This window comes from Lolium rigidum, chromosome 6, assembly GCF_022539505.1.
Source record: "Lolium rigidum isolate FL_2022 chromosome 6, APGP_CSIRO_Lrig_0.1, whole genome shotgun sequence".
Lineage (NCBI taxonomy): Eukaryota > Viridiplantae > Streptophyta > Magnoliopsida > Poales > Poaceae > Lolium > Lolium rigidum.
The window spans coordinates 9500535-9571639 of NC_061513.1; the positions used below are offsets into that span (position 1 = coordinate 9500535).

Genomic DNA, 71105 nt, shown 5'->3' on the forward strand with positions numbered 1-71105 from the left:
TAGAGCTGTTGCAGCGCTTGGGATTCTCATCTCGATGGCGGGACTGGCTTTCCTTGCTCCTCTCCTCGGCAGCCTCAGAGATCATCCTCAACGGCACAAACGGCAGGTCCATACGGCACCGTCGTGGGCTTCGGCAGGACGACCCTCTGTCGCCCCTCCTCTTCATCCTGGCGCTAGACCCGCTGCAACGGATTCTTCAGCTGGCTACAGAGGCCGGAACTCTGTCCACGCTCCCCATTCGGGAGGCCAAGCTCCGCACAAGCCTCTACGCAGACGACGCGGTGTTATTCCTGAACCCCGTGCGTGCCGAGGTGGAGGCCATCCTTCGGATTCTGCACGATTTTGGGCTTGCTACTGGCCTCCGCATCAACATCGCCAAGTGCTCCATTGCTCCGATCAGATGCAACGAGGTCAACCTCGACGACGTCCTCGCTCCCTTCGCCGGCGAGCGCGTCGCGTTCCCTATCCGCTACCTTGGCATGCCGCTGTGTCTCGGCCGGATGCGCCTGGTCCATCTTCAGCACATCCTCGATCGGGCTCGATCGCACCTCGCCTCTTGGAAGGGGCGCTGGATTAATGCGGGTGGACGCAAAACCCTCGTCACTTCGGTCATCAACACGCTCCCGATTTTCGCCATGACAGCGCTCAAACTCCCTCCGAAGTTTTTGAAGGAGTTCGACAAGATTCGAAGAAACTTCGTGTGGGACATTGAGGATGATACCAACGTAGGGGGTCAATGCAAGGTGCGGTGGAAGTCAGTTTGCTCGCCGCTGGACGTCGGCGGTCTCGGCGTGCCAAACCTGGAGTATTTTGGCCGCGCGCTACGGCTTCGCTGGCTGTGGCACGAGTGGAGCTTGCCGCCGAGACCTTGGGTCGGCATGGTGACTCCCTGCGACGTGCACGACCTGGAGCTCTTTCATGAAGCCACGAGGGTTAGTTTAGGTGATGGGAGCCGGGCCATTTTCTGGCGATCTTCCTGGCTCGGAGACACGCCGCTTCGCATGCAATATCCCCGGCTCTATGATAGATCAAGAAGAAAGAACAAGTCTGTCGCCAAGGCGCTCAACGACAACAGCTGGGTCCATGATATACGTCGGAATTTTCCGCCGGAGCTGCTCCCGGAGTTCATCTCCCTCTAGCGCACCCTGCAAACCATAGTGCTGCGCCCACACACGCCTGACTCGATCAGATGGATACTCACAACCGATGGTTGCTACTCCACGGCATCCGCCTACCGCCTCCACTTCGAGGGACAGATCCGTTCGATCGCCCCAGAGATGATCTGGTCAACGTGGGCACCGCCTAAATGCCGGGTCTTCGCATGGCTGTTGCTCCAAAACCGCCTTTGGTGCGCCGATCGCCTGCAACGCAGGCAGTGCCCAAATTCGTACTTTTGCCCCTTGTGCATCAGAAATCTGGAGACGTCGTGGCACTTGTTCTTCGAGTGCCCTTTCACCAGGTCAATCTGGGCGTCGGTCGCCACTTGGCCTCACTGCTCGGCGCTGGATCCGTCGATTTGGAGGCACAACTCTTCCATGACGGATGCTTGGCAATCGATGATGGAGCATTGTCATCCACCGGCCAGAAAAGGAGTCGCGTCCCTCTTCATCCTCGTGTGCTGGGCGATTTGGAGCGAGCGAAACGCCAGGATCTTCCGTGGGAAATCATCGACACTGCGCACCATCATCTCGTGGATCCGTGACGAGGCAAGGGATTGGAGTTTCGCCAATGCCGAAGCTTTGAGACGGCTCATGTTCGAGCCTCCTTGAAGGATCGCACATCTGCCCCTCTCCCCTCTTTTTATTTTCTCTCTCTTTTTCCAGATCATCCGGGGCGTAATTACGCCATCGAACAATCTTTGTAAAGTTTTTCCCCCTGCTTATCAATGAAAGCCAGAACCCTGGTTATTTCAAAAAAAAAAAAAAAACTTCACCTCACTCTGCACTTAGTCACTCCACAGTAGCAATATACGAGGAAACTCTGCTACTCTCTATGACACCATATGTATCAGCAATATGTGCTAGATGTTTTCTATTTTCGTGTATACATATCCCACCTAAGAGCATCTCTAGCAGATCCCAAAACCGCAAACCCCAAATCCACCTATCCTGGCCACCCCAAACGCGTTTTAGAGGCCGAAAAACGACAACGCAGTCCAGACGCGCCAAACGCGGCCTGCATAGCAACATATTCGGGAATATGCTGTTATGTGGGCCGCGTTTGGCGCGTCTGGACTGCGAACCAAAAACCGCAAGCACAGGGTTTATCCAAATTATTCGATAATTCTCAAATGCAGCAACATAATCATGCAAAATAGATTGTTTAAAGTACTCAATCATACATGAAACATGGCACCAAAAGAAGATCGAATATCACATCATGAAAGAGGGAAGTGATCACGCGCCATCGTCCCTTTCTGGCGCATCGACATGGCCACTGCCGCTCGCCGTAGCGTCTCCACCTCCGGCAATCATCGCGGCAGCCATGGCAGCGCATGCAGCTTCCCTCCTCCGCGCCAAGATCTGTGTCTTCGTGAGCTTCCACCACTCAAGGGTCTCCTCATCCATGGCGACAGGGTTCATCAACATACTGGCATTCTCCGCCGTGATAAGCTCTGCCATGGCACGGTGCTCCTCAGCACGTGCTCTCTTCTCCTCAATGTTGGCCTTGCGCTTTGCATCCTCCCGGAGTGTCGCCCACTTTGCCTCTTTCTCCTTTGCTTTCGCCTCCATCATCTCCTTCTTCGCTGCCAAACTTCTGATCAACAACACCTCTTTGGATTTGACCATCACATCAATCTTGAGAGACAATGATGCGGCCTCTCCTTGTTTCTTGATCTTGTCCTTGCTCGCCTTGCATCCATCCGGCCTCTTGTCCTTATTGTTCTTCTTGGTATCAAGCACGTCATCCTCCTCCGCGTCCTCCAACTCGATAAGCTTGTGCTTCGGTGGTGGCGCCTCTTGTCCCTCAACTTCCATTTCAGATTGTGCTCAAGAAGGGCATAGCAATGAGCGAGTTTGAACGGTGCGTGCTTCAAACCCGGCATCTCCCGAAACCTTTGCTGCACAATAGCTTCCCAATCGCCGACGTTGGTGCCGCTCGGTGGCGCGTTCCTCACGCCCTCGATGCAACCTGACCACCGGCTTCACGCCATCTTGATGGTGTCCCATCGGCCTTGGAGCGAGCGGTAGGAGCGGGTCGGGGTAGTAGAGAGAGGCAACATCAATTGGAATAATTTATCCTCGATGCGTTGCCAATACCACTTGCCGGTTTGGTCGGTGCCGGTCACAGCATCCATCGAAACCGCCTCCCAAGCACGGATCAAGATCACGTCATCGAATTCGGAGTAGTTGCCGGTCCGAATCGCTCTCCCCTTCGCCTTGGCCACCGCCCCATCGAATGCCCCCTCCTCGATCTCTTCCAATTAATCTTCTCCATCGCCGCCGGCGTCTTCTTCTTCCTCAAACTCCTTGCCTTCGAGCCCCTCCTCCAATCTGCCGTTGTAGTCACCGTAATCCGCAAGCGGCGGCGAGTCGATGTCCACGGCAGCATCGTTGAGCATGTCAACGTACGACTCCGGCGCGTCATCAACCGCGGGACTTTCATCGACCACCTTGCGCGCATCAGCCAGCTCCGTCGTTGTAGGCACCAACGCGGCTGTCAAGGCAGTCAGCGATGCCATCTTTGCCGCGGGTGGCTTCTTCGCATCCTTCTTCGGCGCCGGCGCCGTGGCCGCCACCTTGCTGCTCGACCGCTTCACCCGCTTGGCCGGGATGGCAAGGGCAACTGCAGCGGGGAGCGCCGGGCCAACGGGAGGCGCGGGGACGACATGCTGCAACAGCCGCTTCCGCTTTCCGGCACCTGCAGCAGCGGGAGGCGCGGCGACCACGGCGCCTTTGGTGGTGGCTGCCGCGGCGGCGCTGGATCCAGATGTGGTCGCTGCAGCTGGTCCGCGCGGTGCGGCCTGGCCCGGGAGCGGCGGAGGGTTGATTGCGTCCATGTCGGGCGGACGTGGGGGCTCTGGTGGCCGGAGATGGGTGGGGGCGGCGGAATCGGGAGCGGCAGGTGGAGCGGAAGCGGGAAAGGGACGAGCTGAAAGTTCCTTCGCGCTAGGGGGGAAATGGATGGAGGCCGCGCTCGCACAGCCCCTCCGACCCGGGAACTTGGGGGTTGCGCGGCGCGAATCGGAGCGGCCGGCTTTTTTTAAAAATGGGGGGCCAATGCGTGATCTAAACGGTCCTTTTTTAACCCTTCGAACCGGAAATCGGCGATTATTACGCGGACGGGGTCGGATGAGGGATCTGCTAGAGATGCTCTAAAGACTTTACGTAGAACCACCAAAGCAGAACCCAACCCCCAAATGTCTACTATAGATCACTTCCTGATGAAACAATCTGTTCAACTAGCTCTCTGCTCCTCGATGAAAACCTGACTTCGTCCAAAGGATCCATGTACAACGTATAAGAATCCACGTTCTTTAGAAAAATAAAACAGACAGTTTTATGAATGGAGAAGCAATAAAGCTACACTTACAGTTATCCAAGAACGGACGCTAGATGCTATAGAAAGTTAACGTACTAGTACCTAAGCACAAACCTGCTATAGAAACTTAACATACTAGTACCTGATATAACAATCCTGATATAACTTCCTAGTCTTTACATTAGGTTTACTGGAGGTATATGAGGGGAAGATCAAACAATACGAACTAACCATGATAATATCGCATTTGGAGTTCTGGATGTTCAACATTACCGAAACAGAATGTCACACACTCACATGAAGGCAAACAAAAGGCAGCAGGAACAATATGAATGATACTAAATACACTACGGGAACGGCACAAGGTGCCGACGGCAAAATATCGGGGCCATCAGCACAGGTCGCCTCGACGCCCTCCCACGGATCTAGCCGTCGGCACATAGGCAGTTGTGCCGAGGGCGGCCGTCAGCACAGGCTCCGCCTGGTGGGGACACCGACACCGCCGTGACAGGGGAGAAACGGCGCTAACCTGTGCCGACGGCACGGCCGTCGGCATAGTTCATGTATCTGTGCCGACGGCAATGCCGTCGGCACAGCTTTCCCGCCCAATTTCTCCCGCCAAGCTTTCCTGCTCGTTCTCCCGCCCTTTCTTTCCCACCATGATTTCCCGCCATTTTTCTCGCGCACATTCTCTCCCGCCAAGTATTCTCGCCGTTTCATCCCCTTGCCGCCCTATATATAGCCATGTCTTCTCCTCCAACACCACTAGCAACACTTCTCTCCTCCAACACCACCACATAATCCTTTGAGCTCCGCTGCCGTTTAGATGACTCCTCGTCGTCGTAGCAACATGGGCTTCCTCGGCATTTGAAGCGGCCTGCGGGCCATTTCGTAGCTGAAATCACCGCCGGTGGTGTGCGTGTCTGTGGCTCGGCACCTTCTACACGAATGAGGTTGTTGCCCGCGCATATGACGTTGCGGCGTGGAGATTTGGCCGGCCACGCAACGAAATGAACTTCCCAGAGGTCAGGTCTCTGACTGAAGCCCAGAGTCTCGCTCCTCAACCGCTACTTCGCTGAGAGGGTGAAGCGCGGCGGTACAGCGATGGTCAGCAGCGGATTGATATCACCGAGGAGGACGAGCAGTTCATGGCGTAGTGGCGCAGAGACCATCCTGAAGACGTCCAAGCCACACGCGCATTCTGGAAGGAGAAGCAGTCGTCGAGGAGAGAGAAGAGGGCGGGATAGCGGCAGAGGAGGGCCGAATATGAAGCGGAGTACGCCAAAGGAGATACGCCGGCATGGTTACCTAATGATGAACAATGGCTGAACAACCTCTCAAGTACCGCTTCAGAGGACACCCCCAGCGAGGAGGAAGATTTCGACAACTGATTAGTATATGTGTGCGAGTAATGGCAGTGTCGAGTCCAGGTGTCTAGCTCATCGTGTGTGGACCGAGTGGCAGTGTCGAGTATTTTGTTCCTGTGTGGGTGTAGTTCTTTAAGTATTTTGGTTCGTGTGTGAGTGTAGCTCTTTAAGTGTTTTGGTTCGTGTGTGGATCTAGTTCTAGTTCTTAAGTGGTAACATTGGAGTCGTCGGCCCCAAGGAACTTGAAAATTGTTTTGCATATAACCTAGAGAAAAATTGAAGTAAAAGCTGGGCAATAAGTACAATAGCAAGGGCAATAGCAACACAAAAACTCTGGAGATTATTCGTTGAGATAATCAACACCTACACTACCAATTAGGGGTACACACCGAAGCGAAAATTACATCAATGAAGCATTGCAGAACAATGGGGGAACTAGAACGGACTAACAGGGTCAGCTACTTAAACACGTGATTTCAACAAGGAAACATGATTAGCGACCTAGACTAGCCGGGGATGTACCTGCCCCTCAAAATCCGAATGTGCGTTGAACATAAATCGCAACAGCGGTAAGATGAAGAACAAATGAGACGGTCAAAATCGAGGCACTCACCCGCTCAAGACGGAGAACAACGACCATATGCAGACGTAGAACCAAACCCTAGAAGGCGCTCTGGCAGACAGCTCCAAGCCAAACCAAACATCACCTCAAATGCGATGAAATCGGATGAGGAAGAGTCGATCCGCTAGTTCCCAACACTGATTCTGCTCTCCCAAGTGCCCAACACTACATGAGAACCTTCCCCGAGACCAACTCGCCGCCGACAAGGCAGATTTCTTGTGGGGGACGGAGCAGTGCTGCGTGAGGGACAACGGAAACGAGGGAGAGGGACACGAACGAGGAAGAAGAAGGCAAGTCGATTTTGAATAGTTGTCGAAAAGGGGATCCGTCCTTGTTTTGGACTTTAGGGCATGTACAGTAGTCCACCGTCGGCAGTCACGTAAGAGGTGCCATGTCAGATGTTTCATGATGTGGAGGCGTGAGAGTGAGAAAAGAGATGGAGTCTGTCTGCAATTCGGCAGACGGTCGAGAGCCGAAATAATCGGTAGCTACAGACAGCTTTTTCTCCGTTTTATGCTAGGTCGTCGTTAAGCTCCATCTCGCTAGGAAAAAGTCTCTATTCTTCAGCGCAACTGACGGTTTCTCTTATAGACACTTGAAAAAGACAGCCCACTGTATCGAGCGTCTCCACTGATGTCTGTAGATGATATGGATGTACCATACAGCCCATAGTTGTCTAAGGCCCAGTTCTTTTGGCGGCTTCTCCGAGAAGCTGCCCTTCCCCCAGCTTCCTGGGGAAGCCGGTGACAAAATTTTGTGAGGCTTCCAAATTAGTTTAGCCTTAGCTGTTCTAGAAGCCTCGGAAAATTTTAGAACCGGCTTCCCCAGGAAGCTGGGGGAGGGCAGCTTCTCCGAGAAGCCGCCAAAAGAACTGGGCCTAAACCATTGTACATGTCCTTAGCGAGAACTTGATCTGGACGCTGGATTTCGATCGGACGGAGAGAGGTGGGCACCGTGTAAGACAAGACAGTGCCCTGGCACGTATTAGAAATTGGGTAATATATAGTAATAGATATTTCGAAAAAAGGGCTGATGGGAGAAAAGGAAGGGCCGCACATCAGCACAGTACAGTACACAGATGCGAGACCGCGCGGAAGTCAGCAGTAGTAGTCTTCTAGGAGGAGCTTCCTGGAAACCAGCCTCACGCGGCAAACCAAGACCACAAAACCACCTGTAGCGGCCACTGCAAAACGAGGACGTCGGCGGCGGCAGAGGTCAGTCTCCCATCTCGCTCTCTTCCCCCTCTCTCCTCTCGCATCTTCTGTGTCGCGGCTGCTCCGGTAGGTAGGATGCGCTTGGCTGTGGGCACGGTGGCCCATCAAATTTTGGGGAGCGACGGCTCCGGTAGGATGCGCGCGGCCGCGGTTAGGGGGCGGCGGCAGGCAGTGTTTAGGGGCGAGGCTGTCAGCCGGATTTGTGGGCCCGGCGGTTGCGAATATCTGAGGGGAAGGAGCATTTTTTCCTGAATTTTTGCAATTGGGTATAGAACACTAGCGGTTGATTTGACAATTGGGTATAACATCTTTTCTCGGTACTTCTCGATGGTATTAAAGATTCATTATCGGCCTGCTGGTTCTGTTTCTATCTGAATATATTGGCATTAACATTGGAAAATACTAAACGAAACCTTGATGCACCCACCCATTTATAATTTTTTTAAATAACGCTATTCAAAGTTAAAAAAAATTGAAATAAAATTTTGCATTTACATATTCCCTCCGTCCATAAATAGATGCCAAAAATTTATTCAAATTTGGATGTATCTATATATTAAATCATGGCTAGATACATTTAAATTTAGACAAACTTTTGGCATCTATTTATGGACAGAGGTAGTATTATATTGATATTTACTAGTGTAAGTTTTCACTAAAAAATACGATTGTATGTGACCTACACAAAAATGAGAAAATGGAAATTTCTATTCTTGTGAATAGTACAAATCCAAACATTATAAAAACATTTGAACATTTTTTCATTTTCGTGTTCATCCAATCGTATTTTTTCATGAAAGCTTACACGAGTAAGTATCAACATAATACGTACATGCAAAAAAAATTTAAGACTTTTAAATAGCATATTTTTCAATTTTGAAAAACTGGGTGCATGCGCACCCAGGTTTCAAAAGTGCGTTTCGCGTTAACATTGTAATAAATAAATACTACTAGGATCATATAAATTATTAACTGTCTAAACAACTTTGATAGTTTGAATCAATTTTTTGGTGCTTTAGAATTCGTCAGACCTCATTTTTTTCCGTCATTCGGCACCGCAGGTAGAGCCAGCTGCTATGGCGCTGTTGACTGGGCTGGGCCAGGCGGCGACCGTGGCGCAGCTGGTTGGCGCAGATGTCGGCGGGCTCATCTCTATGATCTTGCAGGCTGCCCTGACGGCCCGGCAGAACAGAAAAGAGTGTGAGCAGCTCGCGCGTCGTGTCCTCATGATCGCACAGCTGCTTCCGCACGTGCAAGACCCTGAGGCGGCGGAACAGCTGGCCGGGCTAGGTGGCGCGCTTCGGGACGCCCACGAGCTCGTTGTGTCCTGCCAGGGGAGGAGTGCGGCGTACCAGTTGGTCATGGCCGGCAGGCAGGCCGAGAGTTTCAGGGAGGTGCAGAGCAAGATCGACTTCTACCTCATCATCTTCCCTGTGATCAGCCACATTGGCATAACACGCCGCCTTGAACGAATCTACAACATCCTTATTCAAGATGATTCGACGAGTGCTGAACCGTCTCAACTTCCACAGCCATCCGAACTGCAGGTAGGTACAACTTCAATACAAATTGGTCCTTGCAGATGACTAGACTAAGAAATTGACATGCATGCTACATGATAAAGAGGTATGTGCTCATTGAATGCTCATTTGCGGTCTCTTTTTTAGGACTTTACAGAGATTGCTCAGGAGGTAGTTCCAGAAGGAACCCAGGAATTCACATTCGCGGAGATAATGTCTGCCACCAATAACTTTTCCCTTGACGCCGTGATCGGTGAAGGCAGCTTTGGAACGGTGTACCGTGGCAGGTTTCACGATGGGCGAGAGGTGGCCGTGAAGCGCATGAAGAACTTACACTCAGGCTATTTACAGGAGGAGTTCCACTCAAACACTTTTCGGGAGAACTACGGCTCAAGCAATTTAGAGGAGGAGTTCCGCACGGAGCTCGACATCCTATCACGGCTCCGACACAAACACATCGTCCGTCTCCTTGGCTCATGTATGACTGTAGGCAAGGACAAGCACCTGCAAGCTAATACGGAAAAGAAGAAAAAGGGTCTACTAACAAGGCGGAGAAAAGAGCCGGAACAGCAGCCGGAGAGGCTGATCGTCTATGAGTACATGAAGAACTGATGCAGCCCCGCCTATCGTCGACGCTACACCATGGCCAAGGAGTCCCCCAAGTGGACCAACAACATCAAACCCCGCCATATATGTCAAGGTGAACTCCTTCCTCTCTATGGTCGATCTCAACACCAACTTGGATGGCATGCTACCTCATGCCTATCATGATGTCTATAGGTGCCGACGTCGACAAGGACCAAGAGAGAAGGAACCCCCATGGTGCATGGAAGAAGGAAGAAGAAGAAGGGAAGAAGAGGAGAAGGAAGAGGAAGAAGAGGAGGGAGGAACAGGCCGGCCAGCCCAGAGGCCGGTCAGACCGGGCCACAGACCGGACAGGCCGGCGCAGAGTCCGGTCAGACCGGGCCACAGACCGGACGCACCCAGGCATCGCACCGGAAGCCAACCGGACGGAATCTGCGAGGTTTCCGGTTTGCGGCCGGTCGACCGGACCAGTGACCGGACCACCCGGTCCACAGCCCGGTCTGACCGGCCCCAAACCGGATCCGTCGGGTTTGACCCACCAACTTGTACCTTTTCGACCCATGATTGCCTTGTATGCCTATATAAGACCCCAGCTCGCCCCCATAGCTGGTTAGACTTGTTTAGAACTCAAACCTAACTTTGAGCTTAGTCTCCCTTGGGTATCATCCCTCTGTAATCAAGGCAACCCTTGTTGTTGTTTGGTGAATTGCTATGTGAGATTCTAGTGCAAGGCACTCTCTCGCCTACCAATTCCCTTGCTCCAACACCGATCTCTCCTCCGGGATTCTACCTCGAGTCTCTCCCGGGTGATTCTATTGGCGTGGTCCATCGAGCCACGAGGGTAAGTATCGATTGTATCGGGTTGGTGTGCGTGGATCTTCGTTTGCTCTTCGTGTTCTTCGCGTTCTTCCACCTCTCCCCCTCCTTCCCCCTTGATTCCTCGGGTCAATCGCGAGATCGGGCCACAATCGGGGTCTTAGACCTCATCATATGGTATCAGCAGCCTTTGGTTTCCGCGAATTTGACCCCCCACCCATCCAATTCCCCTCTAAAAATTTTCCCCAAAAATCCCCAAAAAATAGCCCTAATTTGCCTTTGGATGGATCTGCGATTTGGTTGCGTTTTGAGTGGTTTTGGTCCATGGATTTGGTGTTGAGGTGCTTGATCTACTATTTCCCCCACTTTCTAGCCCCCAATTCCATCGTTTTCCTTCGATTTGGTCGATTTGGTCTTGGTTTGGGGAAGAACAGGAGAGAGAAAGCTCCAAATCGACGAACCCGGTTTCAAACCCGGTCAACCGGCCCCCAGACCGGACCATCCGGCGCAGAACCCGGCCAACCGGCCGCAAACCGGACAGCCGGTCCAGGATCCGGTCCAACCGGGCCCCAGACCGGACACGCCGGCGCCAGCTCCGGTCCGACCGGACCAGCGACCGGGCTCCTCGTCTTCGACCTCGTCGTCCGGCGATCTCCACCACCACCACCACCACCACCACCATCGCAGGTATAACTTGCAGTGACCCTTGTAACCCTCTTCCTTTTGCGATCTATCCTATCGAGCATTGCTTGTCTAGTGTTGCGAGACATTGCACGTGGCCCCGCATTGTGAGGTGTGTGTGTCGCGTTGAGTAAGGCACCCAAGCAAACACTCGTGTGGCAAGATAGCAAAAGCGAGCTAACGCTAACATAGTGTGAGAAAAAGCCGCCAAAACACAAAAAGAGTGCAAGTGCACAATAGAGCAAAAGAGTGCGAGTAGCACCATACATACATACATCCATATACCCATACATACAAAAGTGTCCATGTGCCACCAAAGATAAAAACGAGTGCAAGTGCCACCATATACAAGAGAGAAAAAGCTTTTAAGCAAAGAGAGAAGAGAAGAGAGGCCGCGTGTGAATCTTGTTGTCTTTTCATTTGCAACCAAAGCTTTGCCTCTCCTTGTGTTAGTGTGACACCGAGCAACCTTGCTTTCGGGCTTTATACACTTTTCCGCTCATTCCTTGGTCGCACTAACCCCGCTTATCCGGTGTGTGAGTTCCACATCTTTTCCGTGTTTATAGTGATCATCGCTTTGACATTTGAGTTTTTGGACTTCACCCACCCTTAACAACACACTTGATTTCGGATTTCATCTTTTGGTTTTCCACCACACTCACCTACCACCATATTTGCTAGCTTTTGCGTGTGTCTTTGTGTGAGTGCCCGATACAATTGTTCTAACTCTCGGTTTGTTGGATCACTCCAATCTTGTCATACCACGGTAAGATTGCGAGGTAGTGTTCTTCCACTAACATACACCATATAGATACCGTCTTGCTAACATGTATAGCGACGAAGAAGATACGGAGGAGTACACGGAGCACTTCGAGGAGGATGCCTCTTCAAGCACCACGGATGTGGAGGAACATGTGGAGCTCTACACCGACTATGGCTCCGCAAGCATCGCCTACATGACCGACATCGAGGAGCTCTACACCGACTTTGGCTCCGAGAGCATCGCCAACATGGACGACATGGTGGAGCACCACCTTGAGGATGACATCGACGAGATCTACATCGACAATGGCTCATCAAGCATGGACGACATGGTGGAGCAACGCCACGCCTACGACATCGACACCATGGCGGAGCCTCACCTCGACTCCACCTTGTACACCGCCGATGCTCCCACATACCCATACTTGGCCAATGGAGCTACATATGAAGATCGAGGACCTCAACGATGGCATCATCATGTGGATCATCAAGAGCGTCCTCAACATATTCGGCATCGACACACTTCTCCGAGCTCCTCAAGGCGCCATCATGAGAGTGCTTATGCACAAGATCAAGGACATCATGTGGAGTACCAAGAGCGTCCCCAACATGATCGCCATCGACACGCTTCTCCAAGCTCCTCTAGGCGCCACAAGCAACATGCCAAGTCGCATGAGCCATCATCTAGGCAAGGCAAGGACCGTCATCGACTCACACCATCTCATGATCGTCGTCGACCACCACCACCTCATGGTCTACATCGACATCCCTCCACACATGATCTTCGACGACACCACTCAAGACATGGTGATGAGGCAAGAAGACGAGAGCCTCGACATGAAGACCTTCCTCATAAGGCGACTTCTACCTCTTGCGCCACCACCACAATGGCCCCTACCTCGTCATATGCCTATGGACTCCGATGCTACAAGTGCAAGCAACATGGCCACCCTCCACGGGAATGTCCCAATCTCCTATGTGAGGTGTGCAAGGCCAAGGGTCACACGGCATGGCAATGCACAACGCCAAGCGCCAAGAAGCTCTACTTCGACGAGCTCAATGCACAAGTCTCCAAGATGCCACCACTTGAGGACGACTTAGGAGGCGATGGAGTTGAGCATGGTGAGCATGGGATTCTCCCTTCACCTACGGAGGCGCATGGAGTTGAGATGGTTGAGCATGGGAAGTTCCCTTCAACCAAGGAGGCGCATGGAGATGAGCAAGTCGAGCCTACTCCCATATGCTTGATTGATGAGTTGGTACCAATCCCATGTGAGCATGAGAGCCACTTAGCCCACTTGAGCGAGAGTGATAGTGAGTTGAGTGACTTCCACCCCATATGTGAGTTTGAGTGCTTCCATTTGGAGGACATGAGTGATACACAAAGTGAGTTGAGAGAGGTAGATGATAGGTCCATGGAGGACATCGCATTTGCTAACACATTAACCTCTCCCTCGCTTGTGTCTTCTTATGTTGCACTAGGTTCCACGGAGGACGAGTTCCCGCTCATGGAGAAGATGTACATGGTGCATGAAGATGATGATATCTCACCATGCTTGCTCCAAGATGGACATGTCGACCACATGGATCCTCCTACTTCCACAACACCTACTTCACATGAGTCGGCCTACAAAGGTAACAACATAGGTGTTGATGATGCCATGATCCCACTAGTGGACATGATGACTTATGAGCGCATGCATGATCTTGATGATACATTGGCTACGTCACTTGATTCTTTCTTATTCCCATGTGATGCTTTGCTTGATAACATTGTTGATCATGTGGAAGTGAATTCTTGTGATTCCATGACCATGCCATGCTATGAGAGCTTCAATTTTTCCACCATTGCTTGCAATATGTCGACCACTTACTCTTTACCATGTATTGCTTGCAATGATAATGACAAGGATGACATTAGCTTCCAAATGCTTTGTCCCAAATGTTTACACTATTCCATGATCCTTGCATCCAAGATTGCGAACAATTGCTCTTTCTTATGCTTGGTATGCAAGAATGCTTATTTCATTATCCATGAGATGGCCCCCATAGCCTTCTCTACTTTTGATGATCATGAGTTACCACATGCCATGAATGCACCTTCTTGCCATATGCACCATCGCCATGCATTTCATACTATCTTGATTGACACTAATGGTGATGTGCACAAGACATGGAACATCATGATGGATGATGTGTTCCTCTACCATGCACACACGCTTTTTGTTCTCTCCATTGTGTGTATAGGTACCCGACCGATCACTTCCACCGCTACGGAGCATGAGCTCACCAAACGTGCAATTGAGAGCTACCCCAACAAGAACGAGATACATGGGATACACACCAAAGGGTATGTCCCCAAAAACTTTCGCCCTCTTTTGCCATGTCTTGACGAGTTTCCGGTTTGGTCCAACTCCTCGTCACCTCTTTTGCCCCTTATGCAACATATATTGACACATCTTGTTGGCACAATGGTTGTTGTATGTATTGATGATATCATCATACACTCCGAGAATCTCAAGGATCATGTCATAAATGTGAGAGACACATTATGCACCTTGTGCCACAAGTTACAACAAAAGTTGCTCTTCTTTGAATTTCTCATTTCATCTTTGGCATTTGCAATGGATTCTTTGACACTTGAGGATACCCATACTCGGCTCACGCCAACCATACTTTCCCAAGTTAAAAGTCTCCATAGCTTTGCCATTGCACATATCAATTTTGCCCCAAATTTTGCCGCCGATACTTGCCTTTTGATTGTTCCATTTGTGTGGGACAATGCTACACACCACATTTTTGACACCTTCCAAAGCAAACTTTTACTTGCACAAACTTTTGTCCTATCACATTTTGGATACATAGACACTCTTTTGATCACCATTTTTGCCCAATGCCTTTTGGAGAAACGACTTGATGCTTCGTATTTGATTGAGAGCCTCTTGTTCGCCGGTCACCAAATTGGCATCCACAAGCTTTCCTTTTGCAAGTTGTTTTTCCCCTTGTTCTTCTTCGACCGAGACTCGGCCCCTCCACCACTACATGGGAGACCCGTGATGGACTACAACAAAAACGCCCGCACTACGACGAGTTTCCCTAAGGGCACAAGGGCAGCTATACAAGTCCTTCCCGTCTACTTCATTGGTGAGGAGGAGCAAGAGTCGAGGACGACTCTTCCCCAAGGGGGGGGAGATGATGCAGCCCCGCCTATCGTCGACGCTACACCATGGCCAAGGAGTCCCCCAAGTGGACCAACAACATCAAACCCCGCCATATATGTCAAGGTGAACTCCTTCCTCTCTATGGTCGATCTCAACACCAACTTGAATGGCATGCTACCTCATGCCTATCATGATGTCTATAGGTGCCGACGTCGACAAGGACCAAGAGAGAAGGAACCCCCATGGTGCATGGAAGAAGGAAGAAGAAGAAGGGAAGAAGAGGAGAAGGAAGAGGAAGAAGAGGAGGGAGGAACAGGCCGGCTGCAGCCTCGAGGCCGGTCAGACCGGGCCACGAGACCGGACAGGCCGGCGCGAGAGTCCGGTCAGACCGGGCCACGAGACCCGGACGCACCCAGGCATCGCACCGGAAGCCAACCGGACGGAATCTGCGAGGTTTCCGGTTTGCGGCCGGTCGACCGGACCAGGTGACCGGACCACCCGGTCCACAGCCCGGTCTGACCGGCCCCAAACCGGATCCGTCGGGTTTGACCCACCAACTTGTACCTTTTCGACCCATGATTGCCTTGTATGCCTATATAAGACCCCAGCTCGCCCCCATAGCTGGTTAGACTTGTTTAGAACTCAAACCTAACTTTGAGCTTAGTCTCCCTTGGGTATCATCCCTCTGTAATCAAGGCAACCCTTGTTGTTGTTTGGTGAATTGCTATGTGAGATTCTAGTGCAAGGCACTCTCTCTCCCCTACCAATTCCCTTGCTCCAACACCGATCTCTCCTCCGGGATTCTACCTCGAGTCTCTCCCGGGTGATTCTATTGGCGTGGTCCATCGAGCCACGAGGGTAAGTATCGATTGTATCGGGTTGGTGTGCGTGGATCTTCGTTTGCTCTTCGTGTTCTTCGCGTTCTTCCACCTCTCCCCCTCCTTCCCCCTTGATTCCTCGGGTCAATCGCGAGATCGGGCCACAATCGGGGTCTTAGACCTCATCAAGAACGGTACGCTCTTCGACATCCTGCATGCTGACCATGGCTCATTCGAGTTGTCGCCGGTGATTTTGTCGTGGAAGATGCGCATTGGCGTGCTCCTCGATGTGTCGCGCGCCATTGAGCACCTGCACTGCCATGCCAAGCCACCGATCATCCACCGTGATACCAAGTCGGCTAACATCCTTTTCGATGCCAATTGGGTGCCGCATGTGTCGGACTTTGGCTCGTCGGTCGCATGGGACACGGCAGTGGAAGTCTCCCAGGTTGTAGGCACAGTCGGGTACATCGCCCCCGAGTACATGGCCCGTGGTCATTTGAGTCCCATGATCGACGTGTACAGCTTGGGTGTGGTGATGCTAGAGGTTCTGACAGGGAAAAAGGCATTTTCGCAAGGAAAGAGACTTGGAGCTCTCCAAATCTTACCCAATTTTCCGGACAGGCGAACTGTACCCATCATACCGGATTTTCTAGACAGGCGACCTGTACCGGAGCCAACGCCATGGCAGCTGCAGGCGCTGAAGCGTGTGGCATGGACGGCACGATGTTGTGTGAAGTTGGATGTGAAGGACCGGCTGGCCATATCAGACGTTGTTGCCAACCTTGAGATGGCACACGAGTTGATATGCAGAGACGACACAGGTTCAGTAGACGAGCCAAGTTTGGTTGACGAGTTTCCAGACTCGCCGCCAGACTCGCCACGTCCCAACAGTGTGTCATTGGCAAGCTTCGAATACCAGTCCGATCTGGTAAACTACAAATCAATCGAACCCTGTTTATATTTATGAATTCAGTTGTGTTCGTACACTGATGAAGGGGCTCGCTACTCGTTTTCTGATAGGAATCTGAGGTGTTGGAGGAGGGGCGTTGACACCAATCCTTGGAGGCTTCAATCACCCGATGAGCATCCTGTTCTACACATATAGGTAATGCCCTCTTTTGGCAACCTACATGTTGCGACGAGGGGTTTAGCACATGTACATAACAAGCAAGGCACAGGTTAGGCTTGCAGCACATATTTGTATGAAAGATATCAAGACAAGTTGTATGTATGTACTGTTGGTGGAAACGATGACCTCTACCTGGCCTCGGTTACGTGTTATATTAGATGGAAAAGCCCCATCTGTGACACATACATGGAAAGACATAATTGATATTACAAAGAGGGCAAGAGGATTACAAAGAAGGCAGGAGATAAAAAGGAACGAGCCAATCACTCTATGTAGCCGTTGGGGTCAACTAGCCGTTGGTGTACTACACCATACGTGTTGCCTGGCACATATGTGTGTTGGGTACAACTATGTTTAACATGTACTTCAGAACTGAGATAGGAGAAGTAACAATAAATACATTCAGGGATTGCAGTTAGAAGACGACATATCAAGACAAAAAAAAAACAATTTGATGAAGACAACGTACCAGTTCATCATGTCATGTGGTACCTGAGCAAGCTAGTAAAGAGTTCAACTCATAACACGTTATTTTCCTTAAGCAGATGATGTTGTCATATACAATCAGTGAGTGTACAAGACTGTGCATAGGCTAGAATTACAAATTTACAATAAGTGTGCGCAGGATGATTGAAGTGTAAAAATAGGAGAAGTGATCCATATGTACATTAACGACAATGTACTGATTATACAACCCATATGTACATTTGGTTGTCTCTACAAACTTAGCTAATATTTGTTAGCATTCTATGGGGTGTACTATTCCCACATTAATGTAAAAATTTACATTACAAGTTTAACTATTTTGTATTGTTCCCACATGATTATTACTTATTTGAGTTAACCATTTCATAGGATATTATTCCGTCTTACACAATTCTACTATATAGATAATTTTAAAGCAGAACTATATTTTTTGTTAAATTTTATTCATGATTTAAATATATTTTAGACATGGGAATAGGCAGATCCTCATTTATGAGACCCTCAACATAAAAGATAAAAAATTCTCTAATTTTATTACTCCTATGTATTTGCAATTTTACGTTTATGTTTCTGTTTTATATCTATGAAATGTGTGATGGCTCTAGTGAGTACGTATATAATTTTTTTATATCTAAATATACACTTTTAGACCAGAGTATGCATGTCTTCCTAAGGAGTAGGAAGAAGATTCTATGGCACACAAGACTTCAACAAGTTGTTTGTTCTACGAAATATGGTTTTGGGGGTTGTAAGGCATGAATTAACCATGAGAGACTTTACGTCCCGGTTATGGATGGAGATATAGTAAGATATGCTATAAAGTGATTAATTTTCAACACGCGGCTTTCATATTATGAGTGTTTGCAAACATAGATATTGTAACGACTCTAAAGACCTTAGACTGTGCTCCTCTTCGAATTAGGAGTTCATGGAACTAAGTTGGGTCAACAATCTTTACATGAAAATTATCACTAACTGTATGGTTATGAGGATTATTATAGCCCTCCCTCACAAGGTCAAAACCCTTTCGTTTTTGTTTCTAGAATTATGAAAACCCTGTCAGTGTGTCTTGTCAATATTTTAGGTGAAGAGGAACATTCTCATCAATAGAGGTACAACCCAACAACTGAGACTAAAACATTAGGCCCAAACAGATAGAATGGGCCACTTATGGCCTAGACCACACAACGGAAAAGTCCACTTTCTTCTCTTCGCCTCTCCAGTCGAGTTAAACCATGCGCGATGCGGCTCCGACTTCCCGCCACCAAATTGAAACCGGCCGCCGCATTACTACACCACCCGCCGCCGCCTCCTCCGACCGCCGCCCGCCTCCTCTCCGCCGTCGCGCCTCCCTCCGACGCATGCCTTCTCCAGCAGCAGCAGCAGCTCGACGACCACATCGCCCGCGGCAACCTCTCCCTCGCCCGCCACCTGTTCGACCAAATCCCCGACCCGGACGTGCGCGCCTACAACGCGCTCATCCGGGCCTACTCCTGGCGCGGGCCCGCCCTCGCCGCCGACGCGCTCGTCCTCTACCGCGCCATGCTCCACGACGGCGTCCCGCCCAACAAGTACACCTTCCCCTTCGTCCTCAAGGCCTGCTCCACGCTCCTCAACCTCCGCGCCGGCCGCGCCATCCACCGCCACGCGGCCCGCGCGGGGCTCCACGCCGACCTCTTCGTCTCCACCGCCCTCATCGACCTCTACATGAAGTGCGCCTTCTTCCGCCACGCCACCAACGTCTTCGACCAGATGCCCGCCAGGGACGCCGTCGCCTGGAACGCCATGCTCGCCGGGTACGCGCTGCACGGCATGTACCGCCACGCGCTCGACTACCTCCTTCGCATGCAGGACCACCGCCTCAGGCCCAACGCCTCCACCCTCGTCTCGCTCCTCCCTCTGCTCGCCCAGCAGAGGGCGCTCTCCCAGGGGAAGTCAGTGCACGCCTACAGCGTCCGTGCCTGCCTCCACGACAAGGACGGGGTGCTCGTCGGCACCGCCCTGCTGGACATGTACGCAAAGTGCGGGCACTTGTGTTATGCCTGCAGGGTCTTCGAGGCCATGTCCGATAAGAACGACGTCACCTGGAGTGCGCTGATCGGCGGCTTTGTGCTCTGCAACCGAATGCTGGAAGCCTTCCGCCTGTTCAAGGACATGCTGGCCCAAGGGCTGTGTTTTCTTTCTCCAACCTCTGTCGCCAGCGCGCTTCGAGCCTGCGCCAGCCTGGCCGACCTCCGTATTGGTAAGCAGCTGCACGTCTTGCTCGCTAAATCTGGGCTTCACTCTGACCTGACCGCGGGGAACTCGCTCCTCTCGATGTACGCCAAGGCTGGGTTGATCGACGAGGCTACGGCGCTTTTCGATGAGATGGTCGGCAAGGACACGGTTTCTTACAGCGCGCTTATATCAGGGTATGTGCAGAATGGCATGGCAGACGAAGCCTTTCTCGTCTTCAGGAAGATGCAAGCCTGCAATGTCGAGCCGGATGTTGCCACGATGGTGTCCCTCATCCCAGCCTGTTCGCACCTGGCAGCTTTGCAGCATGGGAAGTGCAGCCATGGTTCTGTCATAGTCCGTGGCATTGCATCTGAAACCTCTATATGCAATGCCTTGATAGATATGTATGCAAAGTGTGGAAGGATTGATCTGTCCAGGCAGATTTTTGATGTGATGCCAGCTCGGGATATTGTGTCCTGGAATACTATGATCGCGGGATACGGAATCCATGGACTCGGGAAAGAAGCCGCTGCATTGTTCTTAGACATGAAGAATCGAGCTTGTGAACCAGACGATGTCACCTTCATCTGCCTGATTTCGGCGTGCAGCCACTCTGGACTTGTGACTGAAGGGAAACGCTGGTTTCACACGATGGAACAGAAGTATGGTATAACTCCAAGGATGGAGCACTATATCGGCATGGTTGATCTTTTGGCCAGAGGGGGTTTCCTTGACGAAGCTTATCAGTATATCCAGAGCATGCCACTGAAAGCAGATGTTCGTGTATGGGGTGCCTTGCTTGGTGCCTGCCGGGTTCATAAGAACATTGACTTGGGAAAGCAAGTGGCTAAGATGATCCAGAAACTAGGACCTGAGGGGACTGGCAATTTTGTTTTGCTGTCCAACATATTCAGCGCTGCTGGTAGATTCGATGAGGCGGCAGAAGTTCGAATATTACAGAAGGAGAAGGGTTTTAAGAAGAGTCCTGGCTGCAGTTGGATCGAGATAAATGGCTCTCTACATGCATTTATTGGTGGAGACAGATCTCATCCACAATCACCTCAGATATATCAAGAGTTGGATAGCATCCTCGTAGATATTAATAAACTGGGTTACCAGGCTGATACCAGTTTTGTTTTGCAAGATCTTGAGGACGAGGAAAAGGAAAAGGCACTTCTTTACCACAGCGAAAAGTTAGCAATAGCTTTTGGCATCCTCACTCTTGGTGAAGATAAGACCATTTTTGTTACAAAGAATCTCCGTGTTTGTGGAGATTGCCATACTGTTATCAAGTACATGACCTTAGTCAGGAAAAGGGCTATAATTGTCAGAGATGCCAATAGATTTCACCATTTCAAGAATGGACAATGCAGTTGTGGAGATTTCTGGTGACAGCAAAAACAGTCTGGGTCATGACAGCTCAGTTATGCCAGTTCTGTTTTGTATCAGCCATTCATCATCTCTTGAACAGTCAGGGACCCCCTTAGTTCCCTGGTCTATTTAAAATTTCCTAACATATGCTCTACTGTGAGATTTTGTATGTTGTTCCAAGTTATGCCCTCATAATGGGTAATCCAAAGTGAATTGATGTCATAAATTCAAATAGAAAGTCATTGCTGTTCAGGTTGGTTCTATCATGCCCAGTCAGAGGCAACTATCAACAGTTAAGGTGTTCAGTAGGGATCAAGGCCGAATGAACTAATAGAACTTCTGTCTCAAGTTCAAAATTGATGTTTGGTTTGATTATGCAGGATTGATTTTCAGCTCAGAGAGGTACATGCTTAGTATCATCAGTCCACTTGATTAAATGGTATCACAAATACGCTCCAGTGCACCTCCATATCATGAAGGTAGACTCTTAAATCACTTCTCTTCTGTTTAGCACCTCCAAATAATATGCATGCAGGTTAGAAAAATGTTCCGAAGAGTTAAGGTAGACTCTTAATCCACTGCGAACTCTAGTTAGACGAAAATAATAAGCTACTGTACAGCATGGCATAACGGGACACAGTACTGATATAGTATTGAGTTAGCTCAAGTTTTTTGGGAAATTAATTGCCACAATTAAGCGTAGAAAGTCGAATTATACGATTTGTTGGCTTAAAATCTTGAGCTATGCAACACAAATCTGCTTCAAAACCAATAAAGTCAAACTGTACACTTCATTCATGAAGAATTGGAGAACGTTGCCAATCATTTCACCATCCATCCCATTGGGACTGAGTTTATTTCACATCTTAGCTGCCCGCACAATCTGTCATTGTCGAACCATTAGCTCATTCGAGAAGTCCATCTCTGTTCTGTAGCACAGTCACACAACCAGACCTTTCTCTCAACAGCTTAATGCTAACTTATTATTACTGTTGCATTGAACTGGATGGCCAACAACCTTCAGGGATCCTGGACTCTTAAATATGAAGAGAATGCGTGCACATAAGGCGCGATATGAATGAGCTGGAGAGCAAGAAACTAGAATATCTGGTCATTTGGAACAAAGAAATGCTTGAGATCTTACATGTTGGGGATAGATAACCTGTTGGTGGCCATAGCCTCTCCCGGTATTGGTTGGACTGCCATATATGGCCATTGGTGATGGAGTGCCATCACCAGTTCTATTTCTTGTTCTTTTTACTAAAGTACTGTGCTGATCCATGGCTATTCTCACTTGTCAGTTCTTTGCAGTTTTTTTTTTGTTGATAAGACGTTGGCAAGATCATATAAGGTTTACTGAGGTAACATTTCAAAAGCCCGTCTAGCTCAGTTGGTAGAGCGCAAGGCTCTTAACCTTGTGGTCGTGGGTTCGAGCCCCACGGTGGGCGAATAAAATTTTTTTTTGCCTTCTTTTAGCTACAAACTTTGTGCACAGTTTGTATGGTAATCTTGTGCAATTTTTTTGTCCTTCTTTAGCTACAAACTTTCTGCTGGTTTCTTGATAAAATGTGCAGAGTTTGTATGGTAACTTTGTGCAAAAATCAAGCCAGATTCTCCTCCCTTTCAATTGCAGTTTGACCTAGAAAAGAGTGTTAACATGTACAGCAATGCAAAAAGGTGCATCTTCATTTCTCAAAATTCAGCAGGGAAAGGGGATCAGAACTACAACGAGGTATATGCTCTAATAATAATTTACATGCCTTATCCTCTTCCATGTACAATGAATTACTGTGGGATCTCTAAAGTTAAGTTTACTGGTTCATCTAACCATAATGTTGCTATCTATTTATGTATAACTACAGGTACAGCAGGTGGTATTGTGTTGGTACTAGTATTAGTGGCCCCATTTGGTACGAGGACACCTGCAAACCTCATTGGCTGTTGCTGCTGCTGCACATCATCACCGTGGCTAGGCATCTGGACCTGGGAGGTGGAATCATTGTCTCCGCGATGGTGGTGATGCATCCTATTTTCCTGCACAATCTGGTAGGCATCGGCCGTCCTGACCTCCTGAGCAAGAGAGCAGGGGCAGCAGCAGAGCCACTGGAAATAGTCAGTCACGTCCGGCTTGCCGCAGCAAAAGTGGTTGGCGGGGAGCCTGAACCTCCTGCGCATCTGGATCCTCCAGAACCCGCCGTAGAGTAGGCCGAGAACGCAGAGTAGGGCGCCGCCGATACCAAGCGCGGCCCTTGCCGCTTCGTTGTCGATGTTGATCGCCGCGAGGTTGAAGATGAAGAAGGGCGCCAGGCAGAAGAGGATGAAGGTCACTGTGTGCACGTACATGTTGCCGAACCCGAGCCGGCTGGCGTTCCACCCAAACACGCAGCAGCTGCAGAACATGGAGAGGTAGGCGAGGGAGATGTCGTCCCACAGGTCGAGCACGCCGCCCTTCCACACCGGGTTATGCTCCGCGGGTGTCGCCGCACCTTCCTGCTCGAAGACGACAGTTTGCATGGCAAAGGAGTACCTCTTCTCGATGGTCTTTCTTTCGAGCTGCAGCGAACCCGACTCCTCGTCGGTGGCCTGTGCCTCATAGTCTTTCCCAAGGGGGCTGAGGTTGTTGTACAAGCCAGCGACCGCCGGTGCACATATTGCCACCGAGATTGTCAGCCCGACACCCACCGCCGGCCGCCTGCTCCTTGGCAAGCCAAGATTTAAGCCACATAGAGCGTACTGGGCAAAGCAGTTGAGATGAAGCAGCAAAACCACCACCATCATGTGCTTCCTCTCGTTGGGCTTTACGGTCCCATCCTTGCAGTACATCTCTCGGAGCGCGAGCATGTCGGCGGCTCGCCACCGGCAGAGCAAGGCCAAGTGGTAGAACCGTCTCGGGTGGTTGTACAGGCACATGAGGGTAAACAGCGCGTTCAGTATCTGGTTGTTGACCTCGAACCAGGTGTCCTTTTGGGACTTGTCCAGAACGCGGTTCAGCATCCCTGTCATGACCATGAAGAGGATGGCGCCTGAAACTCCAACAGCAACAATCCACACGAAGAGGGCCATGTTCACCGGGTTCCTGATCCACACCTTGGACTTGCCCCACAGGGATCCCCAGTCAATCTTCTTCACCAGAGGTATCGCGAAGCGCCTCGAGGACCGTCGAGACGAGCGGAAGGATCCCGAAGAGCCGTTTCGTTGGTCGCCGAGCATCATCTCCCTGGAAGAGGAGGAAGGGGAGCTTGATTGTTGCGGGTTGGAGGACGGCGGCTCGTATGGCGTGAACCGGTACGATGTCTCCCGCAGCTGCTCGAAGGCGTGTCCATTTTCTTTGGGTGAGCTGAAATAGAGGGCTATGTGATCCTTCACGTTGATGTTCCCGGGTCCTCCTGCGGCTTCTTCGTGTATCTCGCCATCAGGTTTCTTCTCATTACCACCACCATCAGGAACCACCACCATATTTCAGAAAACTGCAGATGCTAGATGTTCAAGCTAGGCCACGGCAGCTGAAGGTGTCTGGACAAAGAAGCCTACAGTTTGAATGAAGGGACTGAATGAAGTTCAAGCACTTGAAGAAAAGTTGGAATGAAAAGGTTCAGTCCGAAACAAGTAAATTCGGTTCAGATTCTTTTTAGCAAGATAGTTTTTTGGCTTGCTGCAGACCAGTTCTAGCTTATTCTCTTTCAGAAAGGCACTATTCGAATACTAATCCAAGTCCAAACTGGCAAAGAAACCAAGAACACATGCAAACCTTAGGCAAACTGGTTTGAGTTTGCTTCAAAGCCAGGAACTTGATTCCCACGGCTCAGGTCCTAACAGATAGATCGAGCCACCTGAACAAGAATATGAAAACATTTCAGTGTTTTGATATGTCAGGAACTGAATTTCAATTTCATCAAAGCCATGACAGCAAGAAGCAAGGCTAGTTAGAGAATAATTCAATAAGAACAGAAAGTATTACCTGGCATCAAGGGAGGGAAGAGAATTGAGGAGGGAACTTGACAGGAGGAAGAAGATGGAGGTGGGATTGAAGGAAGGTTGGGCGGAGATTCTAGAGGAGGAAATCGTTGATTCGGCCGCCGCCGCCGCCCTCCGCTCGTACCTGGACCTGACCAGGACTAGCAAAAGTTAATTTTAATCAAGGGAGAATAGAATACTACGGAGTACTAGAAGAGAAAGATAGACAAGGAACAAAAGTTGCCGTCGTCAAGCACAAGGTAGCTTCGTCTCATTCAACCTCTGCGAAAAGTCGTGGCCAGTAGCAGACCCCAAAATACACCCCGCGTCTCTAATACACGGCTTCGGATTTCGTCATTTCTGGTAATCACAGCGGAATTTGGCTGGTCAGACGCACAACTTGGAACACGTGGTCAGAGGTAGTCTGCAACCTTTCTAGACGGTGCACCCAAGGTCAAAATGGTGACCTGGCCTACCCCAAATGGAGGACGAGCTGCAGGGGCCAGCCAGGGGGGCTTTATTTTTGGAAGATTGGAACATCATATTTAAAGGATTTGCAAAATTTTGAAAACGAAAGTTTGGTTGTGTCCAATGATGTTGGAGGATATGTATCTCCAACGGGATCGATCTTTTTCCATAGTTGGAAGGCAGAAGTATCATAGCTTTCCTCCAATTGGCAAATTGTTGGTCCAGGGCATGCTCAAAAATCTGTGCTGCGGCCAAGAAGCGGCTAAAAACCCTTCGGTTGTCGCACTCGTAGTTAGGAGGCAGCAGGCATGTTTCCGGAAAATTACACTGGAAGCATCCGTAAACGCCAGGGATACAGAGCCAGATTCATAAGGTAGGCGCCAAAATTTTGGACCTCCTTAGCTTTTAACTCCCCCTTGGGAGCCCTTCTCTCCTCTGTAATGGCTTTGTAATCCAGATTGTGTTGATATTTAGGTTCGGGCTGGCTTTGGCCCATCCTAGTTACAGTCAAAAAGTATTACTCCCTCCGTCCCGTGGAAAGTGTCGGACCCGCTGTATAAATGTAATTTTACAAAAAACCCCTTAAAGTTACGATTCTTCTCCAATCAAGTCCTTCCACTTTCAAATCAAAATCACGTCTTTCCGAAGACGACGTGGCTGTCCCCGGCCGTCCGCCGCCGTACGCCTCGGCCGTCCGCCGCCCTCCGTCGTCACCTCTCGCCGTCCGCAGCTCCCTCCGCTCTACTAGGAGCTCCACTTCCTCCTCTCCTCCGCTCGAACAGGAGCTCCGCCGGTAGGGCGCACAGGAGGAGCTACGCCTCCGCTTCCTCCTCCTCTCCTCCGCTCCACCAGGAGCTCCGTCGGTGGGGCGCATAGGAGGAGCTCCGCCTCGTCTTCATCATCATCCGCTCCAGGTTGAGCTCTGTCTCGCCGAGAGGTTCTGCTGTTGCTCACGATCTCCCTGTGGCGCTTGTGGTGGCCACGATCTCCCTGTGGCGCTGCGTTGCTGGTCCTGCGTTGCGCCGCTGCTCGTGGCCCTGCTGCCGAGCTCGTGGCCCTGCTGCCGAGCTCGTCGTTGTCCTCGACAGCTCGACCTCTTCCCTGCGCCACTGCGCTGTCGGCTGCTGCGAGGGCGAGCTCCTCTGCTCCCTGGACAAGATCGTCGTCCTCCCCTGAACATGCTCACTGTCCTCTCCTGAACGAGCTCGTCGTCGTCGTCCGTGAACTGTTACCTGAAGAAGGTACTGCATGCAGTTTAAACTTTAGTTTCAGATAAATTGCTGCAAATGCTCAGTTTCAGAAAAACTTCAGTTTCATATGTGGTGGATGGATCTATCTTGGAAAAATATTACTGCAAATATTCGATCACTATATTTCCCAGCCATCATACTCCAACAAGAAGCCACACGCTGTTTAATGGGAGTAGAAGTAACGGAGTACAACAGAAAATGAACTCTTATAAGAATATTTTTTTCCTAGAATCTTAAATTGTTGCTCAAGGGGGTACCTGTTGCTATAGTCGCTCTGGTCCAATCTTTCCATTGCATTAGCACCTGATATGGTAAGGATGAGCTTGCGTCAGCCGAAGCAACATCAATGACCTGCTCATTTTCATACTTACACTAGATCTCCGCACATCTCCCAATTCTCGGCAGTGCTTTCCCGGCAGTGTCATCTCGGCAGTGCTAACATGGGAATACACAACAAAGGAGCAAATCAGATACTAGTTTGAAAATATAGCCATTCATAATTTTTGGGGACCTGCTTTGTTGTCTAGAAAGCAGATGACTTCACTGAACAAAGCCCCCTGCGATCATATCATGGAACCAACCAAGTTGCTATTAAAGTGGTACATTTCACGTTTACAACAGTGACTGCTACATTATTGGTTAAGGGCATGCAGCTACTTTGCCTGACAACTCCAAGTTGTGCAATGGCATGGAACTTCCAAGGCGGTCAGTTGCGTTTAAAGAAACTGTAGCATTTTAAAACCCAAAATCGAACAATATTAGTGCAGTTATTTCCCATGAAAATATAGAAGCAGATAAAGAAAAGGATTGTACCAGTCCAAACGCAGCTGAATGTACAACATCCTTTCCTGAAGAAATCCTGAGCAGTAAAGCAAGGAGTGTTGCCACAAGCTCTCTGAATGCTAACAGTGACATGAATGGTGTGCCAGGGGCTTCAAAGATGGAGTTTGTTAATGTGATTTCGCAGGGAAATATAAACAAAAAACCTAGGAGGCTTGCAAGCAGTGCAAAATCTGTAACATTCCTCGGTTTGGTTGACAACAAAATCACTAAGTTTTAGTTGCTTTAATGATATAGCTGCAGGCTGCAGCCCTTAGATTATTAAGATGACAGTAATAAAAGCCAGGAATTAAAGCAAAATTCAGGTCTAGTCATTACAGTAGCTATATGAACTACCAGGCACAATAATATGAACTACACTAGTAAGAGTTCACTGGTAAAAAATAGGCCCTCATCCAGAGGTTCATGGATGGAACAAGTTAGGCTTCCAGCGAAATCAACCATGTTGATTTTGGAAGAAAACTAATCATTTATGTGATACCATTTAGACTATGGTATGAAGGCCATGCGAGTTTCAGAAAGAAACTGATTTAACAAGCTATAAACTGAATATATTTAACCCCACATCAAGAGCTCCTGTCATCAGCGGGGTTCATGCGTGTTAACTGATGATGGGCAGGCTAAAAAAGCCTGAAGAGGCACTGTCATCACGGTGTGCCTGCCGCTTGTGTGATGGGAAAGGGCAAGAAGAGTGCATCATGGTTGAGGAAAGTCTCAACTTTCAGGTAGTTGTTGTGCAGCAAGTAGCTTTGGTTTTCAGCTACGACAATTTCTCTTCTTAGCCTAGCGAGTATATACTGGACAGTGCACCCAACGAATCAACGAAAAATTGGAGCCTAAAATCAAGGGCAGAGAAAGGAGCAGATATATTCGTCTCACCGTGGGAGCAGCCGCCGTCGACTTGATGAGCGGCCATGACGAGGCCGGCAAGGACGCCACATCTCCTTGACCGGCGGTCCACGCAGCCAGCCAAATCGCACCGTCGACCAGGTCGTCCTCATCTTGCTGGCCACCACCGGCTCCGTCGAGGCCGCCGAGCTCTGACGCCTCGTTGACGATAGCTTCCGCGCTTGCCCGCCGACGGGCTCTCCTCCCGCATCCACCGTCGCCCCCTCCCGCCCATGCAGCCTCCTTTTCAGTGCATCTCAAATTTGGTATTTTTCGATGGATCCGCGCCGTAGCTTCCCAGTGGTGTCCTCGACGGAGCCGGTGGTGGCCAGCAAGAGGGCGACGGCCCTTGAGCGCGCGCTTGGCGCCGGCGCGCGACCGGTTGACCCGCGCCTAGATGCGGGGCTACGGGAGGGAGCGGCGGTCGCTCTGGAGTTGGGTAGGGGGTGCCGGGGTGGGGAGCGCGGAGCTGCGGGAGAAGGGCGCGGCCGACGGCGCGCGGGCGATGCGGACACAAAAACGAAGATAGGGGAAGAGACAGTAACCTGCTTGTCGGGAATTTGTGGAGGGGTTTTTTGTAAAAGTGTCCGACCGACACTTTCCACGGGACGGAGGGAGTATAACAGATGTAAATTTCACTAGCAAATACTTTCTCTGGTCTCTTTTAATTGACTTGGATTTAGTACAACTTTATACTAAATTTGAGTCAATTAAAAAAGACCACAGCTGGCTATAGTAAAGTGGTATGAGTGTGGATCTATCATAGTGAACAGTGCACGATTCAAAAAGTCCAAATTTTGTTACGTAGTATAGATAACAAATTCCAGAGGCGTGTCAGTGATATGGTGAACTGATCTACTAGATTTTTACGGAACTTAGTACAAACATCTTTATCTTTATATATTCTTACATTGGCACATTGCCAAGCATACAAGATCTAGGGTTGATATGACCCCTGATTCATTTTTCACATGATTCGTTTGCATCATGTAGTAGTCCCATATCTCCACTTAGCCAAGAAAACACGGAAAACACAATTCAAATTGATAAACCCCTAATACTTCTCAAGATAACTCCATATTTACAAGGAAAGGAAAACATGAACCACAAATTTCTAACACCTGCACACACGTGACACATGCACTCACAAATTTCTAATAACTACATCACACAAATGATAAAACACGCATCCATCAGCAACTAAATAATAACTACACCACTCAAGATAACTCCAACTTTACTAATTTCTCAGCTAGCTAGCGAGGGTTGATGCTGGGCATAACGCCGCTAATAAGGTTGCTGCCGGAGACATCCGACGATGACATGTACTGGTCATTCCCCCCGGAGACCATCCTCGACCCAGACGATGTCGCCGTGCTGCTGCTGGCGTGGGTAGGGTCCATGGCCACTGACTCTGATGGCACGCCGTCCATCTCCGGAGTCATTTGCCAAATTGTCTCCAGCTCTCTCACTACCTCCACCATGGATGGCCTCGCGTCCGTCTCGTCACGGCAGCACCGCAGCCCTAAAGCGGCGAACCTCTCCACACATTCCCCTGGGCACGACCCCATCCGCATGTCCACCACAGACATTATCATCCCCGACTGGTTCGCTGCCACCACCTGCGTGTGTGTATTATCACGATTCAGTTTATGCAGCATCGTCCTTGTCATGAAAATCACTCCATCAAAAGAAGCTGAAATTTGATAACTTACCTCTCTGACTAGATTTTTCCCATGAGAAATAGGCTGCATCCCTGTCAGCAGTTCCAGAAAAACGACACCGAGGCTGTACACGTCACTCTTGTCCGTCAGCTTATGAGTGAGGAAATACTCAGGGTCTAGATAACCCTGCAATCAAAACCGAATACATCAATAATGCGGTGTCGCCAACACGACATGACACTCCAAACTGGTACATATGTTGCTTCAAGTGCCACATGCTTGCTTATGTGCAACTAGTAAGATATGTGACAATGCCTGGTAGAACCTACTCACCGGAGTACCCTTTACGACCGTGGAAACATAACCAGGAGCGCTCCCCTCTGTTTCTGGCAGTGGAGCAAGCCGCGAGAGACCAAAATCAGCAACCTTCGCTACAAGTTTTGAGTCCAATAAAATGTTGCTAGCCTTGATGTCACGATGAAATATTGGAGGGTCTGCTTCTGTGTGCAAGTAGAGGATGCCTCGTGATGATCCCAGTGCAATTCGTAACCTCATGGCAAAACTTAGTCCCTCTTTAGCTTTAGCTGTTATGTAAATAAAACACTAGTTAGAGGAACTTTACATGACAGACAGCACATCAAAAGGCAGATTGTTGGCAAACATACACAAAACCAAAAATAATATGCAACCAAAAAAAAGGCATGGAGACTTCTATGGCTTAAGCCTAGCTATTAAAATCCAAAACAAAGATATCCCAAGTTAGGTTCCTTCATAACTCAGATAATTGAATTTGTTATGTAGATAGAAGATGTTTATGTTCTCAGCACGAATTGACCAACTATTGATGGAACAAGGTGTTTATCATCAAGAAAACATGCACTATATTATTATGTGTGCACAACGATCGCAACAGGGAAATTCATAGCTTCGTCTTGATATCATTTCTTAGCTGGATCTCCTAACATTAATTGTGTAACTGTAATTATGTTATCTGTGGCAAAAGAAAGACCAAAGATTGCATATCTAGATAAATAGAAAAACGCCTTTGCCTGACAGGGTAAATATGAAACAAAGTTATTCAATACTACAAGCACACTTCAGAAACTGTGACTAAATATAGATTTGAGTTGCAGTTTTTTTTGCGGGGTGTTTGAGTTGCAGTTTCGTGGGCACGGACTGAGGTTCTAACCTGAAAGATTATCCCGTAGAGTACCATTTGGCATATACTCATACACCAGCATCTGCAATACAGCGTTCCCAGTATGAGCATACATCATCATAACTATAGACCAAATATAAAGTACCATTGTGCATAAAAAGGAGAATATAGGCAATAGTTCAGCTTCGGCCACTAAGACTGCCCAGAAGATGAGCTCTGAATAACAAAGTGCCAATTAATAGAAAATGAGCTTACAATATCTGTTGACAAGGAATCACTTCTGCACTAAACAATAAACAATGTTCTGAAATGCTCTATCAGAAATAGGCCCATAAATGATATGATGATGTACAGAAATAGGTCCATAAATGGTGTGTTGATGTACAGAAATAGGCTGATAACTGTGCTGATGCACATGTACTTCAACGGATGCATGGATATCAAATTTTTCACAGCCCACTGTAAAACAATTAAGCAGTATAATAATAAACCAGCATCTGATGAAATTAGTATTGTCAGTTAATTTATTAAAAAAAGGTTGCAGGAAAAACCTGCTCATCCTCTTCGTCACAATAACCAAGCAGAGAAACCAGGTTTCGGTGATGCAGCCTGGACAGCAATTCTATCTCTGTGAAGAATTCCTTTGAGCCCTGAAGAGAACCCTCTTGTGCACGTTTTATTGCTGCTACTTTACCATCAGCCAACACCCCCTTGTATACTTTTCCATACCCCCCTTGACCAATTAGTGCCGAATCACTAAAATCATTTGTACATTTTGATAATTCTTCAAAAGTGAAATCTTTTACGCCATCAATTTTCATCGGAATTCTTTTTGCTGCAAAGTCAGTAGAATATTGTCATCGAATAGACTATTTCTTCAGAACAAGCACTGATAAAATAGCAACTCATATAAAAAATTCAAAACAATATGTACAATGCTACAAACCTGTACTAACAAAATCAGAAGCAAAAGAAGTGACAACCTTTTTAAATAAATAAACAAAAACAAATAAAGGTGGGCAACTGAAACATGATACTGTATTTGAAACAAAAGACGAATCATCTAACAATTTTAGAGCATAGAACATAGAAATAATGGGTTTACCAGTGCGTTTCTTTGAAAATCGAGTTGATCGCCTTCTCAATATAAAGAGAGTGATGAAGGATGAAAGAATTGCCGCTGCAGCGAATACTGCGATGACAATACCAACAATGGCACCTGTACTGAGACTAGACTTTGCACGCCGTGGCAGTACTGGAAAGAAACCATGTGAAAAATGTGAGTTCTCTCTTCAACAATTGCTACAACTGCTGGATACCAAGCTGGCAACATTTCATAGTGGTTCATTTGATAAAGAGCACCATATTACTCCTTCGTATTCGTTTGGGGTTCAAAAAGGGTGTCATATTAATTTCTGTATACCTAGCTGTACTGTTAGGCAAAAAACTCTTAAATTGATAGTGTTAAGTGAAAATTATTTGCAAATTCAGACGCACAAAATGAAGCTTACTAATTTAGGACATGTGTGCCACGGTAATAGGCTTAATTGATTGATGTGGCAGATGATACACATTTGCTTTGAAGTGAATAGGATCCTCCCGTGGTGCTGGGGAGGGGGGGATAGGATTATGGTGGCGGCGTGGGTTTTGGGTATAGGCATTGGGGAAGATAAAGAGAGGAGGCCTAGGCAGCACGACATGATCTGATATACTCCGAAGTCCGAATGGCAGTAGGGAGCATGCACCACCCTCACTTGGGCTTGGGCCCAAATGAATGTTTGGGAGCCAAGTCAACCAGGCCTAGTTAGCTACCACCCGTTCCACCAGAAACAAAATAGGTAGCTACCATATGTTACCCTAAGAAAGATTTTTTTAAAAAAAACTAGCTACTGTATGTTGCTCTACTGTACGCACGTAAGTGATCACTAATATAAACATCTGTAACATGGCAATAAAAACTGCAACGAAACAAAATATGCAGTCGAGTGAAGATAAAATACGTAGCATATATACATACCATTTTCATACCACCCTGGGATGAAGTCAATAAGCTCATAAGGCCCAAATATATCGGAGTCTGCGATCAGCCACCCTGTGAACATGTTTCTCAGTCTCAGCACTTCACCCGAGTTAAAAAACCCAGTGTTGTTTGGGAACAGCTTCAACTTCATCTTCAACCTTGGGCCTTCGTCCCACTCGAAAGTAGCAACTTCCAACTGGTATGAGGACAAAAAGAGTCCCGATGATAGGTACTCTTGAAACTGCGCTTCATACGGAATAAAATCCCAGAATCCAGGACTCTTCAGACGGTAATTGACGTAGAGTGGAATGCCACATGAACATGGGTTAGGTGACTTGAGTATACTTTCGAAAGGAAGGTCGGTCGAGCATGGCGAACAAAGTGTGCTGTTATCCAGGGAACCTCCTCCAGGGAGAAGTGATGAAGGTGATCCACAATACTGAGATATGTTCAGTTGGTTCGGGGATGTGCATATGGGGTTTCCAGATAACCTAAACATGCCATGTTAATAAAAGAAATATAAGGTACTGGCAATGGCAAATAGATCTGAAAACTCCAACACCATTGTTTCTCCCCATTCCTATGTGAATGGCATTTTTTTTTTCAATTTGTAAGTTTGGGGAACCAATAAAAAGCAAATATAGACTCCAATATCAGGTTTTTTATAAAACAGATATTGTTACAGATATTCGTGGGTGTGAACATAGAAACTTTCTAACAGTACAAGTAGGTCAAGATCTTTAAATTAACAAGGAATTTGTTAAATAAAAATGCTTACAGGATGGTAACATTAGCAGGTGGTGTAAGAGGATTTGACAGATTTGTGAGTAAGTTGTTATGGAAATCCCTGCAAAATATTCAACAGAAAATATTAGACTATCAGTCCCAAAGAAATATGTCAATTAAACCGTTCTAAAATTTCAGAACGGTGAAACGAAAGGCTCAACATAGGATGGTATTACAATATCAGGCTTCTGTTTCCATTGAAATTGATGTTTCTCCAGACATCAGAGGGAACAGAACCATCCAGTTGATTATTGTCCAGTGACCTGAATGAAGACAAAAAATTATCTCAATTTGATTCAACTGGTCATTCGTGAGCATTACTGTCATACAGACTGTTTAAAATTTTGATTATTAAACTTGAAGTTGTTATCATGGCATAGGCCCACATGAGGTACTCTAGGAAGCAGTTATTGTCCATGTGAGAAGACCCAAAGGGAGGATTATGGGCGCTTGGTTGCTACTTATTAGGTATTTTATTTGCAATTTAATAATATTTAGTCAGCTTATCTGTTAGACTAATGTTACCTATATGAGCAGATATACCTATATACAAGGAGGCATATTGTAATTACTAATTCACTACTCCTAATACTGAGCAATATTGAAGAGCATCCCTCCTCTAAAGTTTTCCTGTCTAGAGATCTATCCCCTATCAAATATTAAAGGACATATTAGCACAAAGAACGAAATATCATACTTACAGCCTCTGGAGATTAGGAAGGCCAGAGAAACTTCCAGGAATGGAACCATTGAGACTGTTGTGGGAAAGGTCTCTGCACAACTTGCAAAGGTGAGTGTAAACTCAAATGTTTCCTTGGTAATAAGGTATCAATCGATGACACTTAAAGAAACAAAATGACATGAGTTCTCTGTGAGTGCTCTCTTTTCATACATTGTAGTTATGTTGCTCGCTAGTTGGCCAGATGGTATGGGACCCGTCAACTGATTCCAACTAATATCCCTGAAACACCAACACAAAAAGGTCAGAGTAAGTGATAGCTGCCAAATTCCTCTACGAGTGATGTGTAAGATTCTTTTCCAAACAAAAAGGACATATGCTGTTCCATATAAGGTAATATGCAGCTCAGAATTCTACATACAAGTAGCCAAGTTGCGGTATTCCACTGACATCAGGAGCGGGACCTTCCAAGCTGCAGTTCCTCAAACTCCTGATGTAGACCATATCGATTAGATTAATTTTAAATTGTCATAAATAAATACTATAAAATAAAAGCAGATCAGAAGTCTGAACCAAAACTTACAATTTAAGAAGTGTGGTGATATTGCCATAAGATGAAGGAATTGAACTTCCGGAGAAGTTGTTGTTGTCTAGCTGGCTGGCATCATTTTGGAAAGATGTAATCAGACAGATAGGAATGTATAATCATAAAAATGTGATATCTCAAAGAAGTGCAACAAACTAAGAAACTGAACTGGGAGTTACTCAAGGTACTAACGATATCTCAGTATATTTTGTGCTTCGCTTCTTTTCAGTTAGCTTTAAATTACTTATGATATATAAATGACAGAAAAATAACAAAAAGGCTAGCAGTTGTATTGTTCCAGCTTCCAGTGGTTTACAGTTGGCAAGAAATAATGACATAAAGGATCAGGGTGAAATCAGCAGTAATCCTAAAAAAACTGCGCTAATGCCAGGTAAGCATGTCCACAATGTTACGATTGCATAAACTATCACAAGGAAGACACCAGCAGCTACTTTTCAGTAAAAGAGAACAGTGGAGCAGACATTCTTTGATTCTGTTGCTTCCAAAAGTGTAGGTAAACATTAAAAACTACACTTAAAATACATTCAAGCTAGAAACATCAAATACGATGAACTAATTATGAATTTAATGTAATACCGAGAAATTAAGGCCATTTCACGATCAAAGATTGATACCCAACCCACCCAACCATGATAACAAAAAAGTGAACAGTATTCAAACTACTACACAATAGTAGGCTTCGTACATGATGAGCAGTTTTGGTAGCTGTGATAATTCTGGTGGAAGATAGCCTGATAAGTTATTGTTATCCAACAATCTGCAAAAAAAATTATAAGGTCAGTAGAGTATAAATGTAAAAACAATATATGGTAGCAGTCAGGTACTTACAAGTGAACAAGTGAAGGTAATCTGGACAATTCAGGTGGAATTTGACCACTCAACGAATTATTGTTCATGTGACTGGATAGAAATTGGAAAACCATTAGTATAAGGATAACTATCACTTGTTAACAGAGAGACAAACCATACTGTACTTACAAGTGCTTTGTTTTGTTCAGGTTAGCGAATGATTTAGGTATGGGTCCGGATATATGGTTCTGATCAATCTGAATCCTATTCAAATTAGGAAGGAAGCCAATAGACTCTGGTAAAGGACCAGTCAACAGGTTCCCGTTCAAGAGCCTGCAAATGTAAAAAAATGGGCATATTGTCTCATGAGCTAAAGCAACTGTGAAATCACCTCAGAGAAACGAACTATTAATTTTAAAAAACTGTAAGCAAAAACTAAGTTAATATATACAGGAGAACGATAACCTCCATGTCCAACCAGAAGGATATGAAGGAAACTATTTCAGGTAGAGCATGAATGCAATGAATTTCAACTTACAATAGTTCCAGAGAAGTAATGTTGCCAACCTCTGGAGGAATGCTCCCACCAATTTTATTCCACATAAAATCCCTTAAAAGGAAATTAAAAGTAGTCAGTCGGCCTTGATTAAATGAACAGACAATCCACACGATAATTAGCCAGGTCAACTCACTTTACTTACATTATTTTCATGTGAGTAAGCTGGCCAAGCTCAGGAGCTAAAGTCCCAGATAAATTCAACCGTATAAGCTGCCTGTAATCACGTACAGGGATATTATCAAGTGATGCAAATGTTCCCTAGTCCATCAAAATACATTTTGCATCATTTCTTTTTTTGCATTAGCAGCTCCATCAAAGATATTGATACTTTAAATAGAAGGGTTGTATAAATGTTTATGGACACGATTAACAAGGAGATCAGTTGTGCACATACAGTTCTTTGACATGAAAGTATCCATCGATTGCTGTCTCATTTTCACAGATGACACGAGTCCAATTGCCGACACATGGATCTCCACGGTTCCAGCCATCGAGAAATCCCAACGGATCGTCCAAACTGTTTTTGATAGCTCTCAGAGCATTAACTGCAGAGCAGTTGAACCAAATGTACAGCAAGTTAGTTTGATAATGCAGGGAGGATGTAGAAAATATAATATATGTTGCATCTCTCTTCCAGTGAGTGTCATAGTTACGAGGAACAAGTAAAATGAGCACGAACAGCTGTGAAGCTAGATTAAAAGGTATTCATGCAGATTGTGGTGGTTTGAGATGGATTTCACCTTCCCATGGTGCCGTGATCTGTGCAGTTGTCAGTTGCACATTGGCGAAATACAACGTGTAGATAACAGAGCAAATATAGAACATCCAGGACCGTGACATGATGCCGTTGCAGAGAAAAATTCCCCAAGTTGGCAGTAACGTTCAGAGTTCAGTGACGCAGGCTGCCTCTGATGGCGGAGTCCATTCCCTGAAAAGGAGCAGTGGAGAAACAGTTACCTGTTAACATTTGTGGACACTAAAAAGGATCATCTAGAGCCTGTGATGCACCAGATTATATCCGGGAGTTATTAGACAGATGTATCAGGGAGTTCTTGGCGAAAAGATGGACTTGGCTACCAGTAACAACAGTAAGTAGTTGGCTACCATACCGCGACCAACATGTATCCACTGAAGGAGGCTAACAACCATGGCACCATAGCATGAACATAACTAAGAAGAAATTGGATGGATGGATTCGATATGCAAGCATAGAAATGGAGAGCATGGAAGAAGTGAAGCAGAACTCACCAGGTAGACAGGACAAGGCAAACTGGCAAACTGAGGAGAGGAATCGACGATGCAGGACAAAGAGAGAAGCGAGGAAGGAAAGACAAAAATAGAGAAGGGGACAGGGATGGTGAGGGATTGACTAATTAAAAAGTGTGAGGAGTATTGAGCAGCACGGAGCCCAGTATTGTAATGGAGGTTGGGGAGGGGATTAATGGAGCGGAAAGGGACGGCAGGCTGAATCAATGTTCTGTGTTGAATCCAATCCAAGGCATCATATCATACTAGTAATCAGCCGGTCGAATTGAAGGCAAGCAAGCAAGCAGGACCCGTTCTTCCTCCAGCCAACAACAGTCCCGGAAACATCGATCTTGAACAATTCCATGTTTTGCCATTGAAAAGGGAGTGAGAAAAGAACCCAAAAGTGAGGAATTGACCGTGGGACATGTGGGGAAATTTGAGTAGAGTACTGGGGTTGGTGCCATATGCCATCAAGCTATCCACCTGCCCGTCTGTCTCCCTTGACCTCAGCACCACAGTTCTCTATTGAATCCGATGTCAACTAGAGTAGGTAGCGTGGCTACTTTCTTCCTTCCTTCGCCCAGCACTACGGTTAGCAAACTAATAATCTGTTGGGCCAACAAAGAAACCTAGGCAGCAAACAGAGGAATGAGTCTCTCAGGAAGGGAGAAAGAGTCAAGTGAGCTAGGCCATACCTGAACGCCCTGCCCATCCTGCCGTTGCAGCCGCCGCCGCCGCTGGCCATGCTTTGCCGCGCCGCCGATCCGCCAAACAGTCACAGGAGACGAGGGTGGACTGGTGGTGGAGCCTCCTCCTCATCCTCCTCGCCGTTTCTGCAGCCTCCTCCTCGCCGCCGCCGCAACGCGGATCCGCCAATGTGGCTCCCCCATTGCATATTACTGTACTTTTCAATCAACAAAAGAAGAGCAATGACTTTTTGGTTCACAATGGTGAATGGCACATGGTTCGGCCAAGCCGAGTCTCTCCTTTCAGTCAATCAAGAAACAAAAAAGAACATCTGTTGTCAAATTCAAGCGTTCTACGCCGTCATATAGAAAGTACTCCGTACTACCTATTTCACCATTACAATACGTGCAACCAGTCGTCATAGAAAGTACCCATTAATTTCCGGTGATTTTCCTTACTTGCCCCGATCAGGAAAACCAATGCGTGCGCGATTTGATGCACGCCCGCGTCGGGTTGCTAGGCTACGACGACCCATTCCCGTTGCAGCAGCTCCGAGTTTGGTTTTTTCACGGTTTAGGAAATATTCTAGAAGGTTCCTGGCAATTTTTTGTGTTTCTTCCCGGTTTCTTGATTCTCGGTTGTTCTCACCATTTTCTTCCAGTTCTTTGCGGTTTTCTTTTCTTGTTTCTTTTTTTTCTTTTCAAAGTCGAAAATTGTTTAAATTCAACAAAATGAAAATTGATCTTGCTCAAAAAAATCAAGTTCGAAAATTATTTATTTCTGAAATTTGTTAATTTTAAAAAAATCAATTTTGAAAAATTGTTTAAATCTGAAATTTGAACTTATTTAATAAGTGATTTTTCGAATTTGATTTTTTTATATGAATATTTTTCAAATCTGAATAATTTTCAAGTTTGCACTTTTTACATATTTGATTTTTTTCAAATCTAAACATTCTTTTCATCTAATTTTTAAGAATTTGAACTTTTTTCCGAATCACTGGAATCCAGAAAAATCGACAAAAACAAAACAGATACGACACACATATACATCACATGAAACAAAGACACCGAGAGGACAATACAAAGTAACGCACGCAGCGGTCCAGTAATAGGAGCACCCATCCCGATCAAATGGAGTACAAAATTGGCGAGGTGCTATACAACCTTCTTGGGCCGCCCCACCAAAGTTTCTTTCTTTTTTCTTTCTTTTTGTTGTTGTTTCTTTTCTTTTCTTTTATTTTGGGTTTTCTAAAATTTCGGAAAAAAACATAATCTGCACTCTGTTTTTGAAAATCTAAACAATTTTCAAAATATGAACTTTTTTAAAAAATTGAACATTTTTTAATATGAACATATTTTAAATTGGAACATTTTAAAATAATTATATTTAACAAATATTTTCCGAATTTCAGATATTTTTTAAATATAAACATTTTTTCAAATTCGAACAATTTTTAAAAATTTGAATAATTTAAATTTTTTAAAATTCAGATCTGTACGTTTTAAAAAATTTAACAATTGTCAAATTTTAAAAGAAAGAAAAAAGTTTATACAAAAAAGAAGAGGAAATAAAATAGAAAATAGAAAAACAAACCAAAAGATAGAAAAATAACAACATAAAACAAAAAAAAATGAGAATGGGCCGGGCCTAATAGCCAACCAAGGTGTGTGGCGACCTGGTCGGTGTGTAGAACTGGCACTAAAGTCATACTTGTGGTTTCTTTTTAATGAATGTGCCTTTTCCTATCTTGTTGACCTATTGGGCCTTTAAATTCATAGGCCATTTTACATGTGTTGTGCCAGTAGGCATGTAGAATTCCGTTTTTTTCGCGTACCAGTGGTTAGAGGCTTACCTTTACAAAAGGAAGGCACTAAAAAAACCTTTACAAAAGGAAACATCATCCCGCGCAACGCACGAGCCTTCGACGCATGTCAGTGAGAGTCATCTCCGCGACGAGTCATCCCGTGAAGCGAACCGTGGTGCGTCCCCGACCGAGTCACATGTCCAACGAGACAAACAAATTCACCCTCGCTTAAGTAGTGCTAGTACCGTTTTGGCTTGTTGCACTCTCGCCGCTTCTACCAATTGGCCAGAGTTTAAACTTCAAGTTTAACACTTCGGTGACTCGTAAAGGTTGAATATTCTTCAGTGGAAGGCGATATTCCCGTTGACAGCGATGCGCATGTGGTGACTTCGTCAATCTCAAGATACACCAGATCACTTTCTACGACACAGTCTCTCGGAGATGCTCATATGGGTAGAGTCGGTGTGTGTGCGTTCATAGGGGTGAGTGTATGTATTTGTGAGTTCCTAAATTTATACTGTTATTCGCAAATCCATAACTCATCCTCAAACATGTTTTATATTTTAGTTACAAATACATCTATACATACGTGACATATACGTACACGTATTATTCTATCTCAGCTGCCCGGCTACTTCTGGCTGGTTACTCCGGAGCTCAACTGGGTCGAGCCGTCGAGGGGCTCCACGTCGCCTCCGACAACCGTTCGACACCGCCTTATATTTAGCGTCCAGCCGAACGGAGACGAAGAACTCGTAAGAACAAGGTCGCACGCCATGTACTGTTGCGCCGTGCCTTGGACCCTTGGCCAAGGCAGGACTCCGAGTTATCCATAATACGTACAGTTTCCTAACCCATGACTCTGATCCCGTATACAAATAGTACGAGGCGATGCAGCTGAGCGCCCACCGATCGCCCCCTCGTCTCCAACGTAACGTACTCAAGCCACAGCTAGCTCCGCCGCCTGAAACCGAATAACCGATCGACGGAGCACCGGAGCTCCATACCGAGGCTGGCCGATGACGTTAGCGGGCATCCTCGAGGACATTGAAACCGTGGGCGACACCATCCTCCTCGTCTCCGCGGGCGGCTGCGGCTTCCACTTCGTCAGGGGCGCTCTGAGCCGCTCCTCTAAGGGCTGCCGCCTCGCCGGCGCCGTCCAGGCGGTCGTCACCAACAAACGCCGCGTCGGCCGCTGGACGGCCTGGTCGGGCGTCATGACGGCCATCGAGGTCGGCCTGGAACGCGCGCGCCATGTCGAAGGCCCCTTGAACCTGATGGTCGCGTGTGGCGCCACCAACGCCCTCTTCTCCGCGCATATGGGAACGCGCGCCGCCGTCGTGTCGGGGCTCAAGGGCGCGGCCTACGGCGGGGTCGCGGGGGTCGCCCTCCACAGCATCGTACGCCTCCTCGATTCCGCGGATAGCTCTAACTAGCTAATTAATTAAAACCTCGGATCAACTTGGATCGTGTGTTTGGTTGCTTCCCCGGCCCTGTTAAATCGTTAAAACTAGTATTAGCTTTATACGTGCTGCATGTCCTCTGGTGATATTCTCTGTTGCTGCACCTCTGGTGATATTCTCTGCTGCAGTTCACCATTGATTTACACAAGTGATCGTCGCTATTCATGTTTTTAATTAACTACCCAAGAGAAGCTCAAGCTGAAAATTTTCCAAATTTTAATAAATCTCACACAAGTTTTATGGAACAGAGGGAGTGCATCACTTGGAGTAGCAGACATGCACTGGTTAACCATATGGGAGCGTTAAGCGTTCATTACCCTGATCTCTCAGGTGAAGCTGTTGACACGTGTTCTTTAAAGTGTCCAATCCCACTTTTACTTCTGTAATAAAGCATAAATGTAGCAAAACAAAAAATTCTAGCAAAAAATGTGCTAATTGTAGCAAAACTAATTTTCACATGAAGCACAAATGTGGCAAAAATACTTTGCCCACCAAACATAAGAAAAGAACGGATCTCACGGGAGACCCCGCCGGAGCCCTTGTAGCAAAAATAAATAAATTGTGCCGCCGTAGCAAAGAAATGAGCTCGTTAGTATATCGCAGGAGAACTTGCTTGAGACAATGTAGCAAAAACGTGTGCCATTATAGAAAAATAAAAATTCAACAACATGCAAGCTGCATGTCTTATGCATTAACATAGAAAACGAAAATGATACACCATACAAGTCACGAATGATGAAACCGTGGTTGTAGCAAAACATTTATATATACTACCTCCACCATTCACAAAAGGATGTCTTAACTTTTGCTAGATATGCATGATCCCTATAAGCATTTTAGTGTATAGATTATAGAATTGCATGTTCTAGCCAGGTCAACTAAAAGATTGGTCTAATAGAAAAAACTGTGCAATTATATTAAACACCTCCAGGAGAACCAACTTGAGCTTGGATGGTTAGGAGGATGGTTGTACCCCCAGCCCACCAGAGTTCAAACCCCAGATTTGACATTTGTGTGTCTTATAAAGGCGGGATATTCATTCAATGGGAGGTGATGTTTTCGTTGACAATGAGGCTTCTGTGGTGAAGCTTCGCCTCATGGGTCTTAGGCTCCTTCCTCTCGTCGGGGACTCTCGCTTCCCCACGAAGCTTCAGTTGCTTCGGCCGCCCCTCCTCCTCCGGAGTCTCGAACCCGCGGCTAGAGTCCTCCTCGGCTCTAGACTCCATCTCCGCCTCCTCTCTAGACGACGGCCCCTCCAAAAAGAACCGGAAGCGACGTCGCCTGAGGCCGACGGTGGTGGCTCAAAGTCCGCTCCTCCCCAGCCACCTCCACCTCCACCTCCTCATCCCCGTCCTCGTCCTCCTCCCGCGTCGTCCTCGTAACGTGGATTGGGACGCTGTGGCCTCACACTCCTTCTAACATTGTTCTTGCGCTGTTGCATCTTCTTAAGCAAGCTCGACGTCCTCCTTGCCGCCGCTCATACTGTTCAATCACCTGCATTGATAAAGAGAAAACAATTAAGCATGTTGAAAAATATATAAATACTAAGCATAAAGACACTAAACAATTAAGAAGCATGTTGAAAAATATATAAATACTAAGCATAAAGATACTATGCAATTAAGAAGCATGTTGAAAAATATATAAGAAGCATAAACACATAAAAGACCCTCACCTGCCGTCATCAATCTCATTGTCAATCTCATTTTCTTTCTCCTTGTCACTATCACTATCACTATCTTTTGAGTAGTAAGTTGGAGCCTGATAGATGGGTGGAGGCTCATCATCGCTATCATCTTCCACTTGTAACTTCTCGAGCATATCTATGTCCTTTAGATCCACCACTGACTCACCACGAGGTTCTGCATCGTTCTCGTTCCCGAGGTCCTCTTCAAGAACACATTCTAACTCAAAGTGCCCGAAGTCCTCTTCCTCTTGATAGAAAATTCCCTCCACCCATATATGTTAGGGGCAGATGCAAGTTTTCCAACAATTCTGACGCTCCGATGATCTGTATCTTGGGAAACCCTAGGGCGGGGACCCCGCAGATCTACCCCTAGGGTTAGGGTTAGGGTTAGAGTTAGGGTTAGCAATGTATGTGGAAACCCTAGGGTTAGGGTTAGGGTTAGAGTTAGGGTTAGGGTTAGAGCTAGGGTTAGAGCTAGGGTTAGGGAAACCGTAGGGCGGGGACCCCGCACATCTACCCATATGTACATCGATAGCAAATGTTAGGCCTAGTGGCTCCGGTTGACCCATCTGCGAAGAGCGTCACTCGTGGGACCTACATATGCCATCTACCAATTCGTAAAAAATAGAACCATTTTTTACATAATTCATACTAGTAAATAAATAATACAAAACATAATATAAAGTAATATAAGAGAGGAAAAAATAAAAAAATAAACCCTACGGCGGGGACCATGCAAATCTACCCCTAGGGTTAGGGTTAGGGTTAGCAATGGACTTTTTTTCCTTTTTGGAGGACATATGTACATCGATAGAAGATGTTGAGCCTACTGGCTCCAGTCGACCCGTCTGCGAAGTGCGTCACTCGTGAGACCTAGCTACATATGGCATCTACCATTTTTCCCATTAAAAAAGAACTATTTTTACATAACTCATACTACTACGTAAATAAATACAAACATAATATAAAGTAAAGGAGAGAGAAGAAAATAGAAAAAAAAAACTAAGCCGAGGGAGGCCGTCGGCATAGGTAGGTCATGCACTATGCCGAGGGGCACCCTCGGCGCCTCGCTGACGCCGTAACCGGGCCGTCACACGCGGAGCGGCTGTGCAGTAGACGCAGGCACTACGCCGACGGCCGTTTGTACGCCGAGAGTGGCCGTCGGCGTACGATACTCTACGCCGAGGGTATTACTACGCCGAGGGGCTCATTGGGCCGCTGCCCTGGACCGGACGTACGCCGATATTTGACCGTCGGCGTACGCCACGGCCGTCGGCGCAGCGCGCCATTCCCGTAGTGTGATGTAAATCCAGCGAACTTGGTAAGTACACCGACGTACGCCAAGCTTGGCCCCGTGGCGCGAAGTAAAACCCCTCGCCCAATGGCCAAGGCAGGCGTCGATTTTGTTGAACACTAGCTGCTGACGTAGAGTAGATAGCACGGTAGGCGTAGAGTCGAACACTGCTCTGAGCCGCTCCTCCAAGGGCTGCCGCCTCGCCGGCGGCGTCCAAGCGAGGTCGTCGCCAGCAAACGCCGCGTCGGCCTTGTCGGGCGTCATGACGGCAATCGAGGTCGGCTTGGAACGCGCGCGCCAGGTCAAGGGCCCTTGAACCTGACGCTCACGTGTGGCGCCGCCAACGCCCTCTTCTCCGCACATCTGGGCACGCGCGCCGCCGCCGTCTCGGGGCTCAAGGACGCGGCCTACGGCGGGGTTGCGGGGATCGCCATCTACAGCATATCGTACGCGTCTTCGATTCCGCGGAATGCTCTAACTAGCTAGTAATTAAAACCTCGGATCAACTTGGATCATGTGTTTGCTTGCTTCCCCGGTCCTGTTAAATCGTTGAAATTAGCTTTGTACGTGCTGCATGTCCTCTGAAGATATTCTCTGCTGGACTATACCATTGATTTACATGCAGTGGTTGTCGCTGTTCATGTTTTTTAGTTAACTGCCCAAGGGAACGATCAAGCTGCAAATTTTATTTGTGGGCACTCCATCATAAATTGTATATATGTACAGGAGACGCCTATTGGTTAACCTTGTGTGGTAGTGTTGAGCGTCCCCGGCCCCCTTCTTTTGGGTTCTAGACTAGCTTATAGGTTCTAAATCGGAGTAGCTTAAAAAAAGTGATTGCTTTTGGATAAACTTAGTGCAAAATCGATGGGATGGAGAAGCATACAGAGCACAACTTCCCAAGCTTCTCGACATGACAGTAAACCCAAACTAGAGAAGCATACAGAGCAGATTTCCGAGCTTCCCAACAGTAAACCCAACAGGTACTATAGAATGCCCCTATTCTTTAAAGGTATCAATCGACTGAGACTCAACTTATGTCTAAGTTGAATTACATTAACGTGTTTTGATGCATAAACAACATCAAACACGAGCAGAAATAAAATCCGACGATGAAACACATGACTAAGACATAAGCTACGTTTCAGCTAGCTGAAACTTATCAATTCTGATTCTTTAATCAAATCTTTCTATTCTTAATAGGTGATCCCATTTTCCTGCACATGCAAGGTATCCACCTCATCAAACATCACTGAGCAATCACAACCTGCCACCTAAGCAATTCTTCCACGTCATCATGTACATTACCCATGTAGCCATGTACTACCACTAGTGGAAAAACGCTCATCAATACCGGTTCCAGAGGGCCATTTGCACCGGTTTCGCAACCGGTATAAAACATCCGGTGCAAAAGGCCCCCACCCTTTCGTACCGGTTCCTTACGAACCGGTATAGATGGGCCTCCACGTGGGCGCCCAGGAGAGCGCACGGCGATGGACCTTTCGTACCGGTTTGTACTACAAACCGGTGGCAAAGGTTTGCTACCGCGGCAGGAAAAATTCATGAATCTCTGCCGCGGCAGAGAATTCAGGGTTTAGGGTTTTTGCAGGGGTTTAGGGGTATCGGAGCGTTTCATATCGCGTCGATGCACCGGAAATGCGTTTGGGTTTACGTAGTACATGAAGATCAAGGTGATGCATATCAAGTTGGTGCATATAATATAACACACATGTAATTGCATAAGTAGTACTCTCCGATGCCAATCAAGTCGATGCACCATAGTACATGCATGAAGATCGATCTATTACACATGTACCATAGTGGTACACTCCGAGTCAAACTATATATACACACAAAGCAATCGAGGAGCTGGAGAAGATCTTTATGCATAGTGGTACTCTCCGGATGGTGATATGACTTCCCGAAGGAAAAATCCCGCCAATTCCTCGCCGATTGCTTTGAAGCGCTCCTCGATTCTGATCTTCTCCCGCTTTCTTCTCAACTGTAAAAGAATAAGATGAATACATGAGCTATGTGTGTTATATCAAATCACAAATCAAACAATTATTACTGAAACTCAGCACAACTTATGGTAAGAAAATAAATTTGTGAATATTGTTTTCGTACCTCTCTATTTCTTTCATTATTCGCTCTCTCGCTGACAATTCTGTGGATGTACTCGCAAACGTAGTATCCACATAGATCAATCCCCGGTGGTTGTTTTGCGCATTTCTGTACAAGAATATAATTCAGTCAAACAATAATGAAGTATGATAAAGGTGTGTGGACCTAGGTAGTACTACTTACTTTGTTCGCACGCCATACCAGCTTCGGTTTCCAATCATGGGACTGATCTTCCTTGATGAAAGTTTCCAATACGCTGCCCGACAAAAGAAAATGCACAAAAGAGTTATCAATCAGTTGATATCAGGAAACTAACAAAAAACCGATAAGAATTTGAATTACCTTTTGAGCATAAGAAAACAAGACTTGTATAGTATAGCCTCTTTGGTTAGTGAGTCAAAGACTTCAACTTCTCCTTCGTACATTTTAATGACGATAAGAATAAAGTGAAACCTGCGCACGTTATGATATGTAGTGTCATATATATAAGTGAGCAAAATAGAATGTGTTATAAGAGAGTAACACTCACTGGAAGTTGTAAGGCCAAAGTATTGTCTTTTTTTCACGTTGTCGCTTCAAAAACCTTAGCAAAGTCTCCGATGTATCCCTGTTATAGAGGGGTTCTTCTATGGTCCTGACATGCATTGTGTTCGGGTCAATGAACCCAATGTCCGTGATTTCATCCCTTTTGCATTCGAGCATCTTCGATCTGCATAACATAGCGCACAAAAGATTATAATTTGCGAGATAATCAAGGAGCTGAGCTAAAGACTTCTCAAATTATATAAATAAATCACTTACAGACAATAGCAACTGACGATAGATTTGTCGAGGGCCCGAAGATTGTATAACTAGAAAAGCTCGGAGAAGTCAACGCTCACAGAGTATTCTTGGAAGTAGTGCTCTTCCTTAACTCGCACCATAATAGTCTCCATCCCTCCCTTTGCGGCAACACCGTACCACGTATGCAAGTTACGCATACTTGTTGGTAGCTTGCTGAGATTCTCGACCAAATCTTTCCCTTGAACATATTGATATACTACCTTAGCCATGGCGTAATCGGTTGAGATTTGCCGAGAACTTTGAACGGCCTTCTCGTCAAACACCTTTAGAGGGGGGACCGATTTAACGGGTTGTTGTCCGAGCAGGTAGACTTGGTGTATCCCTTTTATCTCCTTGATACCCGAGCTGGTAGTGGGGTTTTTCGCCTCCATCATTTCGTCGTACGACCTTTCAATAGAACGCCTATAGTCAGATGGCGGCGATGGTTCAGGGTTATACAGATTCTCGACTGTACGACGAACCTTCACCGGATCTAGTGTCTTCTCAAAAGGTATCTCTGGCTCTTTCTTAGCAAAAAAGGCCCTCAGCTGGGACTCAACGGCTTCCTGGTTTTCCTCGGGAGTTTTTTCCCAAGGTAACTTCTCAATAGGCGGCAGTGGTTTCTCCTTTCTAGATCTCTTCTTAGGCGGCGTACCGTTCCGCTTACCAGGCGCTGTCTTACGCGGAGGATCTCGAGGTGGTGGACTCACGCTGGGTCCCTCTCAGGTAGGTGTGGACTTTGCTGCTTATGTGGACTGCTAGGAGGAGGAGTCGAAGGCCTTTGATGCTCATGTGGACTGCTATGAGGAGTCGGTGGCCTTTGCAGAAGGACGATGTGTTTCTTGGGCCATAGAGCGAAACCGTGCTTGACATCGGCAAGTGTCTTCTCATCGTCACCTCTAGGAATATCAAGCTCCACTGTTTCAAAAGCCGGAACAACTTCATCCACCCCTACATGAACACAGCCAGGTGGAATGGGCATATGGTGGTGCGTTGCTCCTTCTTCACTTGGGTAAACATAACCGACCGCCACCTTAACGGACGTGTTCCTGAATAACATATAGAGCTCGCAATCTGTCTTCTCCGTGACATAATCCACGGGGTAGCTTCCTCCACATCCGTCAAGATGCGTGGAACCCACACTGCTTCTTCGCTGAGATGGGGCGGCATCGGCTTGAGGATCCTGTAGGAACATCGGCTGATCAGGTGGCCTCTGATTTTTCTCAAGCGCCGACACCCTATTTAACAATTCCTTTAACGTGTCGGCGTCCTTCTTCTTCTTCTGCGAACGGCTTCTATAAGTGTCAGCGGACTCCGGGAACGCTTCCTTCATGGTGAGACCTGGGCGAGCTCGTACCCTTCCAACGTGTTCAGGATTCCCCAGAGCGAGTGTCAGCTCGTCATTCTCTCTATCGGGAATGTACTCTCCCTTTCGAACCTGTTCAATTGCAGCTACAAGCTTCGATACGATTTGCTCAATCTTTTCCTTCCATTTTCCCTCCGCAACGATCGGCCCTGTCTTTGGGTCCAACCCTGCCCCATGCGCGAACAACCAGAACTTGGACCATTCGGGCCAGTCCCATGTCTGTGGAGTGATTCCTGCAGCCATCAGTTCATTTTCATACGCTATCCACCTCGGAATGGCAGTCTTGTAGCCACTCGACCCCATATGATGCCAAATTGTCTTCTTTGCAGCATTTTTCTTATTTGTGACCGATCGGGACACAAAAGTAGACGATTTCTTATACCTCTTAAATTCTTGCCGGTGATCCTTTATCTTCACTAGATTATCATCGAATACTCGGATCTTCATTCTTATATTTGTCCCATAAATTTTTCTTCCGGGTCCGGAATTGTATGGCCATCTTCTTGAGAGTCCATTCCTTGACTTTATTCTTCGGCCTTCCGTCATGTCTTCCGGTAGGCTGAAGCGTGTCAGCAGAGTTTCCCAAAGAAACTTTTTCATCGCGTCGTTGACATAACTAGCTTCATTCTCCGCTTTCTTCGGCTTATGCCACTCTCGAATGCTGATCGGTACATGGTCCCTAACAAGAACTCCAGCTTGACTTGTAAATTTGGTGCAGTGATCTTTGGGATGCACCGGTTCACCATTATCCTTAAATGCCGTGAGGGCTAACCTACCCTCACCCTTTAGAACTCGCGTCGGGCCTCGTTTTGTTTTAACAGACTTGCTCGATGATCCAGAAGGCTAATAGAAAAATTATTCGTTAATAAGTGCAATACAAATAAATGAATGCATCTAGTGATGAACATAGACTTGATACATAAATATACACCTCGGCGGAGTTTGTTATGGACACTTCGTTGTCTCTTCTAACTTGTTCAGACTCAAGTCCCTCGCCGAAATCATTCAGAAAGTCGGGGAACTCATAGTCGTCTCCATCAGGCCCACGGGCACTCTCATATATCAATTTCTGCACCGCTTCTTCTTGATCCTCATCTCGGACGAAGGTGTCGTCCGCCATACCTCAATGTCACTACAAAATGAAGAAATCAATTATATTTCATTCATCATTTGGATAACAATTCAAATGAAGAAAACAAGAACCCTAACCCTAACACTCGGCGCTCCTCCTCTCGCTCTTCTCTCTATTTCTCGACCCTAACTCTATGTCGCGGCTATTTCTCGACCCTAACTCTATGTCGCGGCGGCACCGCCACGGACTCGGCACCGCCACAGACTTGGCACTCCTCCTCGATGTCGCGGCGCCACAGACTCGAACTCGGCGTTCCCCCTCCTCCCCTCGTTCTTCTCTCTATTTCTTGACCCTAACACTCGGCGGCGCGCTCATGCTCAACGTCTAACCCTACTACGACTACATGCGCCACCGCCACCTTTGGATCCGCCACACACTCGGTGTTCCCCCTCCTCCTCCGCCACCGCCACACACTCGGAGGCACCGCCACACACTCGGCGGCACCGCCACACACTCGGTGTTCCCCCTCCTCCTCCGCCACCGCCGACTCGGCGGCACGGCCACACACTCACCGGCACCGCCACCCTCTCCACGCCATCGTCGCCTGCCTCGACCGCACCAGGTGCTCGACCAGCCCGCCCAACCCCGCCACGATCGTCACCACCTATAGGGGCACCACGCGCACCCGAGCCCTGCCGCTCACCGCGGCATGGCAGCAGCAACACAACACAGCAGCAACACGGCACGGCAGCAACACGACGCGGCGCAGTAGCAGAAAGGCAGGCGCGCGGGTGGCTTAGACATTTTGTCGAACACTCTACGCGCGCGGTGGCGATGAAGCGGCGGCGCTGGCCTTGGCACCGGCGTAGGCGTCTCCGTCTGCAGAGCCCTCCTGGCCAGCCTGGTCTCGCGGCAGCACGCGCGCGGCGTGGAGCGCGGCGGCGGCGCAGCTAGTTGCTAGGCCGGAGGAGGAGGGGGAGAGGGGGCGGGCGCGCTCGTACCTTGGCCGCGTTGCCGGCGCGCGGAGGAGGGGAGAGCGGCGGGCGACGGCAAAGGGGACGGCGTGGGCGACGGCGACGGTGCGTAGGATCTGCGGCGAAGATGGCGACGACGTGGGCGCGGCCGACGGCGTGGGCGCGGCCGGGCGGTCTCTGCTGCGTGCGTCTGCGTGTGAAGAAATGGGGAATTTTGCCCGCGCGCTAAGTCAAATGGAGGGGGAACACCCTTTGGTACCGGTTGGTACCACCAACCGGTACGAAAGACCTTTCGTACCGGTTGGTGGTACCAACCGGTGCCAAAGGGTTTTTTTTGTTTTTCTTTTTGTTTTTCTGTTATCTTTTCTTTTGTTGTTTCTTTTCTATTTCTTTTTTCTTTTCTGTTTCTTTTTTTCTTTTCTTTTCCTGTTTCTTTTTCTTTTATTTTCTAATTCTTTTCTATTTATTATTTTCTATTGCTTTTCTTTTTATTTTCTGTTTCTTTTCTTTTCTATTTATTTTTTCTATTGCTTTTCTTTTTCTTTTCTTTTCTATTTATTTTTTCTATTGCTTTTCTTTTTCTTTTCCTGTTTCTTTTCTTTTCTTTTCCTGTTTCTTTTCTATTTCTTTCCTTTACTCCCGCCACGACGCCATCCGCGCGGGAAAGTTTCCCGCCCCGACGTTGCGCGGGAAAGTTTCCCGCCGCCGCGCGTGGGAGAAAAAATGCGAGAAAGAAAAAGGCGGGAATAAATTTTTATTAAAAGTACATAGCTCAACTGAAAATTAAGATACATGGCCATATTCTACTGTTGGAGTCATTCAGTCATACTCGTGCCTAGCCCTATAGTACTCGCCACTGTAATCGTCGTAGTCGCCGTCATCATCGTCGCTGGCATCGGGGTCGCGGTAGTCGAACCTCGGCGGGAGAGCACGCGTGGGCTGGGACTGAGGGTAGCGCAGGCGGGGGCCACGGTAGGCCATGACGCCCTGGAGAGTCCGGCCGCGCCACCACAGCCCGACGGCCGGCCTCGTTGAAGTTCGAAGGAGGCGGGCCGCCCTCCTCGTGCCTGGCAAGCGCCCTCTCACGCCGATTGATGAAGAAACTTTCCCAAGTCGGGCTGTAGTCGGGATGCCACTGGGGATTCCTCCGCTGCTCTGGCGTGAGCTCGAAGTAGTAGTGGTTCGTGATGGCCATCTCGCGCGCCACACCTAGAGGGACTGGAGGGAGCGGTACGCCTCCGATGCTTAGCAACCAGCCGGTCGGGACGCGGTAACCCGGCGGGCAGGGGTAGTTCGAGGCGCAAAGCGCCTCCGCCTCCCGGGGGGTTAGATATACGATGGAAGCCATGGGAGAGAATTATGAGGTTTGCAGATATGAGTCTAGATGTGATATGTAAATGGAGGCCAAGCCTACATATATATAGTGAAAAAATAGCGGGATGACGGAGGCGGGAACCGGTGAAAAAATAGGCGGGAAACCCTTTAGTACCGGCTGGTGGGTGCAACCGGTACTAAAGGTGGTTTTCTCGTCATGTAACAAAGCTGTCGGTGGGATAAGGACGCGTGGGTAACCTTTAGTAGCGGCTGGTGGGTGCAACCGGTACTAAAGGTGGTTTTCTGTCATGTAACAAAGCTGTCGGTGGGATAAGGACGCGTGGGTAACCTTTAGTACCGGCTGGTGGGTGCAACCGGTACTAAAGGTGGTTTTCTGTCATGTAACAAAGCTGTCGGTGGGATAAGGACGCGTGGGTAACCTTTAGTACCGGCTGGTGGGTGCAACCGGTACTAAAGCTGTCGGCATGATAAGGACGCCCTGCTCGATGAGATAAAGCATGTAGCGCACGACACCCTGTCGACGGAAGAAGACAAAGTAGAAGCGGCGCCGTGCCTATAAAAGGAGCATCGCCATGGCAAGCAGCTCAACAAGCCAACATGGATGGAGAGTTTCATCCCCATGGATGGAGGAAAGGGTTGGGAAATCTCCCGTGGCGGAACTTCTCGAAGATGCCCTTGGTGCACACGACCTATGGCATCTTCGGAAGTTCCGCCTCGGAAAAATTTCCCCGCAAGCCCGTGAAAGACTCCATCTCCTCTAACAATGTTGTGGAAGGATAGGGAAATCTCCGTGGCGGAACTTCTCGAATATGCCCTTGGTGCACATGCCCTATATATGGCATATTCGGAAGTTCCGCCTTGGAAAAATTTCCATGCAAGCCCGTGAAAGCTCCATTGTTAACATCATTACACAAAAGTGATTTCCATATTGAGATACACAAGTTATGATCCCTATCTAGCTAGTTTTCCGAGTTTTCTTCGTCTCGTTTCCCTTTCTTCGATCGCGACGCAACCATGGACAATCTTCATTATTTAAGATGATGCTTGGGTCAGTTTTCACCTTGAAGGGTGGAATATCATCAAACTTATTATAATCTTCTGACATGTTTGTCTTGTCCTCTACTCCCACGATGCTTCTTTTTCCTGAAAGAACTATGTGCCGCTTTGGTTCATCGTATGATGTGTCCTCTTGCCTTTCTTTTCTTTTCTTCGGTTTGCTAGACATGTCCTTCACATAAAAAACCTGAGCCACTTCATTGGCTAGGACGAATGGTTCGGTGTCGTACCTGATACGTCTCCAACGTATCGATAATTTCTTATGTTCCATGCTACTTTATTGATGATACCTACATGTTTTATGCACATTATATGTCATATTTATGCATTTTCTCGGAACTAACCTATTAACAAGATGCCGAAGAGCCGATTGCTCGTTTTCTGCTGTTTTTGGTTTCGAAATCCTAGTAAGGAAATATTCTCGGAATTGGACGAAACTTTCGCCCGGGGTCCTATTTTTGCACGAAGCTTCCGGAAGACCGAAGAGATAACGAAGTGGGGCCACGAGGCAGCCAGGGGATAGGGCGGCGCGGCCCAGGCCCCGGCCGCGCCGGCCTGCCCCCCGGGCACCTCGTGTGGCCCCCGCGTTGCCCTTTCGCCTACTTAAAGCCTCCGTCGCGAAACCCCCGGTACCGAGAGCCACGATACGGAAAACCTTCCGGAGACGCCGCCGCCGCGAATCCCATCTCGGGGGATTCGGAGAGATCGCCTCCGGCACCCCTGCCGGAGAGGGGATTCATCTCCCGGAGGACTCTACACCGCCATGGTCGCCTCCGGAGTGATGAGTGAGTAGTTCACCCCTGGACCATGGGTCCATAGCAGTAGCTAGATGGTCGTCTTCTCCTTGTTGTGCTTCATTGTTGGATCTTGTGAGCTGCCTAACATGATCAAGATCATCTATATGTAATTCTATATGTTGTGTTTGTCGGGATCCGATGGATAGAGAGTACTATGTTATGGTGATTATCAATCTATTGTTTATGTGTTGTTTATGATCTTGCATGCTCTCCGTTATTAGTAGAGGCTCTGGCCAAGTTTTTACTCTTAACTCCAAGAGGGAGTATTTATGCTCGATAGTGGGTTCATGCCTCCATTAAATCCGGGACGAGTGACGGAAAGTTCTAAGGTTGTGGATGTGCTGTTGCCACTAGGGATAAAACATTGATTCTATGTCTAAGGATGTAGTTGTCGATTACATTACGCACCATACTTAATGCAATTGTCTGTTGCTTAGCAACTTAATACTGAATGGGGTTCGGATGATAACCTGAAGGTGGACTTTTTAGGCATAGATGCAGTTGGATGGCGGTCTATGTACTTTGTCGTAATGCCCAATTAAATCTCACTATATTTATCATATCATGTATATGCATTGTTATGCCTTTCTCTATTTGTCAATTGCCCGACTGTAATTTGTTCACCCAACATGCTTTTATCTTATGGGAGAGACACCTCTAGTGAACTCTGGACCCCGGTCCTATTCTTTACATAGCATACAATCTACTGCAATACTTGTTTACTGTTTTCTTTGCAAACATCTTCCACTCGATACGTTTAATCCTTTGTTACAAGCAAGCCGGTGAGATTGACAACCTCACCGTTTCGTTGGGACAAAGTACTTGGGTTGTGTTGTGCAGGTTCCGCGTTGGCGCCGGAATCCCGGTGTTGCGCCGCATCACATTTCGCGACCATCAACCTTCAACGTGCTTCTTGGCTCCTACTGGTTCGATTAAACCTTGGTTTCATACTGAGGGAAACTTGCTTCTATACGCATCATACCTTCCACTTGGGGTTCCCAACGGACGTGTACATCTACGCGTATCAAGCTAAATTTCTGGCGCCGTTGCCGGGGAGATCAAGACACGCTACAAGGGGAGTCTCCACTTCTCAATCTCTTTACTTTGTTTTTGTCTTGCTTTATTTTATTTACTACTTTGTTTGCTGCACTAAATCAAAATACAAAAAAATTAGTTGCTAGTTTTACTTTATTTTCTGTCTTGCTCTCTATATCAAAAACACACAAAAAAATTAGTTACTCGTCTTTACTTCGTTTGCCTAGCCTACTTTTTGCTTATTGCATCATGTTTCCTTTTAATTTTACCACAAAAGATATACCGGTAGGACGTGGGTCCATAGTTGAGAGAAATAATATAGAAGAATTTTTCAATCATGTTAGTATTACTGAAAATTTTGAAGATAAACATTTGGTAGAACTTGCACATACCTATGAAATTGCTGCTGCTGCTTTAGTTCGCATGTTGGAAACTAAATTTATTAATATCAATCCTATAATACAACACATGTTTCTTACACTTGGTGATATGGAAGAAGGGGAAAAGAAAGATTTTGTTCTAGAAACTCTTTTTAGAGAATTTGGCGGTCTAGCAAGAGAGGCTAGAAAGGTTTTTGCTAAATTTAATATGCTAGGTTCTCATACCAATTTTATTGGTCTCCTTGAAAAAATGGACATGGATAGAATAAGGTACACTAACAACATTAATGATGGTGGGGAAATCAAAGCACCAATACCATGTAAACTCCTAGCTATGAATGATGCACTAGAAAATAACTATGCTTGGCTTGTTCCTGAAAACTTGTTCGATGAGAGTAGCAAGCCCAAGACTAATGAAAAGGGAGACGCTAAAACTTATGTATCCAATATACTATGCTTGGTTGAGAAAACTCCCAATACCCCTGGCTATGATGTTGATGCTTCATCTCTCGATAATACTTGATTTGCACTTTCTGCGCCTAGCTGAAAAGCGTTAAAGAAAAGCGCTTATGGGAGACAACCCATGTTTTTACTACAGCAATTTTTTGTTTTGTTGAGTCTTGGAAGTTGTTTACTACTGTAGCAACCTCTCCTTATCAAGTTTTTGTGCCAAGTAAAGTTTCTATGTCAAAGTTGATGTTATATTTGGGATTGCTGCGCAGAAACAGCATTGCTGTCTGTCACGAATCTGGGCACAGTTCTCTGTAGAAAATTCGAAAAAATCTGCCAATCTACGAGCGTGATCCTCAGATATGTACGCAACTTTCATTAGTTTTGAGTTTTTCCATTTGAGCAAGTCTGGTGCCAGCTTTAAATTCGTCTTTACGGACTGTTCTGTTTTTGACAGATTCTGCCTTTTATTTCGCATTGCCTCTTTTGCTATGTTAGATTCATTTCTTTGATCCATTAATGTCCAGTAGCATTATGCAATGTCCAGAAGTGTAAAGAATGATTGTGTCACCTCTGAATGTGTGAATTATTAATTGTGCACTAACCCTCTAATGAGTTTGCTTGAAGTTTGGTGTGAAGGAAGTTTTCAAGGGTCAAGAGAGGAGAATGATATACTATGATCAAGAGGAGTGAAAGCTCTAAGCTTGGGGATGCCCCCGTGGTTCACCCCTGCATATTTTAAGAAGACTCAAGCGTCTAAGCTTGGGGATGCCCAAGGCATCCCCTTCTTCATCGACAACATCATCAGGTTCCTCCCCTGAAACTATATTTTTATTCAATAACATCTTGTGTTCTTTACTTGGAGCGTCGGTTTGTTTTTGTTTTTGTTTTTGTTTTAATAAAATGGATCCTAGCATTCACTTTGTGGGAGAGAGACACGCTCCGCTGTTGCATATGGACACATGTGTCCTTAGGCTTTACTCATAATGTTCATGGCGAAGTTTCTTCTTCGTTAAATTGTTATATGGTTGGAATTGGAAAATGCTACATGTAGTAATTCTAAAATGTCTTGGATAATGTGATACTTGGCAATTGTTGTGCTCATGTTTAAGCTCTTGCATCATATGCTTTGCACCCATTAATGAAGAAATACATAGAGCTTGCTAAAATTTGATTTGCATATTTGGTTTCTCTAAGGTCTAGATAATATCTAGTATTGAGTTTTGAACAACAAGGAAGATGGTGTAGAGTCTTATAATGTTTACAATATGTCTTTTATGTGAGTTTTGCTGCACCTGTTCATCCTTGAGTTTGCTTCAAATAACCTTGCTAGCCTGAACCTTGTATCGAGAGGGAATACTTCTCATGCATCCAAAATCCTTGAGCCAACTACTATGCCATTTGTGTCCACCATACCTACCTACTACATGGTATTTCTCCGCCATTCCAAAGTAAATTGCTTGAGTGCTACCTTTAAAATTCCATCATTCACCTTTGCAATATATAGCTCATGGGACAAAATAGCCTTAAAAACTATCGTAGTATTGAATATGTACTTATGCACTTTATATTTTATTAAGTTGCTTGTTGTGCGATAACCATGCTTCTGGGGAACGCCATCAACTACTGTTGAATATCATGTGAGTTGCTATGCATGTCCGTCTTGTCTGAAGGATCTATCATTTTAGTGGTTGGAGCATGCAAAATTGTTAGAGAAGAACATTGGGCCGCTAACTAAAGCCATGAATCATGGTGGAAGTTTCAGTTTTGGACATATATCCTCAATCTCATATGAGAATAATAATCATTGCTACATGCTTATGCATTTAAGAGGAGTCCATTATCTCGTTGTCCATGTTGTCCCGGTATGGATGTCTAAGTTGAGAATAATCAAAAGCGAGAAATCCAAAATGCGAGCATTCTCCTTAGACCTTTGTACAGCGGCATGGAGGTACCCCTTTGTGACACTTGGTTGAAACATGGCATGCAAAGATCCGGTAGTCCAAGCTAAGTAGGACGAGGTGCGGGCACTATTAGTATACTATGCATGAGGCTTGCAACTTGTAAGATATAATTTACATAACTCATATGCTTTATTACTACCGTTGACAAAATTGTTTCATGTTTTCAAAATAAAAGCTCTAGCACAAATACATCAATCGATGCTTTCCTCTTTGAAGGACCTTTCTTTTACTTTTATTGTTGAGTCAGTTTACCTATCTCCCTCCACCTTAAGAAGCAAACACTTGTGTGAACTGTGCATTGATTCCTACATATTTGCATATTGCACTTGTTATATAACTTTATGTTGACAATATCCATGAGATATACATGTTATAAGTTGAAAGCAACCGCTGAAACTTAATCTTCCTTTGTGTTGCTTCAATACCTTTACTTTGATTTATTGCTTTATGAGTTAACTCTTATGCAAGACTTATTGATGCTTGTCTTGAAGTACTATTCATGAAAAGTCTTTGCCATATGATTCACTTGTTTACTCATGTCATTACCTTTGTTTTGATCACTGCATTCATTACATATGTTTACAAATAGTATGATCAAGATTATGATGGCATGTCACTTCAGAAATTATCTTTGTTATCGTTTTACCTGCTCGGGACGAGCAGTAACTAAGCTTGGGGATGCCGATACGTCTCCAACGTATCGATAATTTCTTATGTTCCATGCTACTTTATTGATGATACCTACATGTTTTATGCACATTATATGTCATATTTATGCATTTTCCGGAACTAACCTATTAACAAGATGCCGAAGAGCCAGTTGCTGTTTTCTGCTGTTTTTGGTTTCAGAAATCCTAGTAAGGAAATATTCTCGGAATTGGACGAAACTTTCGCCCAGGGTCCTATTTTTGCACGAAGCTTCCAGAAGACCGAAGAGATAACGAAGTGGGGCCACGAGGCAGCCAGGGGATAGGGCGGCGCGGCCCAGGCCCTGGCCGCGCCGGCCTGCCCCCTGGGCACCTCGTGTGGCCCCCCGCGTTGCCCTTTCGCCTACTTAAAGCCTCCGTCGCGAAACCCCCAGTACCGAGAGCCACGATACGGAAAACCTTCCAGAGACCCGCCGCCGCGAATCCCATCTCGGGGGATTCGGAGATCGCCTCCGGCACCCCGCCGGAGAGGGGATTCATCTCCCGGAGGACTCTACACCGCCATGGTCGCCTCCGGAGTGATGAGTGAGTAGTTCACCCCTGGACCATGGGTCCATAGCAGTAGCTAGATGGTCGTCTTCTCCTTGTTGTGCTTCATTGTTGGATCTTGTGAGCTGCCTAACATGATCAAGATCATCTATATGTAATTCTATATGTTGTGTTTGTCGGGATCCGATGGATAGAGAGTACTATGTTATGGTGATTATCAATCTATTGTTTATGTGTTGTTTATGATCTTGCATGCTCTCCGTTATTAGTAGAGGCTCGGCCAAGTTTTTACTCTTAACTCCAAGAGGGAGTATTTATGCTCGATAGTGGGTTCATGCCTCCATTAAATCCGGGACAAGTGATGGAAAGTTCTAAGGTTGTGGATGTGCTGTTGCCACTAGGGATAAAACATTGATTCTATGTCTAAGGATGTAGTTGTCGATTACATTACGCACCATACTTAATGCAATTGTCTCGTTGCTTAGCAACTTAATACCGAATGGGGTTCGGATGATAACCTGAAGGTGGACTTTTTAGGCATAGATGCAGTTGGATGGCGGTCTATGTACTTTGTCGTAATGCCCAATTAAATCTCACTATATTTAGCATATCATGTATATGCATTGTTATGCCTTTCTCTATTTGTCAATTGCCCGACTGTAATTTGTTCACCCAACATGCTTTTATCTTATGGGAGAGACACCTCTAGTGAACTGTGGACCCCGGTCCTATTCTTTACATAGCATACAATCTACTGCAATACTTGTTTACTGTTTTCTTTGCAAACATCTTCCACTCGATACGTTTAATCCTTTGTTACAGCAAGCCGGTGAGATTGACAACCTCACTGTTTCATTGGGACAAAGTACTTGGGTTGTGTTGTGCAGGTTCCGCGTTGGCGCCGGAATCCCTGGTGTTGCGCCGCATCACATTTCGCGACCATCAACCTTCAACGTGCTTCTTGGCTCCTACTGGTTCGATTAAACCTTGGTTTCATACTGAGGGAAACTTGCTTCTATACGCATCATACCTTCCACTTGGGGTTCCCAACGGACGTGTACATCTACGCGTATCAGTACCCTAGATTCTTGAGATCCACTGTAGTCATTCCGTACTGCGGGTCTACCTGTACCCCGTCTTTCAGGTTGAACCATTTGCACCGGAACAAAGGTACCTTGAAATTATGTCCATATTCAAGTTCCCATATCTCCTCTATGTACCCATAATATGTGACCTTCTTCCCATTGTCATCTGCTGCATCAAAGCGGACACCACTGTTTTGGTTGGTGCTCTTTTTATCTTGGGCGAACGTGTAAAATGTGTTCCCATTAATCTCGTACCCTTGAAAAGTCGATATAGTCGAAGATGGTTGCTTGGCCAACAAGTATAGCTGCTCGTCATCAGTGGCATTCATGGGACGTGTTTGCAACCAACCGCGAAAGTCTTCATGTGTTCTCCATCAATCCAATCTTCACGTTCCTCCGGGTATTTAGAGCGTAAGATATCCTTGTGTTCCTCTTTGTACGGAGCCACCAAGATGGAATTATGTAAAACTGTGTAGTGTGCTTGAGTGAAAGAATGTCCGTCCATACACGTTATTGCTTTCTTTCCTAGCGTGCCTTTTCCACGCAGTCTCCCCTCATAGCGTGATTCAGGAACACCGATCGGCTTAAGGTCGGGAATAAAGTCAACACAAAACTCAATGACCTCCTCTCGTTCCATAGCCCTTGGAGATGCTTCCTTCGGCCTAGCACGGTTATGAACATACTTCTTTAAGACTCCCATGAATCTCTCAAAGGGGAACATGTTGTGTAGAAATACAGGACCGAGAACGCCAATCTCTTCGACCAGGTGAACTAGGAGATGTGTCATAATATTGAAGAAGGATGGTGGGAACACCAACTCGAAGCTGACTAGACATTGGACCACATCCTTCTGTAAATTTTGTAGAGTAAGTGGATTGATCACCTTCTGAGAAATTGCATTGACGAAAGCACATAGCTTCACAATGGGTACTCGAACATTTTCCGACAGAAGCCCCCTCAATGCAACCGGAAGTAATTGTGTCATAATCACGTGGCAGTCATGAGACTTTAGGTTTTGAAACTTTTTCTCAGACATGTTTATTATTCCCTTTATATTCGACGAGAAGCCAGACGGGACCTTGATGCTACTCAGGACTTCAAAAAAGATCTCCTTCTCTTCTTTGGTAAGAGCGTAGCTGGCAGGACCTTGATACTTCTCTGGATTCAGGTTGCTTCCTTCGTGGATACTTTGCTGGTCCTGCCGTGCATCCGGTGTATCTTTTGTCTTCCCATACACGCCCAAGAAGTTTAGCAGGTTCACGCAAAGATTTTTCGTCACGTGCATCACGTCGATTGCAGAGTGAACCTCTAAGAATTTCCAGTAGGGTAGCTCCCAAAATATCGACTTCTTCTTCCACATGGGTACATGCCCGTCAACATTCGGAACAGATTGTCCGCCGGGACCCTTTCCAAAGATCACTTTTAAATCCTTGACCATATCATATATAACTTCCCGCAGAGGGCGGGTAGGCTTCGTCCGGTTATCTCGCCTCACCTCCGAAATGCTTTCCTCTCTTTCTTACGTGATGTTGTTTTGGAAGAAATCGACGATGCCCTAGGTACACATTCTTGTTTCCTAAATATATAGTGTCAGTCTCACCTAAACAGTGTGTGCATGCGTTGTATCCCTTGTTTGACTGCCCTGAAATGTTACTAAGAGCAGGCCAATCATTGATAGTTACAAACAACAACGCCCGTAGGTTAAATTCCTTTTGTTCGTGCTCATCCCACACAGGTACACCTTCGTCACGCCACAACTGTAAAAGTTCTTCAACCAACGGCCTCTGGTACACATCAATGTCGTTGCCGGGTTGTCTCGGGCCCTGGATGAGCACTGGCATCATAATGAACTTCCGCTTCATGCACAACCAAGGAGGAAGGTTATAGATACATAGAGTCACTGGCCAGGTGCTATGACTGGAGCTCTGCTCACCGAAAGGATTAAAGCCATCGGTACTTAGACCAAATCTTAAGTTCCTTGCGTCATCTGAAAATGACTTGAACTCTCTGTCGATTTTTCTCCACTGCGACCCATCAGCGGGGTGTCTCAGCATCAAATCTTTCTTACGGTCCTCTTTGTGCCATCGCAACAACTTGGCATGCTCTTTGTTTTGGAACAAATGTTTCAACCGTGGTATTATAGGAGCATACCACATCACCTTCGCAGGAACCCTCTTCCTGGGGGTGGACTCGCCCTCAACATCGCCAGGGTCATCTCGCCTGATCTTATACCTCAATGCACTACATACCGGGCATGCATTCAAATTCTCGTACTCCCCGCGGTAGAGGATGCAATCATTGATGCATGCATGTATCTTCCGCACCTCTAATCCTAGAGGGCAGACAACCTTCTTTGCTTCGTACGTACTAGAGGGCAATACGTTCTCCCTCGGAAGCATCTTCTTTATTATTTTCAGCAACTTTTCAAATCCCTTGTCGGAAGTACCATTCTCTCGCCTTCCATTGCAGCAATTCCAGCGTGGTACCCAGCCTTTTTCTCGCCATCTTCGCAATTTCGGTACAACAGTGTCTTGTGATCCTCTAACATTTTCTCCAACTTCAACCTCTCCTTTTCACTTCTGCAGCTTATCTTCGCATCAAGAATGGCCCGACCCAAATCGTCATCGGGGTCATCAAAAATGGGCTCTTCTTCAGCTTCGTCTTCCCCCATTCTACTATCACCGTCTTCAATGAACATAGGATAGTTGTCACTATCCTCTTCTTCTTCGTTGTCGTCCAATATAATCCCTCTTTCTCCGTGCTTGGTCCAACAATTATAGTTGGGCATGAAACCGTTCTGCAGCAGGTGGACGTGAATGGTCTTTGAGGTAGAGTAATCCGTCATATTCTTACAGGAACTACATGGACAATAGATGAAACCATTCGATCGCTCGTTTGCCTCAGCCACGTTGAGAAAATAATGCATGCCATTAATGAAGTCGGGATGGCACCGGTCACCGTACATCCATTGTCGATTCATCTGCATTTTATATGTATATCAAATATCATTAATTACACAACATCGTGGATATATGAGTGACAAACTAAATTAATATTCAAGTTCATCGGATAAAACTAAGTTTTTTTATAAAAAAGAAGAGGCTCACCGAGGTTGTACGGTGCTCGGCTAGGGGACGACGCTGGCGATCGACGGCGGTAAGACGGGGATGATACTAATTAAAATCTACAAAATATACCATAATTTCAGCTCAAATTGATTATAAAAAGTAAAATCCCTAACTTAGGAATTTCATCGAACACCTTGCTAGCACTAGAAAAATAGTACGAGTTAAAACTACCAAAGAGATGTGCTAAATTAGGAACGCCGGAAGAAAGGATGATATTGCTAACCCTTGGATACATGAATGCCCTTAATCTTGTTAAAATGGTGGAGAAAAAATAGAGATTTGTTGGAGTGTGAGAGGTGCAAAAATTTTGTGTGTGAGAGGAAGAAGAGAAAAATGAGATGAAGAGAAGAGCCGGCCAGGGGACGGGCTCGATGATGATATAGGGGGCACCCTTTGGTACCGGTTCGTGTTAAAAACCGGTACCAAAGGTCCTGCCCGGGCCCCACCAAGCGTCTGACAAATGGCCGAAGACCTTTCGTACCGGTTCCTAACACGAACCGGTACGAAAGCCCCTCACGAACCGGTGCCATTGCTCCTCGCACGCCTGAGCCCCCGAACCGGTGCAGATTGCCCCATTAGCACCGGTTCGTAAGGGAACCGGTACCAATGGCTTAGATGGATGCCCCATTTTCCACTAGTGTACTACCGTCATTTCCCCTTCCAAACCATGCAAGATAAAATTTAGCACCGAGGCAAAAGAGGATTGGTCTTCCTATTGAATGCTTCCTAATAAATGCTGAAAACTGTTACCAATTCGGGGCCTTAATTCCTAATCCTGCTGGCCCTCCTCCTTAATTTCCACCGTGAGAAATTATCTCTCTCTACTGGTATGTCTCCAGAACCTCTTCATCTCCTCCACGATCTCTCGTGAGAAATAAAAGCGCACAAAATGGTAAAGGCATACCTTGCTCTGCCTTGTGCTAGACTGTGTATCAGTTGGCTGCACGCGGCACTTCTCATACAACTATCTTCTTTCCTCACCCCACCTTCTCTGTCACATCGATGGGGACCAGGTTGTGCTGTGTTTGATGTTTCACATGGAAGGCATAGCAAGAAGACGGGGGCAACTACGCTCAAGATCGGTGGAGTAAGGAGTCTGATCAGAAATGAGGTAGATGGCTTGACCGACGATTGCGATGAGTCCTGATAGAGGCAGATAAAACCCGATCAACGAGCAGAGTTGTTCTTAAGAAATCACATGATCGCATCAGCTATATGTTTTGTCGTTTAATTCATTCAATCATGCCCATCTGTTTTGTGGGGAATTCCATCCTCGTGACAGAGAAACAACCAGCTGAATTTCCTGATATTTTCGGATTGCAGAGATGGCCACAACATGTACTAAGCAATTCTTCCACGTCATCATGTACATGACCCATGTAGCCATGTACTACCACCGTCATTTCCCTTCCAAACCATGCAAGAAAAAATTTAGCGCCGAGGCAAAAGACGATTGGTCTTCCTATTGAATGCTTCCTAATAAATGCTGAAAACTGTTACCAATTCGAGGCCTTAATTCCTAATCCTGCTGGCCCTCCTCCTTAATTTCCACCGTGAGAAATTATGTCTCTCTACTGGTATGTCTCCAGAACCTCTTCATCTCCTCCACGATCTCTCGCGAGAAATAAAAGTGCAAAAAATGGTAAAGGCATACCTTGCTCGCCTTGTGCTAGACCGTGTATCAGCTTGGTCTGTACGCGCCACTTCTCATACAACTATCTTCTTTCCTCACCCCACCTTCTCTGTCACATCGATGGGGACCAGGTTGTGCTGTGTTTGATGTTTCACATGGAAGGCATCGCAAGACGACGGGGGCAACCACGCTCAAGATCGGTGGAGTAAGGAGTCTGATCAGAAATGAGGTAGATGGCTTGACCGACGATTGCGATGAGTCCTGATAGAGGCAGATAAAACCCGATCAACGAGCAGAGTTGTTCTTAAGAAATCACATGATCGGATCAGCTATATGTTTTGTCGTTTAATTCGTTCAATCATGCCCTTCTGTTTTGTGGGGAATTCCATCCTCGTGACAGAGAAACAACCAGCTGAATTTCCTGATATTTTCGGATTGCAGAGATGGCCACAACATGTACTAAGCAATTCCTCCACGTCATCATGTACATGACCCATGTAGCCATGTACTACCACCGTCATTTCCCCTTTCAAACCATGCAAGAAAAAATTTAGCGCCGAGGCAAAAGAGGATTGGTCTTCTTATTGAATGCTTCCTAATAAATGCTGAAAACTGTTACCAATTCGGGGCCTTAATTCCTAATCCTGCTGGCCCTCCTCCTTAATTTCCACCGTGAGAAATTATCTCTCTCTACTGGTATGTCTCCAGAACCTCTTCATCTCCTCCACGATCTCTCGCGAGAAATAAAAGCGCAAAAAATGGTAAAGGCATACCTTGCTCTGCCTTGTGCTAGACTGTGTATCAGTTGGCTGTACGCGCCACTTCTCATACAACTATCTTCTTTCCTCACCCCACCTTCTCTGTCACATCGATGGGGACCAGGTTGTGCTGTGTTTGATGTTTCACATGGAAGGCATAGCAAGACGACGGGGGCAACCGCGCTCAAGATCGGTGGAGTAAGGAGTCTGATCAGAAATGAGGTAGATGGCTTGACCGGCGATTGCGATGAGTCCTGATAGAGGCAGATAAAACCTGATCAACGAGCAGAGTTGTTCTTAAGAAATCACATGATCGGATCAGCTATATGTTTTGTCGTTTAATTCGTTCAATCATGCCCTTCTGTTTTGTGGGGAATTCCATCCTCGTGACAGAGAAACAACCAGCTGAATTTCCTGATATTTTCGGATTGCAGAGATGGCCACAACATGTGCTGTGTAACAATGCAGGCAGCTTATCAGTCGTTACAAAGCCATGGCTAATTATTTGGTCCCTGACATGCTGGTCACTAAATGGAGATGACAATAATTTATACTCTGTACCATCGCTTGGAACCAATTTTCAGGTGGCTTGGAAGTCCCGTGGTTAAACTTTTATTCATAGCTATGGTACCATCATTTGACTAAAATGAAAATATTTTAGCTCCGTGCTCTACTGCTCTGTGTACCATCATTCCTAAATAATCAGAACATCCCGATGCACTTCGCCCTCTAATGTTACTCTACACTTCTCACAGGTAATAGCACAACAAAACATATAAGTTTTATATGTTTGTCATTTTCCAACCTGTTAAATGGGAAAAAAACATCTGCATATTAGGTAAAGTATGCACTCCATGTGTCAGGAAATAAGACGTTTTATATTTGCAGTGTATTTCCATTCCCTTCTTCCAATATCACATTTGCTCTTATAAACACATAATTTCTTATTATATATGTACGCATGCCACTTGCACATCATAACAGCGTTATTATGTTTGCGAATAAATTAGCAGTAATAAAATTACAAATCGTACAAGTCCTGTATTTCATTTCACTATATTTTGAAACTTTAATAACATATTTCACACCTTCATGTACCGTGTATACTGTGTTATTTTATCTATGGATCATATGATATTATGTGCTCATGACTAAAGTTCCCGCCGCAACGGCGCGGGGTAGCATCTAGTTATAGGAAAGTGCCACCCCAGGTTTGAACTGTTTTTATCTATGTTTCCTCAAAATTCGTGCTCAAAATGCGCCGATGCCTCCGTTTCTTCCCCGCAGCATGCTACCACCCAACCACCTCCGCTTCGCCGGCATGAGCCTCTGTTTCTTTGGTTCCAGGTCGAGAGCCGCCGCCGCATGGCTTCCCCGCCTCTCTTTGCTGCCGACCGGTGAGGCATACCACAGGGAGCTGCGTGGGCAGCGTCCCGGATCTCCTCCGGCTACCCCAACTTCTTTGGCCGGCAAGTATTTCGGCACCGAAACTCTGCTCCGAATCAGTTCAACCGTGAGCGCAAAGCAGGCACACATCCTAGCGAACGTACTGTAGGGTGCTTGCTCTAATGCATGTTATAGACACGTGCGTACCTGCCAGCTGCATGTCGGAATGCCCTGCATCTAGCTGTTAAGGATTAGAAGGTTTGGTGATTATCATGTAATGGTTAATGGCCTATTTGATTACGACGATTATTAAAACATTGGAATAGGAAAACCACATAATTGGAATGTTATGTCCCTCTAAATTCTACATGACTTGAAATCTACCGGAAAAATTTAAGGAACGTTTGACTAATAGAAAAAGCAAAAGAATTGTAACTTGGGGTTTGAGTGAATGAAAAGAATTCTTCAAAAGATAGTGTGATACAACCTCAGGTTTGACACTTTGGTATCTCATAAAGGAGGAATATTTCTTCAGTGGGAAGTGACGTTCCCGTCGACAGCGAGGCGTCTGTGGTGACTTCGTCAATCTCAAGACCCGCCAGATCAAGTTCATGAACCAGTCTCTCGCATGTGCTCATAGGCGTAGGGTGTGTGTGCGTTCATAGGGATGAGTGTGTATACGTATTTGTGAGCGTCTACATCTGTACTAGGTTTCGCAAAAAAAAACAATCTTATTGAATTTTTTTAAATATATTTCTAGGAATTCCAGTTCCACGAATTAAATGGTGCGTAGTAAAAATTTAAAAGATTGAACATCCTACAACAATCCTATGGTATCCCTTTAAATCAAACGAGACCTAAGTCCTTTGTTCCTTGTTAATTTGGTTTGTTGAAACCGTGAATTCAATGAGGGCTGCTCCGGTGCTCCCCCCTAAACGAAGATGAAGGGTCATGGTTGGCTTTTTTCATGTGTTGGGTTCGCCGAACCTCATATCTAGCTAATGTATGCCCGTCTATATTCATACAGTATGTGTACGTCGCGTAAGAACAAAAGAGGTCACATGAGTAAGATCTTTATAGGACCTTTCTATTTCGGCACACGTACGCGACCATAGATACGTACAAAATTGAGGTACAACACAACACGGGCCATATGTACAAGGTTGTACGAACGGTGAACCTACACTGAAATTACAATGAACATGTAGGGGAAAGATCTCCACCGTTGTTGTATTTGCCGGGCCTAGAATTTTTCCAGAGGAGGAGCATCAGTGCAGAAGTGGAATTCAATAAGACGTTGCAATTTGACGCGGGTTTGCAACAGACAAACAAATAACTTGTATGGCACCGCTGTGACCTGGAGTAAAAGGATGGATGCATGTTATTCTATGAACTTTTTAGTTTTAAATAAAATGTCGTTTTGGACATAGGTTAGCCTGTTGGACTAAGTGCATGTATTTGGGTCGTGAATTTGGGATGTCTGCGACCATTATGGTTATTGATGCTTGGTTAGACTATGTTATGGATTTATTCATGCCTATATACGATTGCCAATTGCGGGTTACGACTGAAAATTATTAGAATCTTTTGCAAAGGTCGTGCTGAATTATTTCTTGCACCGAGCCTTTGAGTCGGCTTGGGAGCTTCACCGAGCAAGCTTGTCTAGCCTTTTTTTTTTTTTGCGAATCAAGGAGCTTTATGTATTACTCAACATCATTACAATCTTTCTCTAAGATAGAGACTAGAAAAGGTGGCGTATAGTTTAGCCACAGGCATCTCCTACGTTCACTACTAGCTTTATTTGCACAAATATGGGCAGCCTGATTGGCTAACCTACTAACATAAGAAATATTAAAGCTAGTAAACATATCACTAAGCTCCTTAATCTCCTGGATAATACTGGCTATAATTGATCTACCAGCCCTAGGATCCCTCCAACACTTGACAACTTCCTGTGCATCTGACTCAATGATGACACGCTGGTAACCTCTGTCAACCGCAAAAGATACCGCATCCCGAATTGCCTCGGCCTCCATAGTTAACGGACTAGCTGCCTGATCGTACCACTTGGCTTGAGCACGGACAAGAGTACCCGTATGATCTCTCACAATCAGACCTGTAGCCCCATTATTCTCATTCTCACGGAAGCTTGCATCAACATTAATCTTATAAACACCAGGGTTTGGTTTCTTCCATTTCACCAACACACGAGCCTTCCTTGGGGTGCGCTTCCCTGCCCGAGCTAGGTCAACAGTGGTGTCAAGGGTCCATTTGACGGATACTGACACTGACCGTCCGTTGTTACCATGCCACACTGAATTCCTTTCTGTCCAGACCGACCAGCACCCACACAGAATAATGCTCGCCGTCTCCTCATCAGCAATCTTCCCCTCAACTAGATCTGTCGCCCAAGAGGTCGGGCACATCTTTGGAAGTTTCACCTTAGTTACCTCTCTTACTTCTCTCCAAAATTGTCTTGCCCAAGCACATTCAAACAATGCGTGAAATATAGACTCTTCCTCAGCACCGCACGTTTTGCAATGTGCAATTTCCTCCATATGTCTCTTCTTTAGAATCTGACGACATGGAATGAATTCATTAATAACTCGCCACCAAAAACCGACCCGCACGTTTGGAACCCGGCTACGGGCGAGGATTAAATCGGGAGCATCAATGATTGCTTTGAGATTGATACTTAATATAGCAGCAAATCAATACGCTTTCTTTAATTTTTTTATACCAGTTGGATACGAGAGGAAATACACCAAGTGGTAAGACAAATGTCAGAGTAGTTAATACTAGGAAACAAAATTTGTCAGAGCAGTACAATGTTAAGAAAACGCCTACGAGACTAATTGTACCTTTGAATAGTCAAACTGAGATCAATTAGTGCTATCAAAATGTAGCACCAGGAATCAAGCCTTGACTACATAACAATTAGCAATTAGCATGACAAGAACTTGATTTTGGAGTTCCTCCAAAGTAAAATACCAAGAACTCTGATCTGTTTACAAATATTATTTATGCATTTTTCGCAGATTGTTACAGAATCTCATCAACAATTTGAAACTAATTTTACAATTATTTAATTGCACCACAAGTGCTTCACAATTTTACATAAATAGACAAATAAACCTCGTTCAAAATCTTGGAGCAAATGAAAAAAATGCAGTTCTAATGGATTTAGCATGACAAAAAAAATCTCAATCCCGCCAAAAACAGTATCAGAAAAATGGAAACTACAGTAGAAAAATGGATGAAGTAGATTTGATTGTTGCTAATCTACAGATTAGTGAATATGCGCTGCTTCCTCACAATAGGATACATTAATTTTTCAGAGTACCATTACACGCAAAACGTCATGAGAAATAAAAGGGATTGGAGGGGAAGGAGCTGGATTTGTCTGCCTACTATACTTTCAGAATTCAGATGGTATGCCGACACATTGAGGATAAACAGAA

The 71105-nt window shown here is 46.4% G+C and overlaps 4 protein-coding genes, 1 long non-coding RNA gene and 1 other non-coding gene across 6 annotated transcripts; 3 read left to right on the plus strand and 3 right to left on the minus strand.

Moving 5' to 3' along the window:
- Positions 1–8581: 8581 nt before the first annotated feature.
- On the plus strand, positions 8582–17298 carry LOC124661336 (putative serine/threonine-protein kinase-like protein CCR3). Its single transcript, XM_047199194.1, has 4 exons — positions 8582–9232; positions 9353–9808; positions 16216–16959; positions 17052–17298. Exons 1-4 carry the CDS (start codon positions 8762–8764, stop codon positions 17079–17081), a joined length of 1701 nt encoding a protein of 566 aa, XP_047055150.1. The 5' UTR covers positions 8582–8761; the 3' UTR covers positions 17082–17298.
- Positions 17299–18888: 1590 nt separating this feature from the next.
- LOC124662146 (pentatricopeptide repeat-containing protein At3g16610-like) lies at positions 18889–21255 on the plus strand. The gene has a single exon (XM_047200026.1). It carries the CDS (start codon positions 18889–18891, stop codon positions 21253–21255), a length of 2367 nt encoding a protein of 788 aa, XP_047055982.1.
- Positions 21256–22609: 1354 nt separating this feature from the next.
- On the plus strand, positions 22610–22682 carry TRNAK-CUU. The gene has a single exon. It is a non-coding gene; the product is annotated as a tRNA-Lys (tRNA).
- Positions 22683–22910: 228 nt separating this feature from the next.
- LOC124661335 lies at positions 22911–25550 on the minus strand. The gene is made up of 3 exons (XM_047199193.1): positions 25193–25550; positions 24983–25064; positions 22911–24761 (listed from the first exon to the last, which is right to left on the minus strand). The coding sequence occupies exon 3, from the start codon at positions 24688–24690 to the stop codon at positions 23077–23079; it is 1614 nt and encodes a 537-aa protein (XP_047055149.1). The 5' UTR covers positions 24691–24761; positions 24983–25064; positions 25193–25550; the 3' UTR covers positions 22911–23076.
- A 1197-nt stretch (positions 25551–26747) lies between these two features.
- Positions 26748–27599, minus strand: LOC124661337. Its single transcript, XR_006990150.1, has 3 exons — positions 27278–27599; positions 27164–27209; positions 26748–26900 (listed from the first exon to the last, which is right to left on the minus strand). It is a non-coding gene; the product is annotated as an uncharacterized LOC124661337 (long non-coding RNA).
- Positions 27600–29654: 2055 nt separating this feature from the next.
- Positions 29655–38368, minus strand: LOC124661536 (probable LRR receptor-like serine/threonine-protein kinase At1g06840). Its single transcript, XM_047199397.1, has 21 exons — positions 38146–38368; positions 37638–37825; positions 37292–37442; positions 37040–37111; positions 36877–36948; positions 36528–36671; positions 36378–36449; positions 36235–36306; positions 35526–35600; positions 35364–35432; positions 35156–35224; positions 34965–35036; positions 34440–34526; positions 34256–34324; positions 33475–33968; positions 32563–32712; positions 32009–32292; positions 31488–31539; positions 30632–30882; positions 30350–30484; positions 29655–30256 (listed from the first exon to the last, which is right to left on the minus strand). The coding sequence occupies exons 2-21, from the start codon at positions 37735–37737 to the stop codon at positions 29891–29893; spliced, it is 2856 nt and encodes a 951-aa protein (XP_047055353.1). The 5' UTR covers positions 37738–37825; positions 38146–38368; the 3' UTR covers positions 29655–29890.
- Positions 38369–71105: the final 32737 nt, after the last annotated feature.

What these genes read in the sequence shown, in the direction of transcription:
- LOC124661536 (XM_047199397.1), bottom strand. Translation starts at nt 37,737, where the DNA reads ATGTCACGGTCCTGGATGTTCTATATTTGCTCTGTTATCTACACGTTG. An exon ending in TACTTTCATGTCAAAGAACT is followed by an intron (nt 37,112 to 37,291) that starts GTATGTGCACAA and finishes ACGTGATTACAG; the next exon opens with GCAGCTTATACGGTTGAATT. An exon ending in TTACCTTCACTTGTTCACTT is followed by an intron (nt 36,307 to 36,377) that starts GTAAGTACCTGA and finishes TTTTTTTTGCAG; the next exon opens with ATTGTTGGATAACAATAACT.
- LOC124662146 (XM_047200026.1), top strand. Translation starts at nt 18,889, where the DNA reads ATGCGGCTCCGACTTCCCGCCACCAAATTGAAACCGGCCGCCGCATTA.
- LOC124661335 (XM_047199193.1), bottom strand. Translation starts at nt 24,690, where the DNA reads ATGGTGGTGGTTCCTGATGGTGGTGGTAATGAGAAGAAACCTGATGGC.
- LOC124661336 (XM_047199194.1), top strand. Translation starts at nt 8,762, where the DNA reads ATGGCGCTGTTGACTGGGCTGGGCCAGGCGGCGACCGTGGCGCAGCTG. An exon ending in CACAGCCATCCGAACTGCAG is followed by an intron (nt 9,233 to 9,352) that starts GTAGGTACAACT and finishes TCTCTTTTTTAG; the next exon opens with GACTTTACAGAGATTGCTCA. An exon ending in TGATCGTCTATGAGTACATG is followed by an intron (nt 9,809 to 16,215) that starts AAGAACTGATGC and finishes TTAGACCTCATC; the next exon opens with AAGAACGGTACGCTCTTCGA.